We start from the raw sequence: 72,089 nt of genomic DNA on the forward strand, positions 1-72,089 counted from the left end.
TAATTTTTATATTTTTGACGAGAATAGTCACACCATATAAAATATTGTAGCATTTTATATTTTCTAACATAAAAAAGTATATGTCAAGGTTTTCCCTATACCTATAAAACCTTCTGATGATACATTTTCTGTCATTTAAATGGCTGCCTTTCAAAGAGTCTTTGCTACCACATGAAACTTCATAGTGATATATGAGGATTAGGTAAATTTTCCTTTTGCTTTGAAGGAGTTATCCTGGTCATCCTTGAAAACCTGGCCATTAATTGCTACAAAACACCATCATAACCATAAAAAAAAAGAGAAGAAATTTCTTTCTGAAGCTTTAAGAGGCACTTCAAATTTCTATAGCAAATCCCTGTCTACAGAGTCTAAACATCACCTTATCTTCACAACCCTGCAATAATAATTATAAAAAAAATTAGGCAGCGCTTTTTTCTTTACCGGTAATCACACACGGAACACTTCTGCCATAAGCATATTATGGATAATGAGGGCTGCAAGGACGAGTAAGCAGCATCACTCTCCCTTCCAAAGTACAGCATTTATTGCTCAAGCTGTCAGAGCTGAATGGCTTTAGCATGTGTGCTTATAACAACGTGTTAGCTGTTATGTGCTTGACACGTGGCAGCAGCTTAAACCCCTTTGAAAGCAGAGGTTAAAGAAGGCTTTTGCACAGTGAAGGATAATATTGCCAGAGCAATCATTACTGGACCTGTGAGCATACCCTACAGACACTGCCTTTCAGATGCTGGTTTGCATCCTGCTGTGAGAAACCTGCCTACGTGGTGTGAGCCTGCATTTTGTACAGGCTGCCTGCTCATCTACAGTGCAGGTGGGGGAAAATCAGCCCCCGCTTCCCCAGAGCCCCTCAGTCTGAGAACAAGTGCCTTTAAAAGGGTCAATGATTAACATCCACTCTCACCTGAAATACTTCCAATGGCTGCATCAGAACATTGTTATGATACAAAATGAGGTTGTATAGGGCAATACCAGCAAGAGATTTGGAGTTCCATTTTTCTGGGCTAAGACAACAAGCACCAGAACTCTGTTTTGAAAAGAGCAAAGCTGTGCACAGCATGCTTATAATTGTCCACAGTGCATTCAGCAGTCCAGCTATATCATTGCTTCTAAGGTGCTGCAGTGTGAAGTAAGAATTCTGGGATAAATATGATAATAAATGTAGGACAAAAGCTCTTCCCCATTTGTTTTTTCAAATGCCTGAGGAAAACTTGCACACTTTTGTCAGTAGATTTTGTCTGGTCCAGACCAAGGAAATAAATTAATTCTAGGATCTCAACTCTCTCAGAAAACATGCTAGTGGTTGTCCCCCCATGTTGTACCAACTCTGCACCTACTCACACATGTCCTGCTTTCTCAGCTGGGAAAAATAATATAAAGTAGCAATACTGTTCAGATTTCTTCACAAAGACAATAAACTACAACATCAAATTATGTATCCACACTCTACTGTTTAAAAGGAAGCTTTATCCTGTAATTGTTGTACAATATTTATATAGTAAATGCAACCTAATTAACGATCAGCCAAGAAAGTAATACATTCACTCAACTCTCATGTTGAGAGATATACTTCCAAGAGACTGTTCTTCGTCATAGCTCAATAATATTCCTAGTTTTCTGCTTCTCACTCAATGACTCCCTTAAATGCTGCATGTAACTTGAAATTTTTGAACAAATGTAAATTTTCTTATTCTCTGTCATAGCATGTGTCTGACTAGGGGCATTTGAAGAGTTTGTTGGAATTTCCTTGAAAGAGCTTTCAGTCTCTTAGAATATTTCTTGCATAATCTAAAAATAGAAACTTGCTTTAATAAAAAACTAAGTCATAGGCTTCACTTTCCAATGGACTCAACTTGAAAAATATTTTTGCAGAATACACTTTGTACAGAAGAAATAATTTTGGATCATACAAAGATACAAATGAATATGAGTGCTTAACAGCGCTGAACTTCTGGTGTCCACTAGGCACAAGTGCAGCTACAAGAGCTTAAGGAAATAAATACTTTCAGGGTTTCACCAAGGATTTTAAACATTCTCTACATGGGAGTCAAGTGTTAAAATTCAAATACTTAGTCTAAAAGAGATTTAGACAGAAACCCTCCAAGGAAATATTGAGCAAAGTAGTTAATCCAAGTCTTGAAGTTAGCAATTGCAACAGTGATTAATACAAGAGCAAACAGTATTTTATTACCATGCAGAATGAGAGAGAAATGACATTTGTGAAGAAGGAAGACAAAACAGGTGTCCATCATGGCTCCTTCTGATTTTACAGACATGAGAGAGGCTTTACCTCTCTCATAAGATGTTAACCACTTTTACCTTGCTGACACATGAGTTCTCCAGTGTTTCTTCATTCTTCAGTGCTAACCCAAATCCCACATTCACCTTCAAAGAGCAAGCAAACCCCTGAAGGCAGCGGCTGTTTCTCAGTCTGTTTACACAGAACACTGCATGATCCTGACAGGAGCTACAGGACCACAGGAGCTTAACTTCATTCATCAAATGCTCCCAAACAGAATGAGCATCTTTGAGGGAACTAAAATGATTACAGTGACCCTGAGAAATTATAGACTAGGGATATTTTTAATGGGGGATGGGTGGGGGTGGGGGGAGGGACCTGGAGAGGGAGTGTTTGAGGGGTTGTTTTGTCCTTTTTTGTTTTTGTGGTGGTGGTTGTTTGTTTGTTTTTTTTCCCCCAGAAGAATTTCTGGGTCAGGGCTGAGCTGTATCAATGTTGTTTTCTTCTACCACACCAGCACTGTAATCAGGTCACTCTTTGTTTTGTCCCAGGATCTTCAGACATTGAATTCTGAGGTTTGATTTTTATTTTATTTTTAGATTTAGATAGTGTTATCTAAACAGATTTTATCTGTTTCTTCTGTTTTGATGTTCTCTGAGTGTGCTCTCAATATGCAAAAATTTTTTCCATAAGATCTAGGAAGCCAGCAACCACTAGCCCCAAACTCCACCTCCTCCTCCTCAAGTTGCTATCACAGTTGAGTACATTCTTCTGCAGAATGCTAGAAAGGGTGCATGTTCTCAGGAAGACATTGCTCACAGATCACCCCATCATCTACTTGTATGGTGAAGCTGAGTGAGATGGAACTGCTCTTTCCCTTAAAAGACAAAGCCCTTGCAAATCACAGGAAAACAATATTTTGGTTCTGAAAATAAAGATTATATCTACCTTATTAAGTAGCAGCCTAAACAGCCTTTCTTCAGCTTCAACTGCTAAAAATTATTGAAGGAGTTACTGTTCTCTCCTTTTCATGATTTTCAAAATCTGCGTGAAAGCTATTTGGCAAAATGACCATTTGGCTGCCTTAGGGGATTGCAGACCTGTTACCAAACCAGGTAGTGGAGTGATGGTCTCTCTTGGTAAAACTCTGACTACTGGGTAGTGCACTACCTAGATGACAAGGTTCAGGGAAAGGACAGCTCACGTGTAGCAGTCTCTTCTTGATGGGTAGCTAGAGCTTGAAATGTCCTGTGAGCTCTCAAATTCCCACATCTGCATTGCCCCTTTAACTGCTGCAGTCCATATTTCTGGTGTCCACTAGGCACAAGTGCAGCTACAAGAGCTTAAGGAAATAAATACTTTCAGGGTTTCAAAGAGAGAAACTCAGTCAATTTGCTTTCCAACCACTGGCATCCTGGCAGCTAATTAATAAATACAGCAGCATAGGCTGCCTTTATTTCCTGAAAAAAAAAAAAAATCAATCAGCTTGGAAGTAATGTGCTGCCATTATAGGTCCTTTTCTTAGCTTAATATTTGGTCATTTTTTTAAAGTACATGTATTAGTGGAAGCCAGGGTACAGAAGACAGCTCATTTGCACACACACCTATAAATAATTTTTCTCCAAGTGAATGAAAGATGAACTAGATAGCTTATGGCTTTCACATCCTTTAAGACCCCCCAAAACCAGAAAGACAGATTATAACAATTTAACTGCATAGCTGCTGAATGCTATATGACTTTGTTCAGAAAGCAGCAGACTAAAGAAACCATGGCATTCGACAGTCATCTTGTGCACTAAGGCTGTGTGCTAGAACTACAAGACAAAAGATGTTATCATATATCACCTAAAAATTGTACATAGCTTCTGGAATGGGCTTCTGGGGTTTTGCTTTATTGTAAAAGGAGTTTTCCTGCAACTATGGAAGATAATAGATAAGCTCAAATCTGGAGAAAATTACATTGGAAGTGGAATGAAGCTTTGATGCTTTGTGACTTACATTTCTCATGATGAGTAAAAAAAATGCATAGAAAGTTATAGTATATATCACAGTTCTGCAAACATTTATTTCGCTTTAGAAAACCTTAATGAGCATGGAAGACTGTTTTCTATCTATACAAAATCCAAGTATTTGTGAATAAAGAAACCCAAAACACACAGCAACAGATTTTTTTGCAAAACCAGCAGGCTTGACATAAAATACATAAAGAATCAACTTTGGTTCATAAAATAGGTTTTAAACTGTTCTCACTTCAGTATTTGGGATCTGCTTCCCTGAGACCATGTTCCTAATTTTATGCTGAGATTGCCCCCCAAGGAAGCCAGCCTTATGGAATCTAAGGAGAAGCTGCATGTTGATTAGCAAATATGAGTTTCAGATAATTCTGATGGTTTATCCTCTCATAAATCCTCCTACAAAGCCTCCTGATTAAAAAAAAAAAAACCATTTTCACAAGAGCTGTTGATTATACTCATATACTACTAACTCAAGTATTGCTTTTTAATTATTTCATGGTGTGCTCAGCTCTGAAAGTCATCAGAAAAGTTAGAAAAGTCATCTTGTCTTGAGTTAATCTATTAGCATAAGTGTTTGTGGCATTTTATGTCAAGCTGATCTGAATATAAATGGACTCAACATGCTCATTAAGAAAATAATAAAAATAAAAAAATAAAGGTAATATTTTGACTCAGTTAAATTGCAGCCTCAATTTTCCCTCATCATTTTGTCTTCTTAATATTTACTCCAAGATATTACAAAAGCCTTGGCTTCTCTTTGTTCCTGTCCAGAAGACTGTCCAAAATTATATTTGTCTTGTATGAACAACAACAAAAAAGTACTGCAAACCAAGCTGAAGTTGTTAAGCAGGTTTCTCATTTTGCAGACATTATTACTCATTTATACACCATGACACATTTATGGCAATTATTAAGGCTTTCTTTTACTAAGAATCTTGTGTAGTTTTATTGTTTACATGGTAAATATAGCAATAACTTCTACCGGACTGACAGATCTTCTTGATGAGATCCATCACAGATGAGAATTTCCATATCCAATTAATGATTTGATTTTGTCACAAAATATGCAGGAAAATCAAAACCATTTAAGCAATAGATGGGAAACAGTCTCAGGCCTAAACAGATAAATAACATTCTTTTTATTTCTCACCTCTTGAGACAGAAGGAGAGATATACAAGGACTATATCCACATGAAGAGATCTTGACTGCATTTGGCCCTAACGTTTTCACATTTTTAAATATCTAAAGATAACTTTGAAAAAAGGATAGGAATAAAACTTTAAGTTAGGCCCATTTTTGTATATCTGATATATGAAGTCATATATGCTGTTTCCATACTACTTTCTCTAGCTTTGCCTCACTCGCTCTTTTCTCCTGGATTCTTGATGGACCATTAGAAATAGGAAAATTAAAACAAACAAACAAAAAAAGTAGTTGATGCAAAGGGTTCTGGCAATTAAGGGGCAAAGAAAATTTCAAATTTGTAAGGAAGCAGCAGGAAATGACTTTGACAAATCTCAGTTTACAAAATTTGATACACCTTAAAGTAGTGAAATATTTAATGAACTATCCCTATTTTCTCTATCAGCTTTAAGTGCTTTGAAAATTAGTGTTTTAGAAATAATTTGTCCAGTAGTTCTGGATGTAGCTACATTAGCATTGCCAGTGAACATTCCTTGGGCAGTACAAATCAATAATCTCTATTGTCAAACTGTCCCCCTGTCTATCCCTGGAGCAATCTGGATGCCAGCCTGGTCCAAGGACAGAGGCAGAAGAGGGCTGCCCTATTCTGGAGGAAAAGGCAATTCATGGGAAAGATATGGATATCCATATAAAGGTATAAAGATATCCATACCTGTTAGTCTCCGTGCCAACCCACATATCTTGGACATATTAATTTTTAATACAGTTATAGTGTTATCCTCCTAAAACCCAGAAAATAAAGTGGTGATATATTATTTTCACTTTGAGTTTCAGTTCTCTCACAGGTAATTCTGGCAGACTTTTAGGGGTACTTCAGCTCTGTAGCATCACAAATTCATACATAATAAACATAAATGGATAAACAAGGGACTAAACCAGCCTCATACAGACCTCAGCTTGTATATTATGATCATCCATGATCATCAGCTAACCTAGTGTTCCTACATACCTGATCAGCCTCTGAAAAAAGTTATCCTTTTCCAGACCAATATTTCTCTGCTGTGCTATAGTTGACTACATAGTTCTTCCTGGCAAATTGCAGCATCAACTTTATTGGCATAATTTAACTTTATTTACCCAGGAAACAAAATTCTTCAACCAGAAAAACTGGTTGTGGCTTTTATTTTTCAAAGTATAATGAAGTGAGATTTCAGAGAGCAGAGTAAATATTTAATTAGCAGCAAGTTATGTAAAGCAATTGCCTCTATAGGAAGTGCACTTTCCCCTTCTTTATGTAAGAGATTCATTGTTTCCAAAGAGGAATTTTGTCAGAATAATGACTGTATGATACACTTATACAAAAGGAGAGAATATAATACACCAGTAGTGATCATAAATAATATTTAGTCATTATCGGTTTATCTTTTGTCAAAAGTTCAGAGTATTGAAAGGAAATTGAAGAGACCTTATTTGCAAGCTGCGTAAGGCTATCTGTGCTGTGTTTATTACATTGCAATCTCAGAAATAAGTGTGCATTTGTGTAAACTGACATCTTTAATGCTTGATATTGTCAGAAAGTGACACTACCTTATTGCCCTAAATTACTGTCCTTAGAGATGATATTGCATGATAAATACCTTTATAAGCTTATAGAATGGATATGTCACAACTTCTTGTTTTGCCTGGATAATTTTTCTGCTGCTCACTGTACCTCTTATATCTTTCCAGAGGTTTCTGTCCTATGCCAGCACTGATGAAAGCATGCTCTTCTGTCACAAAAGTTGCCTAACCCTACCTCCCTCTGTGACTACTTCCATGAGCAATGCTGAGCAATTAAGGATAATTAAGAGTGACTAACTACTGAGATAGCCTCACTGAACACAAGTTACTTATTTAAGGCTCTTCTTAGTCAATGACCCCTCACTGGTAACTTTATTGTCCAGGGATTGCAACAGTGAGGAAAAGCCTTTTGATGTGGATTTCATGAGCAGTGGGAAAAGAGGACAAAGTCACGTAAAGGACCCTAAAAACTCAATATTTACAAAACAGAAGTGCTCCTATTCCACTAAGGGAACTGAAGAAAACAGAGATATGACCTCCTGTGGTTATTTGCCAGCCTTTCTGGGGACCTCTGACACGGGATGTTTCTCTCAGATGACAACTGGCATTGTGGCTCGGGGTTTTCAGAGGCTCACAGGGCAAATAAAGGATGAGTTGATAGGATGCAGGCAACTTTTCAAGGTGTCTGTGCCACAGGCTTGCTGACCCAGGCAAAGCCCATGAAAGAACTTTACCTGATCTCTGGTCAGTCTTGGGGTGAGTGTTATCTTTTGACTCAAAGTTTCTGGCTGTAGGTCCATAATAGCTTCAGTGCCCAGGCAAACCTGAGCACTCACTGTGTCCAGAGCCATGGCTACACAGACTCAAGGAAGCAAGTGCTGGATCCTTGTTTGTCTTCTTTTATTTGTCTTCACTGCCAGGAAACACAGAAAGTACAAAATGCAAATCTGTCCTGGGATGCTCTTACCCATATTATTGCTTCCATTGAGTGGTGTTTCCTTAGCAAAGAACCAGATAAAAATGTGGAGTCCTTTCAGTAATCCTTACTTTAACAGTCTTGAGGGGGGTAGATAAAATACAGAATCTGTCTTCATAGTAACATGAGATGAAGTCATCTGAAGAGCAATCCTGTAAGTAGCTGATTTACAGAGCTTATTTATTTATTACAGAGCTTATTTATTATCCATGCCTAAAATTGTGTGTTAATTGAAGAGTTTGGGTGTCTTGGAGTATCAGACCCTTTATCAGTGTGTGTGGCACTGATAAGCATGATAGAATTGAGGAAATATTACACTACAGATTAATTCCATTTTGCTTTTAGTTATAAAAATAATGCACTGTTTTATCAAAATAGCACTCTAACTCTACAATGTTCTTTATTAAAAAATACCTTTAGTCCTGCCAGTCACAAAGACAGAAAATTATAAACATAGTGATATTTTGAGATGGAGAAGTGTACTTGAGATATCTGAAAAAGGGAAAACTCATGAGCTGGTTTTCCCTTTGGTTACTGAAACATTCTATTTTTTAATTAAATTTTCTCAGGTTTGTGAATGTCAGGAGGGATTTACTGGAAATACAATGATGGCTGTGAGGCTGGAACTAGAAGTAATATTAAATCCATACAAAATCATATATTCTATGATACCACAGAAATACTGCTTGTTTGTTAAATTGCCACAGGGCTTAATTACAGGGTTATTAGTTGTCCCTGCTGGCTGTATTACTCTTTACCTTTACAGGAGTGCTTTCATGGTTAATAAATCTCTTATAATACAGAACACTCTGGAACTGTGAAAGCACTATGACATCTCCTGGGCCCTGTGGAAGCATCATAGTCTGTATTTTGTAGTCTTTTACTTACAAGATATATCAAAACTTATGCCTTTATATGATTGAATTCCCACCTAAGGAAGCCTCTCCATCACAGGAAATGCTGGAGCACCTCTTAGGAAATGCTAAGAGAATTCATTTAATGGGTTGTTCATCCTGGAGAAGAGAAGGCTTTGGGATGACCCAATTGTGGACTTCCAGTACCTAAAGGAAGGACTCTTGACAAGGGCATGTAGTGACAGGACAAGGGGGAATGGCTTCAAGCTGAAAGAGGGTAGGTTTATATTAGGTATTAAGAAGAAAATCCTTACTGGGAGAATGGTGAGAGACTGGAGTGGGTTACCCAGAGAAATTGTGGATGCTCCATCTCTGGAATTGTCCAAGACCAGGCTGGATGGGGCTCTGAGCAATCAGGTCTAATGAAAAGTACCTCTGCCCGAGGCAGGTTGTTGGAACTCGGTGATCTTTAAGGTCCCTTTCAACTCAAACCATTCTATCATACTTTGATTCTAAAATATAAAATCTTATATCTACTTTCTACTTCGGAAGGGCTGTCAAACTATGTGAGATGGCTAAATTGATTAGCTGTGCAGATTGATAAAGAATAGACAAAAGAACCTACTTTTGGAAACAAATAAAATCACAATTGCAGATACCATAACTTTAATCCATCTTGATCACAAAACTTGTTATAATAAGTATGTTGGAATTCATTCATCATTTTGAAATGAGCACACAAACAGGACTAATTTTTAGCTCTCCACTGGTTTCAAACTGTAAAAATCAAGAGACAACAACATTTATGAAAAATTGAAGTTATAGATATTTCTATTGTGAAAGTGTTTTCTGTAGAAAGGGGGTAAGAACAAGGACTTGCATTTTTATCAGTCATCACTGAAGCAAAAAATCCAGTTAAAATATGATTGAAATTACACTTTGAAGCATTATAATAAATTTGTGTGGTTTCTGGACACTGCATATAAAGATTATTTTTAGAGAAAAAATTACAAGAAAACATATTCTATTCTATTATTTGTAAGTCTTTAGTCTCTATTTTACTCCTATTGTCTAAATTCTGATATATATTACTACATTTTTACATTTACATTTTGTAAAAATATGCATATAATAGTAAGTTCATTATAATAAAGGTAACAGTCATGGAAATGCCCAAATTTTAATCAAGACCTTTTTTACTGTACCAAATCCAATTAGACTATATTAAACATTTGGTTCTTGGCATTTATAAAGCAGAAGAAAATATACAAAGATTAGAAATTGTTATTGCATTTGTTTATGATTTTGACTAGGAACTTGGAGACATCATTACTTAAATTTTGAACAAGATGTTCTTGCCAGAGCTATGAATGAGCCAGAGGTGAAATTGTTTTTTCTTGAAATTGGAGATAGTTTATTATTGACATTTTAAGCAAGTCAACATTTGTTTCACACTTCTTGGCTTCCTATTAATACCTCCTGTCCAGTGCTTCAAGCACAGTTGTTTGAGTCATGACAATCCTGGCACCCAGCTGATACCCAAATTAGTCTCACAGGTGTTTTGCTGCACCTTTTAAATTTGTAGTAATGCACCAGAATGCTTGATGAGTACTGACTGCTTCTTGCTTTTGGCTTGGCTTGTGCATCTTACTGCAGAGATGCAGGTCTCTGATTGCCTCTGCTCGTTACGTGAGCCCCAGGATGAGTGATTCTAAGAAAGATTATGTTGCCAGTTACAAGACCAAATGTTTAAGAAGTTACTCCAAGAGATTGATAAGGTATTATCACAGACATGGGAGACATACTGTCCACGGGAGTCAACAATTCAGTAACACATTTACTTTCTGAATTTTATTGCTAAATTTTGCATTTACTTTGTCAATTTGTTGTTTATCACAGAAGCATCAGTGATCCAAATCAGTTGGAAAAAGATGTCAATTCTTTACTGAAATTCTAAAATTTTGCTCATATAGAGGAAGAGAGAAAAAAACTTGAAATCCTTTCATCGACATTCCCAGCAAAGGACAGGAAAAGGTTTAGACAATTACATTTATGAAGCAGCCCTAAGAAGTGCACTCTCATCCCAAAAGGCAGAGAAAAAGAATACAGGGTTTTTAAAGGAATTCTCAATGGAAGAACAGCAGGACATGTTGAATACAACCAAATGCTAAAGAGCTATCAAACGACACAACTAAACTTTGCTTAGGAAACACTTGTATAAAAAATGAGCTTACAAAATACTAGATCTAGCTTAATGATCTAAATTTCACACTCTTAAAAACAAGATGAGACAAAAATCACACTTGTTTCAACCTGTACCCATCCAGATTCAGCTGAGATTAGTCACAACTGCATATGTTTTAGTGTAAAATGTTTCATATTTTAATCTGTTTTGCTTCCAAGCCTATTTAAGAAGGTTGCATATCGACTAAATTCCCTACTATCAGGGGGTTTTCTTCCATGCTAAATGTGCACTTTGTCAAGATGTTCACTGCCGATTCCTTCTCAAACATTTAATTCTGTGTAACTATTTCAAGTTGCACAAAATTCAGTTCTCAGTTTCTAACCTCAAAAATCCCCTACAGCTATTGGATTTGCTGGTCTATCACGAATACCAGAAGTAATGACTTTGAGGTTTTTTATCTGTTATGTTTGGAACAGAAAACAGTTTCTATATGTTTACCAAGCTGATATCTTAATATAATTTTCCACATGAAACTGAAATTATATATGTCCTCCAAACAACTTGCAGCAAAAATGTGCCCTCAACAGCAATTTTCACTTCATTCTCTCTTGTATTGTCATGGAATTATATTTCTCTTTTTGCTTAACTTTTCAATTCATATTTCACTAAAATATATTTTGATATTTTGTTCCATAATAAAATAATATTCTTCAAGACTTATCAAGACATATTTGGCTGTATTTCAAATCTCCATAGATTTTTTTGTTCTGTCCTTGACTTTTTATATTTCTAAATCTTTGGTGGGGTGACCCTGGCTGGATGCCAGGTTCCCAACAAAGCTATTCTGGCATTCACCTCTTCAGCTCTGCAGGGGAAAGAAAATAAAAGGCTCATGAGCTGAGATATAGACAGGGAGAGATCATTTACCAATTACTGTCATGGACAAAACTTGAGGAGATTAGTCTTATTTATTACTAATCAAACCAGAGTGGGATAATGAGAAATATACCTAAATCTCAAGAACAACCTCCCTACAGCACAGCCTTCCTTATAAGGAGGTAGAATTCTCTACCTCCTTGCCATGTCAGCACAGACAGAGAGGAAATGGAGGCTGTAGTCAGTTCATCTCACCTTTTTTCTGCCACTGCTTCCCCCACAGGGGGACGATCCTCACACTCTTCTGCTCAAGCATGGGGTTCCTTCCATAGGAGATAGTCCTGCACTAGCTTCTCCAGGATAGATCCTTCCCATGGGCTGAAGTTCTTCACTAGTTGTTCCATTGTGGGTCACTCCCATGGAGTGTAGTCCTTCAGGAGCAGGCTGCTCTAGCATGGGTCCCCCATAGGGCCACCGTCCCTGTCAGCCAGCCTGCTCCAGAGCAATGTCCTCTCTTCACAGGTCTGCCAGGAGCCTGATACAGCAGAGTCTTCCCACAGGGCGACAGTCTCAGAGCATTCACTTGTTCTGCCACAGGGTCGTCCATGGGCTGCAGGTGGATCTCTGCCCCCCTGTGGACCTCCATGGCCTGCAAGGACACCCTTGATTCACCATGGTCTTCACCACCGTAGTTCTCATCACAGATTGCCTGGAAATCTCTGCTCTGGCACCTGGAGCATCACTGACACTGCTGGCTGCAGAGATATTTCTCTCAAATATTCTAACTCCTCTTCTTTGTCTGCAGCAGTTGTGCAGCAATTTTTTCCCCTTCCTAAGTCTGTTACCAGACTGTTGCGGATTGGAGTTGGAGCCAGCTGACATTGTCTCCATTGGACACAGTGGAAGCTCTTCACAGCTTCTCAAAGAAGCCATACCTGTAGAATCTCCACTACCAAAACCTTGCCAAGCAAACCAAATAAAACCTCATAATTTAAATTAATTTATAAATATTATCAAGGAGTTATTATTATTTCTTTTCTTCAATAATAATGGATGTGCTAAAATTGCAAGAAGTATTTATCATTTGTAATATCTCTCCACAGCTTGATAGGTCATCTTTTATTGTATTTTTTATTATGTACTCTTTAGGATGATGTATCTTTTCCTGTTTAAGGCAATATGTATTGATAGGGAGAACAAATAAGCTGTATTGCCATAAAGCTTGTCTATTTCAAATACTTTATAGCTCCAATATCTATGTTTAATTAGTTAGTATTTCATATAACAGTAAAATGTGCTTCACTGCAAAATACTTAAAAAATATTAACAACTTCCTGTTGATGGCTTTTTTAATACAAAGCTAGATGGGATGTGCAACATGAACATTTAGTCCTTTGCTTTTGCATCATATAAAAATTTCATCTAAGTACTCAAATTCTGGTTTTGAGTGTTGGTGCTGCAGTTACTTTTCTAAAATCCCTCAGACAGTTATAAATTTTCTTCTCAACTTTTAAAAATGCTGCTTAAAGGTACAATGCAACAGGTTAACTAACCTTCCTGGTGACTTGGAAGGATCAGGTAACCTACATGTGTTCCACCTGAAGTACTTTTTTCTTCTTAGCAATCTATTTTTAATGGCTTAATTTGATGTTTCATTCGTTTTTTAAAGTAACTTCATTTAGTTACCCTCATCTGGTATGCAGTCTGTGTTATCTTTTACAGTATTCTTCTCATATGCATTCATTAAAAACTTTTCTCACTTTTTTATACCCTTTCATTAAGTTCTACTGGGCTGTACATATTGGATATTATTAATATTCTGTTATGCCAAAGTGTGATTTCATAACTCTTGGATTTCTTTTTTTCAGTCAGGGAGTATCAGGCTAAGAGCTGCATGGATTCCTGCAACTGAAACAAGTCTGTTTAGTGGCACCAGGCATTTTGAGGAGCAAACAAGAGCAGAGGTTGCAGCTCCAATGAATTTCCCTTGAAGACTTGAATGATGCCTGGAAAAGAAGCAATGTCTGCATGAATGTCCATGTAGCAAAGAAAATAATTGTTGTGAGTCTACCACTCACTAGATACAAAGCTTTGCTCCAAAAAGAAGGTGGAATTTAGATTTCAGCAGAAGTCAGCATTTGATAAGGAAGGATAAATAACGAATTGACTGTTGGAAAGATTCAAATGCAACTTGAAACTGTAAAAATTTTCTAGCTCTGCCTATGAACATATGTATTGCATTCAAACTCATTAAATATCACAAAACTAGTAGCATAAGGGAGACTAATGTTGAATTGCTCCTAATAAACAGAAACTGGGTATAAAAAGAAAAAAACACTTTTTTCCCCCCCAAAGGATTGAAAATTCTGTTTCTATAAATACTAACCTCTGAAATAATATTCTTGCATACCTACATTGATGTACATTGTTTTATCTTTCTTCTCTCTGCTTTTGTAGGCAGCTTAAAACACAGGGAGTCACTAGAAACAGAGACCCTGCATCAGCTGAACCTGAACTTCAAGCCAGGGCTATAACACAGTAAAGGAAATGAGAAGACACCACTTATAGTACACTGATAAGGAAAAATTAGGAAATAATTCTCTACCATCGTTGGGTTTTTCGCACCAGGTGGAACTGAAGAAGGAGCATCTATAGCTAGATCATATCATTTAAGTCTGCGTACTTATTGCTGTGCCATGAATTGATCTGTTTTTTTTTTAATTTTTCAAGCAATGAAACAGAGTAGAAACTGCAGCTGTACTCAGGCCTGGTGCAGAAACTCTCCTACAAGAGGCAGTCAAGATGATAACCACCTTGTGGGCCTTGCCAGAATAATGAAAATAAGCCCAGCTAATGAGTAGTAGTAAAGCCTAAAGGCTTTAAGGCTGGGAATAATTTACAGCATAGACCAATTAATGTTGCCATACTCCATATGACTTCCCCAGGTGATGTACCTGAGGAACTGCAGTTAATCTGCCTGACAAATTTCAGTCTATTTCATACAGTTAATTTATAGGTGCCCACTTCTACTCTAAATCCACAGATGTTCATAAGAAGAAAAATTCATGGTCTGTCTTGGATTTCACATGTCATTGATGTTTGCAGCTCAACTGACGTGTGCATGCAGTTAGGTAAACAAGCTTCTATGAAAATACCCCTTAAAGATCAAGGCCCTTAAATGTCTCCAAAAGTGTAGACCTAAGATTTTAGCCCCTTTTGGATGTGACGTTTTCAACCTGCTCTATTATTAAGTGGTGAGTACCATGGCAGAAGCAAAGACTTAGCAGTGCTGTGCAGGAAGTGAAAGTTCAAGCCTAGGATCCATCCTTATAGGCCAGTAATTGTTGGCATCAGTGCTTGGCACCAATTGACGGTGGATGGGAATGGTCACCATCAGTTTATTATCTTACTGTAAAACTTTCACAGCTTCTTTCAGTGAGTTCCCGCTGGCAGCTTCTTGCAACAATGATTCCTTTTTCTTCTGCACAACCAGCTGACTCCTTCCTGTCCTTAGCATGACCACCTAACCCTATCTGTCCCTAGTAGCATATACTAATCCTTACTGTCCCTAGCACAGCTGCCTGACCCTTGCTCCTCACAGCAACACAGCCAAGTGACTCCAACTCTCCCCTCAACCAGCTGAGCCACTCTTTTATAACACCCATCCTTACTGGACACAGCAGTGACCTATTAAAGGCAAGGCTGTTCCTACTCTTTGGTAATTAGTACAGCTGCAACTCCTCAGGGGTGAGATTGCCTTCAGCACTGTCTCTATTCTCCTACAGTCCATCCTCCCAGAGCAACCTGCTGGAGGATGTTCCCACATGTGATCCCCATGCCAAGGCATACCTAACCTTTACTTGGTGAACTCAAGAAAACTGGGTGAAATCTTAACCATACTGCTGTTTTGTTACTTCATTGCAGTTAAGCACTGTGCACTTTGCAGGCTTCAAAACTCCCTCTGAATCATATATGAAGGTTCTAAGATTGTTTTAGTCTATAGGACTTACATTCCTGACAAAATTTATTCAAACCCATTTGGTCAGCCACAGAACAGTGCATCTTGGTACAACCCTGCATCTTCCATCCCATAACTTAATTCCCATTCCCTAACTTGGTATCTGATCGGAGTCCTATGTGTACTTATGGTACCTTACAAAGAGTTTGTATAACAGTGCTATCTTGGGACAGATTTCGCTTTACAGGGCTTCACATTTCCAGGTTCAATAATTTCATGGTTTTCTTGTTTGTTTTGGTCATAGGCATCTATCTTTTCAAGAAGACTCTTTAATGGCAATTTTCTTCAAATGGTAAACTGAGAGCTGCTGGTTTGTGGCAACATGATCTGTGCCTGGGAGAAGGTTCTGGATCCATCTCCTTTTCACAGGACTTTTCACATTAAACAGCAAAAGAGGCCTTGAAGCGAATCTCTCATCTAGCAAGCAGTGTACAGTCATTTCAGATGCCTGACTAATGCTGTATTCAGCTTGCTAATTAGACTATTCGATTCGTCCCCTCATCTTGCTTCTGGCCCTTGAAAAAATAGTTTTTAAAAAGAGTCTGTTCAGAACTAAATTACTTGGAAAACTTTCCTTGAAAATAGTCTTTGCTTCTTTCTGCCTGGAGAGACTTGGTTAAAAATAAGAAATGTGTTAAGTAAAGATTGAAAATCTATGTGAACTCTACTCTAGACCAGACGTAGTATTGGGATTAAAATTGGTGTTAGCCTCTAGCAAATCTCTATAGAATCTGTGCTATAGTTTCTTGCCTCCTCCTTTTCTTTGTTGAAGTGTACTTTCTTAATTCAGTCTATTTCTTGATTTTTTTTTTCCTGAAAGTATGCTGAAGAAGTTATGTGGATAACAAAGAAGCCCAAAAATTGTTGAAAAGTGAAGAAAAAAAATGTTAGAAATCTGTCTGGTTTTCCTCACCCAATTAAGAGTCTGATACACAGTCTGCATACACTGCCTGTGGCATTTCCCAATCTTCTTTTATAGATTTTGAAGCAAATGATTTTTGAGAAGAGTCTGAGAGAATGTGGTTTGGCAAATGTGGACAAGGGATGAGAGAGGAAGGTGTCTTTTTACTTTCTTCTACTACTTAATGTGTAGTTATAGAGAAAGTGCAAGGAAGCATTGACAGAAGATCCATCCTGAAAGTCTGAGAGATACCAGGCATCTATTTTATCAATGAACATTTTAATTTGTTTTTAACAAAAAAAATATTCACAGAGTTGGTCAAATTGTTTACCCAGATGTTTTTCTGGAACCTCCCACTTTGGAGAGATTGTCAGCTCAACTGAGAAAAGATATGACCAGCTCTTAATAATTTTTACTTTGGCCCCACTTTGGGCTGAATTTGGATCAGATTAGTTCCATAGGTCTCTTCCAAATTCATTTTTTTTTCAATAATTAGCAACACATCCTGTGCCTGAGATATGAATAGAGACAAGGAATAATTTTATCAAATCATGTTCCCATTTCATGCTTTCTATCTGTTTTTTAACTTTTGTTTTTTGTATTCACCAACCTTGATGTTTGCAGTACAGCTCTGTTGGAAAGAACAACTTCTGTGACCTATCAAAATTATTTGTTTCAGTGTTTATCGCACAAAGAGTCATGGAAGTTTCAAAAACACAGCATTCCTCATGAAAGTACCTGTTATAAAGTAAAATAAAAATAATAATTAGGAAAAAACTACCCAAAATTTTTTGAAAGCTCTCCACACCTGAATGGTTTACTTCAATAAAGATTTTTATCATTCTCAGATCAACCTGCTGTGTTCTTCATGCTGTTAAATCTTTACCTTTCTGCAAGACCTCAGTGGTATTAAGATCAAAGAGCTAATGTTCATTTTCACACCCAGCTGTGGTTCTGGTACTTCCAAAGACCACTAGGCTGTAGCAAATCATGTAGAGCATGAAGTCCTTGTGGTTATTAGGTTTTTCTCACTATGACACTCACTTCCCAAGTGCATCTTAATTTCACCAGGACTTTGAGTATCTGCATTGATTTTTACATACTGTAGCACTGTTTCCAGTGTAATATAGATATGAAATTTACTTCAAATAATATTATTTTTCTATTTTGTAAAATGATAATAGAAGGAGAATTGTAGCTCTTTGTTCTGCAATGACAGATTGTGTTTAACATTTTCCTGTGCAAAAACTGTACAAACACTACACCCTGGAAGAGAGAATTGCCTCTTGTGCAATAGTCTGCATAAATCTGTATGAATATCACAAAAACTGAGCTTTGTTTTCACATGCTTAAAGGAAGAAAAATACCTCTAAGTTCCCACCATGCTGTTACCTGCCATGAGGCTTTTGTGCAGCAGTGTGGAGTGGGATCAGCCCTGGTGGGGTCTGTGCCAGCAGCATGGCTCTTTGCCCAGTCGGGGTAGCATAAAGAAAATCCACAACTGACTGAGGGGGAAGATATAAAATATAAATGTGTTCTCTGAGAAAAGGCAGATGTTAAAGTATACCTTCTGCAATTAAAAATAGTGTAAGAAACAAATGCCTATGAATTAAAGGCCTTCACTGACCACTACAGTGACCGTCCTTAACAGGCTTATCAATTCTACCTTCATGTAAAAACTAAACTTTCTGAGCCTACATGAACTGCCTCTATATCTTATTGAGTAATTTTGAAATTTTTCACAATAAAATTAATTGGAACCCTAAAATCTATTTTTAGGCTCAAAAGGTCTCAAAATTATTTTTAATTGGGACTGTGCAGCTTCATGTTACCTATATGCCATAGTTTGGTCACCCAATCTTTTCACTTGGTCCTTTCTTGCTTACATTTTAGGATTTTAAAATATTTATCTCACTTAAAATATATCCATATCTATCTTATCTTATATAAATGAAATATCAATGTCTCCTGATTTTGTTTTTACTGCAAACACTGTTCCATAACCACAACATGCACTTCCTAATAAATAAATAAATTTTAAAAAAATCTGTTATATGATTTCTGGTCCATGCTTATTTGTAGAAAAGAGTTTTCTAACATGCAGAAACCAGTACCTCATTTGCAAGTGATTGTCAACTCACAAGACTCTGGTGATTTGTTTTAAGCAGCAGACTGGAGAAAGATTAAAAATATGAAAGTTTGCTAACTTTTTACAGCCTCAAATATTTCCATAAAGAGATATAAGTGAAAATAATAGCTCTGAAAATGTTAAACCAAAGAAAATGAACTGCAGAAAAAGGTCAAGATTTGTTGCTGAAGTACAGGCACCTTCATCTAGAAAACAAACCAGTTTTGTTCTTGTTAGCAAGGTCATGCACCTAATTCATTTCATCTAACTTTAACAAAAGTTTTTAAAAATACTCAATTTGTTAGATTGAGGGCTTTGAACTGACATAGATTGTTGTGGCTCCAGCAAACCTTTGGAGTCATGTCAGCTTGACTACTGGTTCTTCTTTTCCCTTGTATCTTGCCACATAAATAAAAGCAGCTGTGACAAAATCTCTTCTCACAGAATGTTATGGTTCATGGGGTCACCAGCAAAAGGAACCCACTGAAATAATTTGCAGGTTCTTGCGTTACAGGGGATGCTACTCTATTTTTCCAGCCCCAAAAGACAGCAATACAGTTCCCAATGATGACAGACCTGTGGCTCTTTAAGGGATCCTGACTGTCACGAAGGTCAAGTATGGACAGGCAAGATGCACAGATACCTTCCCAATCAACTGTGCTTCCTCCCAAGCTGTCCCCTTCATCTAGGAGAAGCAAAACCAATTTGAATTTCCTCTAAGAAAGGATCAATCGTAAAATTTAATTTGGCTTCCATACTTTTGAAAGTAGGTTGAACAAGAAGATGAGCAAACCTTTAGATGCGTGTTGAATCCAAGGGTGCAGCCACTCTAACTCAAAGCCTGGTGTCTGTGCAGCCCTGGTGCATGACCTGGGCTCCATGAGGCTACACTGGTGTGAGAAGGTGCTGGGGCTGAATTCAAAATACCTGACAGGAAGAAGTGAAAAAATAAAAAACAAAGGGGAAAAGGATTAGGGGGAGCCTATTAGGGTAATGCAGTAAGACCAAGGTTCAGCCTTCTCTGCAGGCAAAGGCTCTCTATGGCACCCTTGACAGAGAGCTGCCTGCAGAAATGTTTTGTCCAGCCAGAGGAACATATTAGTCTTTAGTCTGTAACTGTGTTTGTCTTGGCCATCTATTGCATGCGCTGCCCCCAGTAAACTGCTGTGCTCTCTGTGCAGTGCCCAGATAGTTTGCAAAATCTGTGTGTTGTATAATTTGCCTAAACCAAGGTGACTCATGAAGGTGTGATTGGCACAAAGATTCCTGTTGGTTTAAGTTCAGTGTTTGCATTTCACTATAAATATTTTAATTCTTGATAAAAGTATTATAAAGAGGGATCGGGGAGGGACAATTAATGGGAAGTGACAGAGGAATGGGGAGGAAGGGAGAAAAGTGAAGCAGAAATGTTTCCCAACTTCATCTAAAGCACATGTTAATATGATATTGTACTCAAGACACTGAGACCTCAGTTGCCCCACAGATTACCTTGCAGACCTACCTGTACAAGGTGGCCATTTGTCCCCAGCGTGTCACTTGAAGGGTGCACTGACTCTTTCAGATACAGTCTCTCCTGAGTTTCATACCACATTTGAAATAGAGGAGGTAAGACCAGAAAATATCAGGGTTTTGGACAGAAAAGGAAAGATTAGCAACCTGCCGGAAAAGTGAAATAGTTATCCCACAGTGGAACAGAGATGTGATAATTTGAATTTTTTCACATTGTTCTTGGTTTAAGTGTACTTAACCACAGAGACATATTGCAGATGATCTGATTATTAGGTAAAATAGTAACCTTTCTATCCATACTTTTAAATGTTAAAATTGAAGCATAAAGTTGGAGATTTTTTTCCTAAAACTGTTGTGTGTGAAACCTTTAATTATACTCTGACAAAAAAAAATACCCCTTGTAATGGACCTGAGTGTATTTTCTTTCCATGCTGAGTGGAATTCTGTGTGCAATATGGCACAAAACAATTATTCAGTTTCTTCTAATGCAAGCCTCCATGGAGCATGGAAAATCTCAGATACATCTCATTAGCTTTTTTGCATGTGGGTTTCTAATTATGAAGTGCTATAATTGACCACTTTCCTTTTCAAATTAATTTATAGCATAAGAAGATTTGATTGCGGAAATGTTCAAAAGGAATAATTTGGTATGACCTTACAACTTGTTCCAACTCTTTGGCTGGTATCCATCAGGATCATTAAAATCAATTAAGGAGTTAAGTACAGGACATCTATTGTTCTGCCATAGAATCAATAGACCCTTTCAAACCTCCTATAATTTAGGGATCACAGCAGACTGTTTAAAGAATTGCTCTTTTGTAGGATCATAGGTTCTAATCTTATGATGGTTCTAAGCATGTAGTGGCATTTTTAGCTTTATTTATTATTTTTAATAGTAAACACATACACTTTTGGGGTTTGGAAATATAGCTCAATCTTTGGATGCAATCAATACTGTTTCTGATACCACAGACAGGCTCAAGTAAAAACTGAAGTATAGCTACAATCAATTTAATTGAAATTGTTGAATATTCTGTTCACTAATGGCTGGCCATTTGTAGCTGCAGCTATATTTAGAAAAAGAAAAAAGAGATATTTGTATCCCAGTAACAGACATGTGGCCCACGTCATAGCTGCATGGCTGGATCAGCCAGGGGTAATCATTGCAGCAGCTGAAATGAGAAACACTGGGGAAGGACAGACTAATGCTGTCCTTAAGGCCCAGAAGATACACTATTGCAATAATAACTTGGGGTCAGAAAAAAGCTTGACTTATTTGGTGAAATAGTACTATTTCATAGGAAGCATGTTTCTTTACAGTAACAATGCACTGAGAGCTAGGACAGTGTTCATTCATATTTGTGCAGTACCTCACAAATGGGACTGATAGTGCCAAAGGTGTCAGTGCTAATTCTGGGCATATGTTAAATGACTCCTATGCTTTTTATTATTTAGAGGCTGTTGCTGGCCTTTGGAGGAGGCAGTGCTAATCAATTTCAATTTCACAGTGAAATATTACAGACCAGATAGTTATGCTGAAAACTAAGGCTGAACAGAATATAATATCACATACTCTATTTATGACAGAGTTTAATACATATGAAGGAGAAAGAAATGAGGAGAGGAAATTTTTGAATGTCAGTGCCTACAGTTACATTCACACTTTATTTGTGGCCTCAGAGTAAGCATGTCTCATGTATATAAAGACAAAATTTTTATTGCTCATATAATCAAAATTGAAAAAGTGTAACAGTTTTTCATCCAAATTTAATTGCTGAGAAAAAAGAAGGAAAACTAGAATTGGCAGTGGTATGCACACACATCTTAGTTTCTATCACTTTTCCAAGGGTTATGCTCCCTCTTTCACTGTTCTAGCAGTGAGAGGTCTATGGCAAGCTCTGAGCATCTGGAGTTGGAACACCATTGTCACATTCATGGTTTCACATCACTTAGCCTCCTTTTTCTATGTTTGCTATCACATTTTCACACCTCACCCTTTCTTCTTTGGTCTGCTGCTCCATGTTATGTCCAAACTTACTGCTGATGGTGTCTTTTCTCTATGCTGGATACTTTTCTTTGTTCTCCTTTTGACACCCAGGTGTGCCTTCCTTTGACTGACCATGGCTGAGCACTTTATGGCCTTGGAGTCTCTGGTGCCAGACTCTTCCCCATCTCATCAGTCTGCTGTGTTTGGTGCCTCTACTTCTCCAGCTGCTATCTCACCAACCTGTGATTCTATATGTGACATCATCACATTAGACTCATCAGAACAAAGGAAAACATATTAGACAATCTGTAATTAGGAAATATGTTGTTACAGTTAAACTGCATTAAAGTAAAGCTGCTGGCAGGTCAATAAAAGTTCAGGCAGAACAGGCATGAAAATCCTCAGATCTCAGGCTTTGCAAACTCCGAACACTTTTGATCACTTGCTAGCAGTGGCAATACCACATTGTAGAGCTGCAAGGTAACACCATTTGCAACATGTAAGTTCAGCAGTATATCTTATAAAATTATATTTTCTTTATCTGACTATGCATTAATACAAAATCAGCCTGCAGTGAGAAATAATCACTCATTTTTTCTTCCAAAAAACCAGTTTACATATGTTTCCATATTCAATCAAAGGATTTCTAGGCACTGATTACTGCATCATCTGTAAAAAAAAATCAGAGATGACTATATTAAAAAGATTAGTAAAATATCAGTAAAGTAACTTCTCCTTATAATGTGACTTTTAGCTGACTTGAGAATATGACTCAATATAGGTATGAAAACATCTCGTGGCTTATCTTGTACCATCTGTATTGTTATTAGCCACAATTTAAGGGTAATTAAACAAATTTTGTTTCTTAATTTGTGGAAAGAGATGCTAAATTTCTATACTGGCAATGTGAAAACATTAAAAATTTTGCTGCTTTTCTTAAATTAGCCAGATATTCCTTTCTCTTTGTTCCTCAAGTTCTTGAACTAAAACCCCATCAGACTGCAGTTAGCTCAGAGGTGCCTACAGGTGGAAGGCAAAGTCACCTCTGCCATCTGGGCAGTGGCAGAGGTGACTGCCTTCCACCTGCAGGCACCTGGCCACACAGGGGCAGGGGGCAATACCCAGGAGGGGAAAGCAGGAAGGGACACCAGCAAGGCTTCCTCCCCTTGGCCACCAGTCTCTGAGGGCTGAGAGGGACAGCTCCTCTCTTCTTTGGTCATGGGTAAAGCTACAAACACTACTCTTATGGCAGACTCAGAACCAGGATGGAGAGGACCTGTAAGGATCTCTATTGTGTCCCCTGTGAAGAAGAGGGACTCAGTGTCCCATTGTATTGTGCCTCCAGGCTCACCTGCTGGCATGCCCAGTGAGGGCTTCTCCACCCTTGTCTTGCAGGGATCTTTAAGTGCCTCCCTTCCACACGTGGGTCCCAGGTATATTTCACAATGTGTGACTGCCAAAGTGAGAGGCAGGAGCTAAGCACCCTGCTGGTCCTTGGCTTGCTCTAGCAGCTCTCTGGGTAACTGCAAAATGCTTACAGCTGAAAATTCATCATTAAAGTGTTCTTCTGCATCAGTCTTTCTTTCCCCTATCACCAGCAAGCAACCAACATCAAGACAAACAGGGTGACCCTGACAAAGAGCTGACTATTGGCTTGTGTGTGCCAGCTATCAGGTTTTATTACTGCTGGTTTCTGTCTTAGCAGAGCTATTCCTAATTGTGTGTCAAGAACATTTCCTGCCTCAGAAAGCAATAATCTATATTGCAAAGAAATAGGCCACCTAAAGTACCTCCACGAGCCAGAGTCTCTTTCTTCCCTAGTAGTACTTTGAGGGCTCAGGATCCTCTTTGCCTCTTGTCTGCACACACCCCAGATCCACAAATATCTGGAAACTGTAAAAGGAGAAAACAGCATTTTGCTCAAATACTTCTGATTCAGCAAAAACTGCAGGGTTCTTGTATCTTTCACTTGAAACACTTGACATTATAAGGGGCAGGATAAAAACAAAGACACTTGGGAAAAAGAGAAACTTTTGCAAGAAAGTCCTCTGTTAATACACATTGATTTACATCACCCATGTGGAGCCTGCAAAGCAACACTATGGAAAAATAAAATTCCACATACATTTCTTCTATGGAGCAATTACCAGGACTGGCCATATAAATAAAGTTCCTCATGTTTCTTCAAGTATAACGTTTTGATATTTCTGGTTGTGCTACATTTCCCTTACGGAGTCCGTGGGAAGAACAGTTTCAGCTCAGAACACATGTTGAGAAACAGACTTGTTTGTCTATAATATTAATGCATTCAAAAAAAAAAAGCCAAAGGATGCTTCTGAATGCAATCAAAGCTTGTACATATTTTTTTGAGCATGTTGATATTTTCCAAGAAAGCCTCAGATCTTGATTTTCTGTAGTGCAATTTCCACACCCAAATGGTTTATTCTGAATTTTTGCTTTGACAACTGTTAGCTATTTATACCTGGAAGATATGAACTTTTGTAGCTCTAAGAAAGCAGCCATTATGTTTTTCAGCCTGACAAAGTGTTTTCTTCTGCTTCCTCATTATGTCTTTAAACTTATAGTTATTTTTGATTTTCTTGAGAAATCCGACAAATAACATCTCATGTTATTCCTAGAGATAACATATTTTCTGCTTATATCTTTATGTTTTGTGCAATTTGCAGTGTGTTCTTGTATGCAAGTCATTGAGTACTCCAATTTCCAATTTCTACATGTATCTTAATTGTCAGAAATAGATTAAATATTTCAGTGTTTACTACCTCTGTGTTAAAAAAAAAAAAAAAGGTATTTCTTGTTTTAATTAACATGGCATTTTTTTTAAATATTACACAGATTAAAAATCCTGTGAAGAAAACCCTGTTAGGTAATAAAAAGCCTTTTAAATAAAATAACCATACAAATTAATGTAGTTAATGCATTTTTGAGTGGCATGTTCTGCAGCTAAAAGGAATGATGTAGAAATCCACATTTTGCAATTACTATTGTTACATTCAGAAAAAAATAAAGATAAACTTATCATAAATGGAGCAGAACTAAAAGTTTCCCATCTTATTCCATTTCCCCAGATGTTTTTTTTTTCTGAAAAACATTTCAACCAGGGCTTGACAGAATATTTTATAGCAGAAATTGAACACCTCAATGATAACCATGTATGATAATAAATGTACATGTAATGTTTTATTACTCTACAATAAACAGGGGGAGAAGTTATGCAATATTGATGGATAACATCTCTTTTTCATGTGATATTTCTATTTGCTGGATTAAAATAATCATATTGTAACAATATAGAAAAAATAGTTCAACTAGGTTTTTTTGCTCTTGCATGTGCCACTTGCAAGATCTAGATGATCTAGTGATCTGTTTATAATTGCCCAGTAAGAAAAGGTACATTGTGTATTTAAGTCTGTATAAGAGGGAAATCTGCTTTTTAAATTATCTTGAACTAGGACTTTGAATGCAAATTACCTTCCCACACAAATTAAAAAAGAAGAAAATAGAAGCATCATAAGTGCTTGTTAAATCAAAGTCAAAAGGAGTATTTTTTCAAAATTTTCACTCAAATTGGTACAAACAATATCTTTGTTTACAAAAATTTCTAAAATAAATTAAATCCAGGTCATCCTCCTTACTCTCCTTTCATAATAAAATTAGCCAGTAAAATAGTCTTTTGCTGAATGAAGCTAAGCCAAAGTGCAACAGCCTTTGCCAGTGGAAGCAACTCTCCTGCATTTTGTCAGTGTGCTTCTATTTTCACTTTCTTTCTGCAGATTCCCATCCAGTTAATCTACATTTCAGTCATATTCAATTTTCTTGTCCTATTCTTCCATTAGTATTGGATCTGAGTGCAGACAAGCATTCTATACAGCCCAGACAGTGCCAACAGAGAGTTTGTTTGCATTATACTGTCATCACTGTGATTTATTGCAACTACTCCCAAAGTAAGGCATTAAATTTACCTTACTGTCCATCAAGGACCAAGTTTTAGAGCTTATAGTAGAGAGCAGAGTAGAGTGGATGAAGGCTGTATGGCTTCCCACAGTTACCAAATTAATTTTTTTTTTTGTCCCTGTGATGCTGAACCACAGATTCATAAACTTAGATTGAAAGCAATGTTTTCATGAGGACATTTTAAAAACACTTGTACACAGTGTTATGTCCTCTTCTGTAAAAGATGAAAATCTCAAATGCTAATCCTCAGACTCTGACATCCTGAAGGTAGAGTAACACAAGAGGTCTATGGTCTATTGGCTAATATTTTCTTTGCCATAAATCCCACAAGTGGGAGTCAGTTCAGAGTCAGAATATTAGCACAGGAATCATGTTGCTATCTGAAGATCCCTCAACTACACAAAGGAAATATCTGGAAGACATGCTTATTTTAAATATTTCTGAGTTACCTCTAATTTCTATCAAAAATTTCTTACAGGAAAAGTTTATATTTATCCTGCCCTGGCAGCAGGTGTCTGTCAATCCTGCTGTGAGAGCAGGTGTCTGTCATCTGCTTCAGGCAAGTGCGGTGTGCTGAGATATTCCTGCTTCTTGGTGGGAGAAGTGACTGACTGAGTCAGAAAGAGGTAGCCACCCACATCTGCATCTAAGATAGGATTATTTTTATCTTAAGAAAGCAACACAATATGATCAAAACAAACAAACAGTCTTTACTAAAGGACTAGTGACAATGCAGTGTTGACTCACTTGTAATGTTTTGGATAGGATGTCTATTTCACCACACTTTTGGGTTTTTTTCACAAGGAGATATGTAGTAAATCTGTGAACTAGCAAAGAATGGTAGGCACATTACACAAAATTTCTGCAGAAGCAAAGATCTGATATATGAATCCATTTAGAACAACATAAAGCCTTTATTTCTATGGTTTGCCTTTCTTTTGTATTGTGTGTACCAGAGAACTCAAACACCGTTTGCTGTGCTGTGCTTATTTTCTTCATGACATTTTCCATCTACTTTCAGACCCCGACCACTGGACCTCCAGGTTCAATTGGTTTCAGATTTAGATATACCTAAGCCAATAAATTTATAATCCAAGCCAAACTTCAGCCTCCAGTGCATGTCAAAGGAATCAAGAAATGCAGTTTTTTCTTGTGGGTGGGATTTCTGACACAACTGGGTTGCTGTGAGTAATGATAGCACTGTACTCATTTAAGGAACAGTAAACTGAAATTTCTTGTCATCTCCATTTCTAAAAGTGAATCTTTTAATACCAGTAAAGCTAAAATATAAACAACTAATTTAGATGAAGATTCATGCTTCAGAACATTGTGCATATTTTTGTTGGCATAGCATATAAAGGTATTTAAGAGGTACTTCAGAGTGAGACTTGAAAATAGAGAAAGCTAAAGAAAGAGCAAAAAGAGGAGGTTTTGGCACAGAGGAAAGACTGTAGGAGCAGTTAACTAAGTCATTTATTTGTGGCCAGAAAACGTTGTGGACATGAACTAAGACTAACAAAAAGGAAGATAAAGATACAAAAGACATGACATAAAGCTTAGAGCACAATGGTACAAGGTAATGGAGAGAAGTTACTCCCATGCAAAGATATGAGGAAGTCTGATTGTATGGGCTGTCACACAGTGGTAACCCGTTCTCATACCCTCCTGTTTGGCATGCAAAAAAACAAACTTTCAGCAGCACCTTGCACAAAAGCTCCTAGGTTACCATGCCCATCTAGTAGGTGTTAACCTAGTAGATGTTAACACTGGAGTGGAGACACAGTAGAGTCCTTTCACTGTTGATAAATTTCATTTGAGCCGTGTATCTCAGCCACACAGAACGTCTACTGAGGCAAGGTCCCCCAGCAGCCAGCTCCAAGGCTGGCTGTTTGTTAACCTCACTCAGGCTGACATGGGATGCTCCTGTGGAGCCTAAGAGTGTTGAAAGCTGGGGATATGGATGATTCAGAGGTCATTAATGGCAAATGAAAAAAGGGCTAGTATGGCCTACCCTGGTTCTGGAGAGTTTGCAGGGAAGATCCAGTCCCTGGGGGGAAAAAATCAATTCATATTTATCTATTGATAATAATAACTGTAGTGTAATAGTAGCCAATAACTGAAAGAAGGTGAGAAAGGAAATTAATTCAATATGGGTAACATTAAAGCCCCAGTTTGATATATAGCATGGGCATGATCTATGTGATGCTGGGAAATCACTTAAAAGAGAAAAGCTGTTCACAAAAGCTGTAAAGGAGGATATAGCATTACAAACAACAAATATACACAAACATAATTTAACATTATGACTGGAGACATATACAGTGCATTTAAGGTATCTTCTCTTTATTTAAGAGTTGGTCTGTATTATTCATCCCATAAATAGCAAGATAGCTCCCAAAAATATGTTCAGGGTTCTGGAAAACAGGAATTTCAAAAGAAAAAGTGAAAGTCTTTCTTCAGTCTTACAAATCTTGGCCATGTGTCCATAACAAGAATGTGGTAACATTATCTGCCTTATGAGTTCCTGATTTCCTCCAGCATGTATTTGAATAATGTGCCCTAATTTCAGCATTTTTTTCTATATCCAGAAAACTTCTGATTTAAAAAAAGAAATTAGAATTCATACTCCTTAAAGGAAAGCCTTTCTGACTCATATACCTAAACCAAGTAAGGCAAAACTCACTCCTTCCCTGCAGGACTCTGCTTATTACCACGTCTGCATTGAAAGTGGCAAGTCAGTCAAAATACAGAATCATCATCTTAAGTAACTTTTCCATACATTTTTCAGGAGGTTTTTTATATTTCTGTTTTATTCCATATTTGCATAATATATGAAAATAAGCCTTTTCATACTCTCAAACTTATTTTGCAGTCTCTCGTTTACTGGCTGGCTTTTGCACATGATAAAAAATACTTTGCAGGGTATATATTTAACTTGTTTAAGAACACCATATTTCCTTCAACAATTATGATGAATAAAATCACATCTAATACTAGGGCAGAAAAAATAATTTAAAAAATGAAATAAGATGACAGATTGGATTCTCTAAGATGTTTTATAGTTTAACTCATTGTCTTGGTTTGAGACAGTTTAAAGTAGAACACTGGAATGAGCTCCCTTCCTTTAAGGGTTCCATCAGTCCCTGTTCACTAATAGGGAATACTAACAGATAAAAGTGAAAAAAACCCGACCTTGGACAGACATCAATAATATTTGAGTTCAAAATGACATAATGCAACAAGCTAGACTCCACCTGTGTGCCTCGCACCCAGGAGGGCCAGATGTGTCCTGGGGTTTATCAGGCACAGCCAACAGAGGGAGGTGATTGTCCTGATTTTCTTCACACTGGTGCAGCCACACCTCAACTCCTGTGTGCAGTTTTGGGCAAAACAATATAAAAAAGACAATAAGCTATCAGGGAGAGTTCAAAGAATGGCCAGAAAGATGGTGAAGGGCCTTGAGGGAAACCATGCGAGGTGTGGCTGAGATCACCTGGTCTGCTCAGCCTGGAGAAGAGGAGACTGAGGGGAGACCTCACTGCAGTTACAGCTTCCTCGTGAGGGAAAGGGGAGGGACAGGCACTGATCACTTGCCTCTCTCAGGGGTAGGATCTGAAGGAACAACATGAAGCTGTGTCAGGACAAGTCTAATTTGGATATTAGGACAGGTTTTTTTACCCAGAGGTTTGTTGGGCACTGGAACAATTTCCCCAGGAAAGTAGTCACGGCGCCAAGCCTGAGAGTTCTAGAAAAGTTTGGACAATCCTCTCAGGCACATGGTGTGATTTTGGGGGCTGTGCTGTGCAGGGCCAGGAGTCAGACTACAAGGATCCTTGTGTGTTCTTTCCAATTCAGGATATTTTATGACTATATCACTCACTTCATTCATAGCTGCATTGATAACCAGACATGGAAACAAACACTATAAAAGCATGATAATCCTTTAAGTATCCAAATCTCTTGTGCTAAATATAAAGGAAAATATTTATATTTCAAATGAAACATAAGAAAAAGGCTAAAAATGTCCCCTCCACACCTTCAACCTAAATTTTCAAGATGCTGCACCCTTATAATACAACTCTATATTCTTCAGAATATGTGTTAGTAGTAGACAGACTATGTTAATCTGAATTAAATTTCCCTGAGTGAGAGGATACAAAAATGAATTTTGAACTATTTTCCTATCTAAATATTGAGATAATACCCATTTCTCATGTGGCTAGGCTGTTCTCTGTTTAAAACCACATCTAAAAAAGGTTAATAAATTCAGTAAATGTCATAAATGTCTGGTTGATTTTCTTTGATTTCACATTTCATAAACTTGTGGTTTCCAGTCAGTGGCATGTGTCAGGGAAAGCATTCATACCCTGCACCTCACAAATTTTGAATTCTCTGCATCACCAGTGTGGTAGTACTGTTCTCTGACCCACTCAAATAATGAAAGAAGTTTACACACTTAGAGCTTGAAATCTATAGGCTTACCCCACTCTCACTGAAATGTTTAAACAGAGCCTAGAATTATGTGTGCTCCCATGTCATTTGCTTACCCAAAGTGGATGGGGGAAAATACCTGAATTCTTTGCCAAATTCAGGTCTTTGCTGGTGTTACTGGATTCATGCATATGCTGGCCCAGATGAAGGCCATGTACTGCACAACCAGATGATTGCATGAACACAAGAATTATTAGAATCCTAGATAATGCTTAGAGAGTGCTGCCAAAGAAAAGTCTTTGGGAAGAATTAAATAATTAATCAAAACTGTACTATTAACAACCCACATATATTTCACTTTCAGTTCTCAGACACTCCTCTTTAGGACTTTCTGTCCCTAAGCTTATCATGCAGCACTTATGAAAAACAACAAAAAGCACTTGCTTCTAGATTTAGAAATTTGTGTCTTACATAAAGACATATGGATAGATGAATGTCTAGACTCATTAAATGAATTGGACACTGTTTTATAGGAAGTGGCAGCTGGTCTTAACTAGCTGCTCTGAAAAAGGTCTCTGTTCTGTCTGCTCACAAGCAGCTAATGTGTTACTGTAGGCAGGAACCATGCTTACATTAACATATTAGGCAAGATACAGCACTACCAGTGGTTGCCATATTTCTGTTTGCTTATGTTATAATAAATTACTATTTAGTTCAGGATAAAACTGAACACCAAAGCCCCTTTATGAGTCTATCTATTTGACATTGGCAGGCAACCCTCAAGTAGCTGCACAGCATCTCCACGGAAGGGGACTAGTGACCTGGAAACTTCTGGTGAAGATCCTCATGTCAGTGTTTTCACAGTGACACTAACTGAGGCAAAACAAAAGGCAGCTGACTTCTTCCAAATGCAAATATAGAGTTCATGGAGAGACAAGAATATTCAAGAAAATTATTCTTATGTTAAAGTTTTGCAGGTCAGAATTGGTAGCCAACTTGAATTCATTTGTCATTTTTCCATTTTTCTCTTGTGCCTTGGCAGAGATGAACCATAAAGAATTTATAATGCCACAAAGCCTCACTTTGCAGGTGAAACGGTGAAGACTTCACTCTGTACACAAGGAATTTATAGACCTTTAAGGAGGGACAGAGGCAAAATTTGTTTTCAATAGAAAAACAATCAGCCAATAACAATTTCCTAATTTTCCTTTATTCAGGGATAAATAAACTTTAGGAAATATCCTTTGAGCAAAAAGAAGCAATAGTCCTCAAATGCTCTCAAATGCTGTTGCCAAGTGACACAGAATCATTTATTGGACCAGCTCTCACTATGACTTAAAATTTGAGTTAAAATTTCTTGAGAATTGTCAGCAACCACACATTTTTAAATGTGAAATTTTGTTCCATTGTTTTAAAATTAATTCTGTGGAATGCATATATATATGAATCACTTTATACTTTCTTCAAATATCTAAAATCATTGCTTCTCTGTCTCTCAAAACAAAACAAAGTAAAAAATGAAAACAAACCCCAAAAATAAACAATAACAAAAACCCAACATCAAATAAGAAATCATCAGCCTGTCACAAAAAATCAGTTATTTGGTTTGAATGCATCTGATGTGCTATATATGTTCAACACATCGCTAGTAGATGTAAAAGGTCTTACATTTCAGGACAAGCTTTTCTTTTAAAGCATCTCAGTTTATATATTCAAGTTCTGTTTCTCATTTGTGACACTTTAACAAGCCCTTAAAATTACATGAGAATCTCAGTTTAATTCTTGTACATACTTCTGCAGGCTTTTGTGCAGGACTGTGGAGAAAGGCTTAAGATTTTGAGTCAATCTTAAACCAAACATGAAGAAAATAATGCAAAATATTGTATCTACACATTTTTTCCTTTTTTTAAAGCCACTTCCAATGAAATCTGAAAAGTGTCATTTGTGACACTTTAACAAGCCCTTAAAATTACATGAGAATCTCAGTTTAATTCTTGTACATATTTCTGCAGGCTTTTGTGCAGGACTGTGGAGAAAGGCTTAAGATTTTGAGTCAATCTTAAACCAAACATGAAGAAAATAATGCAAAATATTGTATCTACACATTTTTTCCTTTTTTTAAAGCCACTTCCAATGAAATCTGAAAAGTTAGTGCAGGTCTCTTGACCCAGGTTCTAGTTTTACATATATCTACCTGCATAATAATGATCAGACCAAATTATCATAACATAACTACATCAAATACATCTAATCCTATTCTCAGACACAGCTTAACAAAACCTTCAACATGTTAAGAATGGATGCTGCACTCTGTGCATTTCTTAGAACAGATTTCAGTGAATCTGTCTTTCCCACCTGGCTCTAAGCAACAGCTCAGACATGTGCAGGGCTTTCTTGGAAGGTGTCATGGTTTAACCCCAGCCAGAAGCCAAACCCCATGCAGCCAGTCACTCACTCTCCCACCAGCAGAATCCGGGAGAGAATCAGAAGGGTAAAAGGTAGAAAACACGTGGGTTGAGATAAAGACAGTTTAATAGGGAAAGCAAAAGCTGCACACACAAGCAAAGCAAAACAAGGAATTAGTTCACTGCTTCCCATGGATATGAAAGGGCTCAGCCATCTCCAGGAGGGCAGGGCCAAATCACATGTAATGGCTATTTGTGAAGACAAACATCAACAGCATTCCCCCTTTCCACCTTCTTCCCCCACTTTTTGTACTGAGTATGATGTCATATTTTCTAGATTATCTCTTCGGTCAGTTGGAGTCACCTCTCCAAGCTGCATCTTCTCCCAATTTTCTATGTATCCCCAGCCCCCTTGCCAGAGTGGCAGTGCAGGAAGCAAAAATTCTGCGTGTAAGCCCAGCTCACCAATAACAAAAATAGCCCCATATTATCAACTCTGTGTTCAGCACAAATACAAAACATAGCCTCATACTAGTCACTAGGAAGAAAATTAACTCTACCCCAAACCAGCACAGAAGAGAAAGTTATTCCTTTCCACTAGAAGAGATAAGCTTAAACTCTCACTTCCTATAAAATATGAAGAACAAGGTCAATCTTGCAATGCAGAGCAGAGTCAAGGAGCATTCTGGACCTGATTGCTCTCATTGGCAGATGAGAAAAGCATGGTGGCTTAAGATCTAAATTGTCTTGACTTCTCTCATAGCAGTGAATAATGGATGACTGAATAAGCTAATCAGAACAGGATCAATTGCAGTGTAGGGATATAATGCACCAGAAGTAGACATCGGAGTTTAACAGCCTCTTGACATCCTCAACATTTCATGGCAAGAAAGTTCACTTTAATCCTGTGCAAGAGATCTATTTACAGCCAGTTTCACTTTGAAATACAGGCATCAATTCAATACCTCCCTGAGCGAAGACTGTTACTTTTTCTGATATTTGTAACTTTCCATTTACACTTAATAAAATTGTTATATTTTTTGAGATGGGATTCAGGATTGCAAGGAAACCACAAACCTAAAAGGTGTGTTATGTATTAACGCAGTGAAAATGGGATATTTTTTGAAATTTTCTAACATTTTCTTTCTTTTTGAATTGTTGCTTTTCCTTTAAATATTGGCTCTCAAAATGTCTGATAAAAAAAGCAAAAATGTCGTCATAATTTCTGTAATTATTCAGTTTATAATAACACCTTGAGTTCATGAAAATTGCAATCACTAGACATGTTGACTCTACACTGAAGGTAGATTTTAGCATTTGCATGTACTCCCAAAAGATCTCAGGCAGGTTGTCATCACTTTCTGAACTATATGTTAACATTATGGTAAATCAGAAATTATAAACATAGTTCCTGTCTGCTCCCAAATTGGTTGTTAGTGTCTCAAGTATGACTGTTATCTTGTTTTTGAAAAGGTACAAATATTTGTGCTGGATGAAATTTTTTTGGTGATAACTTTAATGGCACTTTAGCCTTGATATTCATATGGGGTATCCACTGATAAGATCTAAGGATAATAGAGAGAATGATTTGTCTTAATTAACGTCCATATTTTCATTATCATTTAAAGAGTAGAAATGTTTCTTGCAAGTTTAATTTTGAGTATGTTAGAAACTCTCAGCATAAAAAAAAAGCAGAAAGGCTTCTTTACCAAGCTGAAACAGTCATTCCCTGATTATGATTTCTAAGTTGGGTTGCCAACGTAGAGCAGTGGAAAATATAATTTATGGATAGGACATAACACAGTTTCACTGAGGACAAAAAAATTTTCTTTCACCACAGGATGCTCAGGATGCTTACATTGCTAATGCATGTGAAAAACTGCTGTTGCCTGCCTCTCTACTGCATCTTCTACTTGCAAATCTTCCTACACTTCTCATCTGTAATTGCAGTGCATGCAAAGGGTGCCTTGATGCAGGCACGGCGCTAGTAACAGAGATGTAATCATAAATAGGGTTTGTGTCTGGAAGAGCAGATGACGCAGACAGCAGCTCTGTGGATGGCACTGCACCCACCACATCCATCTGGGAACAGCAGAATGAATACAGCATAAGGGGATTTCTGAATATTTTAGTGAAACCTGCTGAGTTTCACACTAATGTTGTTGAAGGCCTCACAACCCCCATGCTCAGTGAACAGTAGAACTGGAAGGTTTTCTCATTATTCATGTAAAAGACCTGAGCAGCCACAATAGTTCTGGAGTTATCCAAATGAAATAATAGTGTTTTTCCCTATAAACACATACAGAGTGGTTTTATATTCACATTTTACATTATGTTTGTCTAAACTGATGATGCCAGTAATTCCTCAAATAATTATGAATCATAAATGTACAATAATATTTGTGAAGAGATTATTAATATACAGATATAGCAACTATATTTAGTAATTGGGCCACAATCCACACCCTTTTCTTTCTTAGATTGATTACCCCTGGATTCAGAATGAACCTGAAGACTACTACTCCTCCACAGACCACTTAACCACAACTTCTGTGCCAACTGTAAATCCTAGAGAAGAAAAAAACTTAAAAAAAATAAAATCACACTGTTTGATGGGCATTCTGTATCATTAGGCTGATTCATCTCTGAGAACTCTGCAAGCTCACATCATGTATCTTCATTAATAGCCAACACTTTTCTGTGAATCCCCAGTACAAGGTGGACAAGAACAGAAAGTAGGTGGAAAGCAGGTGGAAAGCAGGTGCAAAGCAGGTGGAAAGCAGTGTTAAGGGAGTGGTTATCAGTAGAAGCCTATGCTCATGGAGCGACTACAATCAAAACTTTAATTTATTCTGCTGGAAGCTGAATAATCATATTCCTTTTCATTTTCAGATGAAAAGGAGCACCAGTGGATGTGCCACCATAGTGTGTTAGAATCCACTTTGCCTAAACAGGTCTCTGTATGACTTACCTTTGTTCATATCCACATGTTAATACTTAGCTGCACCTTCCTGGAAAAGACTTCAAAGCATATTCAAATTAGCTTGAAATAGATTTTATTTATATAGATGTACACAGGTTATTATATTCAGGCTAGGCAACCAAATTCTGCATGGAAACTAAGCAGTTCATTGTGGTTTACAAATTAGATGTGTATCAACAATGATGCCTGTTCTGGAAAAATAAGTATCTCACAGATATGTAAAGAACACATATATGAGATTTGAAGTAATCCTCCAGCTTACTCAGCTTTACTTCACAGGCCAGCTTTAACCTATGCTCTTATATATAGTGCTGACCATTAAAGACAGGGTCCAGACCAAAAAACTTGTCATAAGCTTAGAAAAAATAGCCTTCAAAGAGAGAAAATAGTAGTTATTCAGCACATTAAAAAGTTGAGAGAGAAAGAGAGAGAGAGAAATGCAGAGTAAGTATTTTAACATGTACAAAATATCTACAGAGGAAGGAAATTAACCCTTTTACCATAGGCAAAAAAAATTATAGAATTATATATATTATATATACTAAATTACAGAAAGTTCATTTCAGATATTTTTGGATGGGAAAAACTTTGATAGTAATGATTATGAAGTCTGAGAATAGAAAATGAATGTTGCAGACTATCCTGATGATAGTTTTGTAATATCAAATAAATTAAGCAAGAACCTGGTGGCTTGATCAGGTTCATATTCAAACCTGTTCTGTGTGATTTTTCACTACTTTTGCATAAGAAAAAATCCTATTCCATTTGTTATATAAAATAGTCTTTTAAAAACCAGTGCTGTTGATTTCCAAAACACATAGAAATGTGTATACTGATGTTAATAAAGTTAACATCAGGATTGTTCTAAAACTCTCTTTCTAGATACGTTCACTTTAAGACAGAACCTGCTTTAGTTCATCCGGATGATTAGCAGACTGGAGAACATTTGAACCTGATGGAAATCTGGTTTCTTGACATCAGGGAATCCTGATACATGCACATTGGATCTAAAACTGGCATTGAAAGCATGATTGCTTTTCCTTTCTTAATTTTAAAGAAAATCTTTCCTAGATTCACAGGGACAAACCCACTCATTCATTGTTCTTAGGTTTAACCCACCCATCCATTCTCCTTTCTGATCTCATTTGTTCTATTTTAACCTTCTTATCTGTACTTCCTTCTTGAATTCTAATATTTATTTTAAGGTATAAAAGCTAATAAGACCTGCCAGAAACTTAAAATTCAAAACCAGAGATTGCTGCTGATTATAATGTTATCTTAATTGTTATCTAACTGTTGGCAGGTAGTGCACAGTTACTACTGAAAACTTCAGTAACTGACTTTATTAAGCATAAAATTAACAAAATCAGTAAGTTTAAAATTACAATATTTAAAAATGTTTACATTGAAGAATGAGATACTATCAATATTTTAGTAAGATATAAAACGAACATGAATTTTCTCCACCCAAATACCTTTATATTATGACATACAAATAATTGGTCATACATGTGCTCATGTATGTCCACATGTAGTAGATGCAAAATGAATGCAAAACAAAAATCCAGATTAAATGCCATTACTGATAACTGGATCATTGCATAAAAAAAATAATAAAAGATACATTCAGCAGATTACAGTTTCATAAATGTACTTCATCTCCTGCAGCTTTAAGATCAACAGTCACATGAATAAGTTGTATCCTGTTATTGTACTTCTGATTCACCATGCCTTTGGGAATTATTTTTTGATACAACCAAATTCATTTTATTCAGCACATGTAATGTGCTAAGATCATGGCTACAACCATCTTTAATGGTTTATCTAGAAAACAATAGTTTAGATGCCTGCAATCATTCTTTTTATCCTAAGGTAAACACAAGGTATTAGTATTAAGGCTTTTCTATCACAGACAGGAGCTACAGACAATGTTATATTTATGACTAATAAAATTTGGTAGGCACTCATTGGGCTGAAAATAAGGATTTAAATGTTGAACATAAACCCATGAACACTGAGATTTCTGTGATTTGAACTGTCTTGCAAAGATGCTTCTGAACCTCCCTTGTATACTGTAATTGCAGAGATCATCACTGGCAGAGGCTAAACAAAATACTGTGGGCCCAACAGACACCTTCTTTCTATTCCTTGGTCAAGAGCAATCTCTGTCCTTTGGTGACAACAGATTGTTGTTTTGAACAATAATAAACTATACCTGCATCTCTTAATCTTAAATTGTGAAACTATTTTTTCTATTGTGTAATCCCTCTGTCCCTGAATCAACATAAATACACAATGCATGGCATTCCTTATGGTTTTCTGTTTCTCTCATGGTTCATCTCAGGAACTATAGGAAAATTCTGCCGAAAATATCATTTGAGAATAATTAGGAAAATCAAGAATTGGATTTTCTAATGGCAACTACACTTTTTTTTGTTATACTGGTAATTTTAGTAAATAAATATGATCACATGTTAAGTGAGATGTTATTTTAATTTTATTGAATGTAATAGGTGTGCAACTAAATTTAAAAATAATGCCACAATAACCCCTGACAGTATCAATTGCTCTTGATCACTCTTGCATTCCAGGGCTAGACCACCCCTTCACACACAGGCTAACATTCTAATATTTGTCCTTCTCAGAGCCTATTTCACAGAGGACTCATACTGTTACTGCAGACTAATTTTATGCATATGTTTTTCTGAACCATCAAATTAGTGTAGGAGACAGCTCCAGTTTGAAAAGAGAATTATGAATTTTTGACCCAGATTCCACCTACATGATCTTGAAAAGGATTGGACTTGGAGAAAAAGGACAGAAATAATACAGGGAGAAGTAGGCTGAGAACAAGCAAGTCATGATAAAGGAATTGTTAGAGTGTAGATTACTGAGATGGAAAAAGAGAATAACTTGAAATACTGAGCTACTACAAGCAGATAACACTGTAATAACCTTCAGACAGTAATTAAGACCCATGGTAATGCAGTAATGGGAAAGAGATTTTGTTTCTCTTCACAATTTTATCTGAAATGCCACTGTGCATCATGCAAGCCTCATTGTAATTTTTTTAATTAATTTTCATATATATGTGGTGCGTGTTTAAAGAAAGAAATCTGCAGACTGATATGAGCAATTTCAGAATTTTGGAAGAAGCACCTCAACTGTGCATGACAATTTAAGGAATTTTAACTAAATGATCATAGTTTTTCCAGTTACCTAGTACACAGGAATTTCTTACAGTTGGAATTGTGCCTTTCAGTCACAGGAAAGAAGCAACAATATATTTTATTGATACAGCATAAATAAGTGGTAAATGCTTCAATGGCAAGGTACACTTACTTACTGCCTAGAAGACAGGACCAGACAAAACTGCCAAGAAGACCCTCTCATTGTTGTTCAGAAAGGACATCCTTGCTTTCTAAGTTCCTTCTCAGAGAGGATTGTGAGTGTGACTGGATCCACTCCTGGTTCCAGACTTGGTCAAGGGCTAATACCTAAAGGTATTAGGTATATATATGTGGTATATATATATTAGGTATATATATGTGTAATCAATCCTCTAGATCACATAGCTAATATTTCAAAGTTTAACATGCTATCACTTACTGACGCCATAAGGATTCTCTCAGCCTCAAGTACTAACCTTAAGAGGTGTCTCTACTTGGAAATTTTCTCGTGTGCCTCCTGCTATAGTGCACGGGAGCTCAATGGTCCCATGGCCACTATTTATGGAGTAAGATGATTGATTTTAGTTATATTGGCCATATTTGCAAGATGCCTGGATCACCCTTGCAGCCCAGCTTAGAGGTTGTCATCTGTCCCCCAGAGTAAGGTGGATGCAGCCATCACAATCCCCACTGGTGATTATGACATAAGCTGGGGGGCAGGCCACTACATACTTGTACTTTTAAAGATACTCCAATCCTAGTATCCATGTGAAAAATAATGAGATAGAGAGACAGAAAGCAAGCTATTTCCAAAGCAAATTTTGAGAAACTCACTGTGGAGCAGACAACAGCCTTCTAACTACGTAAGTCCCTGGGATGTGAAAGAATTAAATTAAAGCCCCTGGTCCAAATTATTAAATTAGGTTTTCCTTATTTGACTAATCTAAATTAATCCAGAGCCTCCTGTTGTCACAAAAGTGGATCTTTTGACAAAATTAATATATATTCACAGAAATACTGCTTTATCTGAACAGCCACAGAATTCTAAAGGTTAAAGTTTATCTATTTGTATCTTCTCAAAACTTGTAAATCCCATAGAATCAGAACTTAGAGGTGTCCCAATGCTTGACTGGCTTGTTTGGGTACAGAGGATAATGAATAGCTTTTAATTTAATTAATGTTATTTTGCTATTTCTTTCATAATTTCTGAATGTTTCCTAGACTCTACCTCTTGGAAAAGGATTTTCTAGTTAGTGCCAACCTGGCCTACTTTACTAAAGCCAGTGATTTTCTTAAATTTCTTATAGCAACTCCTATGACTTTAATCAAGTTTAACATCTTAGATTTTCTCTTTCAGTTACCATAGTGGAATAAATTTGCTGCTTTCCTATACTGAAATTTTCTTTTTTTGTTTTCATCTTGGTGCATAGAAAGATTCTAAGTGTTTAGTTAATGTACTGCAGCAAGATTTTAAATTTTAACAATGGTATTACTTGCTAGGCAAGAAATGTGGTTTCCTTGTAAAACTGCTAAATTATTTAATATTAATATGTGTTATAATAACATGCATTCTTAGGGCAATGGTTTCATAGAATAATTAATTTTATCAAAACTTTAAATTGTAAAATTTGTGCCAATAATAATTCAGTTGGTCAAAAAGTCCTTTCAGTCTTTTGTTAAGCAAGCAGTCCTAAGAGATTTGAAATGCACATAAAGTAGCAGTGCTGCCCTACCTTAGAGTTACTCCCCATTTTATAGTAATGCTCTGTTTAGTTCACAAATATGCCCCTCCTGAATAGGCATGGCACCAATTGAAGGACATCATCTATTATACAGGTCAGCTCTCACTGCTCATGCAGTAGGAAAGCTTCTGTAAGCCTGTAATAAATATGTTACTGTCAGGCAGGAATTCCCTGTTTGTGTCCTGCTCTGCATGCTTGTCTCTCAAAGCTGTCAGAAGGGCTGCTAAGAAGGAAAAAGTATAAGAAAGAAGACATGCACTTGTTCCCACTGACATGGAGAACGATCCTGGAGAAGATTCTGGGCTGCTTCAGTGTGTGTCAAATACAAATTCTGGCTCTATGTGTAAAAAAGTCACAGCAGGCTTATTGAAATGCATTTATTCACTGCAAACTGCCCTAGCTGGAAAAATAGGAGATAACAGAGTCTGTTTTAAAATCTTTGCACACTGATCTTGATCACTGATTCCACAGAAGCCAGAGGATGTTTGGGACATTTGTAAAGAACTTCTTCCCACAGTCTTTTTTAAAAATAAAAATAAAAATGCAGTTATATGCATGAGTTCTGATTTTGTCATGGGAGCACTGTTAGGAATAGCTGATAACATATGAGAATATGATGAGCATTAAAAATATAAAATATGAGTTAAGCAATTGGTTGCCTTTTTAGTGGAACTCACTCCCAAATGTGTTACTTCTCAGAAATGCCCATATCCTCTTACAAAATTATTGAGGTGTGCATATTTGTTTGCACACATTCTTTGTAAATAAAAAGGATTATGTCAAAGTCTAATCCCTCTGAAAGTAACAGGAATCAAACAGAAGAGAAAGGTTTTCGTCCCTATACCAATATTTTGTAACAAGTAATATACAAGACTTGAGCCTAATTTCAGGTTAATCTATCGGTGTTCTTTTGGCTGCCCACTACTTTTTGCTGCCTTTTTTTTTTTTCCTGTCTCTACTGTTTTTCAGATACAAGCATTCTGCTGCAATGCATCCATATTGATATCTCACCCCATCTCTGTTAGCAGAACTTCTGGATCTCCTCATGGCCATGGCTTGAATCCTGTTGCATTCTATTGTACATAATCTATTTTGACAATAAAACCATATTGCTTTGGATTAATATTTTAATGGAAAATACAATTTTTTAATTTCTCTAAACAAAATTTTGCCTAACAGTTTTTATTATGTTTTTTTATACCTTAATTTTCTTTTCTATTGATTAATGGAAAGACCTCTAAGCTAAAAAGTTCTAAGGGATTTACCTATCTTTGTCATTTACTCACTGTGGTCAGAAGAAGAGAGGACTGATTGATTACAGATGGTCTACATGCTGCTATTTTCAGGAGTTCCTCAGTAACACATAGTGATGGATCAACCTGCTGGTTGACTGAAACAATTTCCTTTATCTTCTTGAAAGGATGTCAGTCAGTGCACAGTGGAAGGTGGTGAGGGGAATCTCAGCCATACTAATGGTTTTAACATTCTTCTGAAGCAAATGAAGAAATCTGGAGATCTGAAAAGGTAGAACAGGGCAGAGGATTTTGCTCTTCCCTGACTGGGCAAGTGAGATATTCAGCTGCAGAACTGCAAGGCAGGTAAAGACATTTCCCTATTCAAAATGCCAGTGGTGTAAAGCCTGATACAGTTACCTTTTCCTGGAACATCTCATGAATTTCAAATTTGAAAATGGCTAAGTTGGTTAAAAGTGTATATTCACTTGTTCACTAAAATGATACATTAAAAAAAAATCATTTGCAGTCAATATCATTAAAAGCCAGATCTTCACTAATAAGGAAATAAATTGACCTTGGAAGAACTTATTGGATGACACACTGAGAATAGATCAGACAAATACATAGTGAATGTTATACTGACATTTAGGCTTATACTCCAGTTAATCAATTACATCAGAAGCTCTGCTTCTAAACAGGTAATTTGTATTTGTCAAATGAATCTGTCTGCCTCTGGCTTAAAATAATCACAAGTAAGATTTTTCAAGTTTGAGGAGAAATAACTAAACAGCACACATCATTAAGGGAATATGAGAAAAAGTGGAATTGCTAAATGTAAATTTTATACCAGTTCCTTCTTAATTTGACTTGGGTTTAGGAAAAGCTAATGTTTATTTTCAGATTATTTCCTAGGCAGAACTGAGCAAATATAAAGACACATTCTTTTCCTGGCACAACTGTTTAAATTCACATAAAAATTAACAGATTCTGTTTATAGCAGCAGATAATTTTATCCCAAATATTTGCTCAAAATCAATGCATTTCCTGAGTGCTCCATATTTTATTCTACTGCAGCAAATCTGCTGAGAGTCAGTATGTCTTATTCTGTAGATAGGATGACGCCTACAAAAATAATTTTCTCTTTTGAAAAAGATGACCTTTCCAGACTCTTTGTAACTGGCTGGCAAAAAAAGTACAAATTCCAGCTCATTCATTCTTCCATTATCCACATGGATCACCCTGGAATGAATTTATTCCTTCTGTCTAGGGTACACTTTATAAGGCTAATTTCCACGCTGTTGCTCCAGCTGTAACAAGGCATTCACAAAACTTGGGTCTTACTCCAATTCTGTCAGAAAGCTCCTGCCTCTCCTCTAGTATCACCCTTTTTTAAACCCTAGTGCTTGTGAAACATTTATGCACCAAAATGGGGTTTCAAGACATGCATGTGGTAGTATTAACAAATCAGGGCCCAAGTCATTCCCAGTTATGAATTCTCCCTGATGCATTTAATTTGCATTTAAATCTTGCAAAAAGTTTTTTGAAAGAAGAAGTGAGGCAATTAATATTTTAATTCACTATTAACAAATTGCCTTAAGAATTCAAGCTGGTAATCAGCACTTCGTGTACTTAGCGTACACAGTCTGTGTTAAGCATTAAGTGCATGTAGCCAGTTTGGTGTTAGTCTTGTCTGGAAAACTGCCAGTGAAGCTCAAACCAGCCTTTTGACACATTCAGAATGGCAGGAAACCTCTTCATGAATAATTATTTCTACAGAGTTGTTTACATGCAGAAGTTTTAAATAAATATAACAGTTTAAGTAGAACCACATTTGTCTTAGCATGCTGTTCAAGTGCATATAAATCATAATTTACCTTTGCTGCACAACCTAATGCAATCTATTAAGGAAATAGTTCTTTTAATAACAAGACTACAGGAAACAGAGAGCTCAATCACACATAAAAATACAATTAGATTACTGTTAATACACTTTTAACCTTTTAATAAATCATCCTTATTAGCACACAGAGCTGAAAGGATCAGTGGTTATTTTCCTACAAACCCCTTTTATTGACTTAAAATTTTGCCACCCTACAAAACCCACAGAATATGGTGGCCTTACTCATTCCTTCATCCTTCTGCTAGAAAGCCTGGTATGTCTCATTCATAGCCAATATTTTTATAATTAACAGAAATAATTTTTTAAAGGGAGAAAAGGATGCAAATCCTATATTTATCTGTGGTTCAAAACACTAAGTCTAAAATACAAAACTCAGAAGACAAATTGATAATTCAATGGTATTCAAAAATTGCAAAATGTAAATATTTTGAAATTATTTACTAAATTTTCTGTTTTGGAGAAAACATCCAGTCAAGTGCAATCAATGATGCACTAAGCTAATTGTGCTATATAGTGTAATATATGTAATTTGGTCATATAGTTGAAAAAAAGGCATACTGATACAAAGAATTCTAACCTTCACACCAGTCTCAAATTTTTTAGCCCTGAACAGTTATAAGAAATTGAAAGTTTATAGTATTTTTTTTTACTCAGAACAGAATTACAACATGCTACTGGCAAGTAGAAGACTATTCAAAGTTTAAATTCTGGATCAATATGAAAAATACTTGTAATCTGAAGCAATTTTACTTCAAGCAGCTATGTCTCTGAGGCTTTCCTCACAAAGCCTTAGCCATGTTTGCAAACGTGGCAAAAAAATGTTTTTCAAGTGGATTGTTGGATTCAGGACTACAAACTAGTTCTTATTTTAGTTTTGTCTTGAAAATTCTTTTCTTTCTTGTTTCAAATAACTTGGTTAAACTATTGATAGCCCACAGGAAACCTTGAAGTTTGTTTCAGAAATGCAAACAACTTTCTAATCTCCCTCTGATTTATTACCTGAGTGGTTGCTGACAGCTAAATAGCCAGTAAACATACAGATTAATATCTCACAAGCAAAATAAAAAATAAATAAGCAAAAAACAGCCTCAAAAAAAGACACTTTTGGTATCTAGGGGTGATACACATAGATTTTTACAGTTTTGTGTTGTTTTTTAAACCATACATGCATGATTCATGATTTTTAACTTCCTTCCAGGAAAAGGATGTATTCACTAGATGTACCCAAGGAGTACATAGACTGCAGTGAACCAGATCACACTTTGTTCTGGCTTACATTGTGCTCCTCCCATATTTTGCTGAAGGGTTTTGTTTAGCCACCTGTTTGGCTGGTGACATCATCAGTATAGCTCTTTGGCCTTTAACAATAAAGCTCAAACAAAACCTTATGGATGGCAGTTTGCTTGGAAAGTGGACCTTAACAAAGCAATTTCTATCTTTCTGATACTATATGGACTGTCCCTGAGCTGCAGATTTTGGATTCACTTACTCCAAACAGACCCTGCTTTGTAGCTGGACACCTGGCTAACTCTGCAGGGCACACTGAGCATTTCAGAGCCTTTCACAGTACTCTCAAAGACCAACCTGCTCCCACATGTGCCAGTCCTTCCTGGTGCCTCCTCTGGGCTTTTGTTGTCCCCAGCAGCATGCACAGGGTGCACATCCATGCACATCCATGCACATCCATGCATATCCATGCACATCAGCACTGCTGCAGGGACACCCTGCACACTGGGCTGTGGATCCACAAGGAGCACTCTGAAATAAGCCACCAACAGCAAGAGACAAGGCTGTGGCTGTTGGATGTAGATGACAGCTAGTACAGAACATCATCCAGGAAAGAGAGCCCTAAGGAAACCTGTGATTTGCTGAAACATTATAATATTTTACACGGAGATTTGGAGGAAGGCAACAACTTCATCAGCTGATGGACTTCAGTCATTAGTGTTCAGCACAGGAACCTCAAGGAGCAGCACTAGCCAGCTCCTACCAAATCCTGATCTTTTCCTGGTGTCATGTAGACTTTAGAAGCCTGATCTTTATAACAAATTTTGTTTACCTTGGTATCCATGACAAACAACAAAAGCTGACCATGTGATGTTTGTGCAATCAAAAGGATTGATAAGACCGTCAGCACACAGAGAAAGAGCAAAGTAAAATTAAGCTTTGGTTAAAAATTAATTATCTATGTATATATAGATATATACAGATATACATGCAAACAAACATTTATTATATAGTAAAAGCTCCTGATGAAAAGAAAAAGCTTAGAGTTTAAAAAATAACCAAGAGAATATTTAGACACATTTAAGTGTAGATCTTGCTCTGTTACTGTAGGACAGTTTTGCTCCCAGCTTTGACTTCTTCATGGCTGATCCTTTCATCTCAAATCAGGCCATACACTCAATGTGAATATCGTCATGGTTCTATCTGAATGCATATTCACAGAAGGCCCTGGTAATAATATTCTCATAATGACATTAAAAAAAAATAAAAGAGCTTATTTAGAAATTAGTCAGAAGTATTTTTGTTGTGATGTGCACATACTCTTCCTGTCAAGAGAAACAGGTGAAATCATTACCATAATCCAACATATTTTAAAGTTTTTCTCAAATAGCTAAAAAACAGATCTCTGAACTGCTGGATTTAAGTTTTCTTTCCTCTTTAGTGGAAAAAGAAACCAAGGCTAGGTGGCAGAGCAAAATACTTGTAGTGGTCCCACATCTCTATCCAATATCAAATTTAAACATCACACCAGAAAAAAGTAACCCACTAATACTGTAGCAGGTTAATTTTTCCCTTTTTACAAATCATTTGGAAATGTCACATTTTCAAATCTGAAATTATTGTGAAGGATCATAGCAGCTCATATTTAAATGAGTCTGCCAAAGAATTGCTGACCAACATGGAAGTGGCAGATGCCAGGACAAAAGGTAAGCAGGTAACCACCTGCTTGGTTTCAGGCTTGGAACATGGTTAGCTGAGATGCAAAGGTTTTTGAAACTGAAAATAAAAAATGTCTTGTACTGTTTCCTCTATCCTGATCAGAAAACAGTGCTCTTCACAAGTTCTCACTGTCTTTGGAGGTAGTCTCCTAATTCTAAAAAGTAACTGGCATTTCCTGACTACTAAAATGGAGGAAATGGACACTCCTTAACTCATAAAAGTCATGCTTGGATGACTACCTGTACTTTATCTCTTTACCATGTGCAGCTTTTCAGAAAACCTTAGTTAATTTTTAATACTATTATTTTCTAGAATGTCCTTAGAAGAATATAGTTCCTTTCTTATAATAAACTTTTGGTATTTAAAGAGGGTTTTTTTTTTTACTTAAAAGAGAACACAAACTCTATATAAATGCTGAATAATAAAGATCACTAAAGTTTAAGAATTATGAAATGGTTATAAAACCACCATAAAGTTCCCTTTTCTGTTGACTGAAGGGTGCTTTGAAACAATTAGTTCACTTTGTGAACAGCATACCTGGTGTCATTCCAGAGAGGAAGACAATTCTTATTTTCTCCATTTCCAGTATGGCTTCTCTGATTTGCATTAATGTGTTTTAGGATGACTGTTCTTGGAGCTGTTCTCTATTTTGTTAAGATGATATATATATATGATATATATGGAACAATGATGTAATGTTCTCAGCCTATAGACTACACACAGCAAACAGAAATATTAACTTTTTTTGCACATTTAGTTCTTTCTCAGCTAAATTTCATATGATTGTGGTGTAGTCCAGTTTGCAATCCAAACAAGGCAGCACCAGGATAATAGAACAGAATAATACAGGGAATAATGCATAACTCAGATAATATTTTAGCATAGTAAAAATACCTCTAGGTGGCATAACATAATGACTTTTCCTGCCATGCAAGGCCAGTTGATAGGAACCAGATGCCCTCATCTTGTCAAGAAGAATTTAGAAATTATGTGAAACACTGACCTAATGCAATTGTATTAATATTTTTTCTAAATGTTAGAAGATATTAACTGAATTTCTTGACATAAAATAACTTTTTGTTTATTAATATTTCTGTATTAGAAATTCCATAATTGTCAAAATATATCAATAAGCAAAATCTAGGAAGTTTACAGGGCAACTTTTAGAAAATGTAATGCAGGAACTACTGTGTTATTTTTATTCCATATCTTTATCTTTAAAAAATAGAAGTTTTGGTAGAGAAGTTATGTATGTATTGTTATGAAGTTAGGAATGGCTATTTTTCTGGATGTATGGATTATAGCAGTTGGGACTGGCTGCTATGATCTCTGTCATTTAGAAAGATGCCTGTGCAAATAGTGTGTCTTTTCCTGTCCCAACACTTCATTGTAATGCACTGTCAAAGTTTGCAGCTTACTCCAAAGAAAGCAAGCAAGAATCAGATAGATCTCCCATTTGTCCTCTCTGTGTCTTCTGCTCATAAAGGAGAATTTCTATTAACCCACTTATGAAATTTCCCACATGAGGTTATTTTTCAAGGCTTCTTTTAGGTGTTCCATAGCTTTCCCATGGTCTATATTGGCCACAAGCCATGTGTTTTTGTTAAAATGGTGCTAAGCCAATGCTAATAGTATTTTCCTTTCCAGTAGATTTTATTAGATTGGGTTAACCTTAGTCACACAGCTTCCCATTCACATCTGGCTCAGATTTGGTGCTTTGTGTACAGGATAAAAATACATGCTTTCAAAATTTCATTTAACTGTAGTCTCCATTAAAGCACATGGTTACAATATTTTACTGGATCTAGTGTTGGAATTTTTTTAATTGAGATCTGCTACTTGTGATTTTGAAGCACCAAGTTTCACAGTTATCTATCATTTAAAGGAAGAGATCTAAATTCTATTTCAAAAGATTTTTCATGCAGAGCAGACTGACTATTCACAAAAGAGATTGTGAATGTCATAAAATATGATTTTTACTTAGAAGAGAATTAAAGACTCATGTACCCACATCCCTCTTATCTGTACCAAAACGTATCCTTTTCTGAGCTACCATATATCCTGTGCTTTTTATTTACTTCTTCTTGCAACTTCTTACTATGTGTCTCTAATGCTTCTGCTTTCACCATGTATGCTCTGCAGGAAAAACCTTTGGGAAATGCTCTTGAAAGCAAAGTCAAAATAATTTATCTAAGAGTAGTTGAATATATGTATACAAAAGTTCACCGTATTGCATTTAGATGTCAATCTTGAAAGTGACTTTGAGTCAAGGAAGAGCTTTGATTTTTCTTTGGAAGCCCTATTTCCTTGGGATTTCCTTAAGAAGTCTGGTCAACTTGAGGGCTCCCCCAGTGACTGCTGTAAATATCTATCCACAGGGAGTCATTTAAATATTATTTTGGTTAATTAAGTTGGTGCTTCCAGTGATAAAATAAAAATTTATTGCTTTCCATGTTATCCAGTTATTTTCTCACAATTTAGGTCTCATTTTTTAAACGCTACTGACCTTTGTAAGAGTTTAGTGACTTTACTAAAATTTACCAATTTTTGCCTGTGATTACTAGAAATTATATATCCTCAACATGTTGTTTCCATATTCTCCCCAACTAAGTTATTTTAATCTACAGGTACTTAAACTGGCTTGACTTAGTTTATTAAATCCCCCACACATTATGCCTAATCATTGTCCTTTCCAAAAGCATTCAAATATATCATTACTTTCAACACATATCCGCTCAACAAATATCTTGGTGTAGTGGGATTCCTATCAGGTTTTCTAGTTTTTCAATGACCCACTTGCTTCTTTACAACAGATAATTGCATTATGCAATTACAACATTTTGCGTAGGAGCAGTCCATTGCCATGTGTAAACTCCAACACCCATCAGAGCAGGTGAGGGACATGAGATTGATTTCATTGTGCTTTTTATACCACAGTGTGGTATGGTGCCGAAAGGTATGTAAATAATAGAACACTGTGTGGGACTGAGTTTATGTAAGTCTGACTAGTTCACAGAGTTTGATATGAAGATACATATGCATGGGTACTCACTAAAGCAACACAGCATATTTATCTTCAAACTGTTTATACAGCACTAGCAAAAGACAGGAAGAGTTGTCCCTTGTTAGCAAAGAAATTACATGTATTTATATATACACACAATCCAACAGAAATGAATGTTAGTGTTTGAATTTCACATCCAAAGCATATAGCAGTTTATCCATGAGGAATAGGCTGTGTGTGCAGAAGCAAAGAAGCTTTCAGTTTTTAAATTAATAAACAATTCATCCTGATCCCTGAAAAGCTTTGAAGTCTAAATATTGTCTATAGTATACAAGGTGTAATTGAAATTCAGTCTGTCTGAGATCAAACCCAAGGGAAATTTCCTGAACTTGAGTACACTAGTCAGTTCCATTTAAAACAGCCTTCTGAAGAGAACATGGGCTTTGTTTGCCTGCTTGTTTGTTTTTAATCCAACATCTTCCTACCAATTGTTTGGTAAAAGCCTCTAATTAAAGGTGGGTATAATTGTGAGCAGCAAGATTGCTTTCATGAATAAGCAGTTTCTAGGAAAGGTCTATTATGATCAGCATAGAAGGAAGCAGCACATTTGTCTTATGTCAAATTTTTTTGCTCCTTGTTGATAAAGTAGAGGCATTTCAAAGCCAGACATTGAAGCTCAGGGAGAGTAATGTCAGACATACTCTGTATCACAAATGCAGGGCAAGTAATTGCAACTGCCTTTAGAAAAATCCTCACAGGACATCTGCCTGTGTGCCAAGTGTAGGCGTCTTTCTAGAAGCACAGAGACATACTTTGCAGGACAATTTATGTAACTTTCATATGCTGCAGAAAGTTAAGAAAAGAATGAAATGACAGTGGGAACAGTTCTCTAACATTTTCCCTCTCCTCCACAGTACAACGGACTCAATAGGCTGGAAACCAGTTGATATGATGCCTGCCTATCCAATGCTTAGCACAATGCCCAGAACATTATCTTTATGGGTTTTTTAACTTGTGTTTGGTCGTTACAATTCTATCCTACATTTACTGGCAAACTTACTAAACAAACAAGGCTGTCCAAACTCTCCATCTCATACGCTGACAGAAAGTGGAAGTTTGATTTTACACGCCCTTGTTATGGACTGATCGTTATCTCCTCGCATACGGCTTGTGGGGTGCTATTTTATGAGACAGACAGGACCAACAGAATCACATAGAAGTACAGCCTGTAGGATTTCTATCTTCTGCCAGCTAATTGTCAGCAATATATCTAGTGAAAGATCTAGTGCCTCACATTAGTTGTTGGGAAAACAGTGATTACACCATGTGCATCTTTCAGTGGAGAGAAAGAAAAGAAGCCAGAAACAGACAAGTGCTTTAAGCCCTCTGGAGGAAATATACATGAACCAAACATGTAAAACATCACTCGAGCTGTGTATTCTGAAGCTGAGATGTAATATTGGTTAGCAGGACTACATAGGAATACCTATGTGTTTTAGATATACCCTGCCAGCTAAGTCCCTTATTTCAAATTAATGATGCTGGAACCGAACTCCTGCTTGGAGCAGAAGTGTGAAAAAGCTTCAGAAAGGGACAGAGAAGCATCACTATTGCAACTCCTAAGAATAAATTCTTTCACATCTTCTATCGTAAAGCATATATCTAAATTAAAGTATTCATTTAGATTATTTTTTTTCACTCGGTGAAACTCTGCCACTATGAAACTGCAGTTAAGACTGAAGGATGAAAGGAATACAAAAGTAGAATCACTGAAGTTGGAGGAACTGAATCAGAACCATGAAAGGCTGTACAAGTTACCACAGTGGCCAAATGATTCTTAGAAACTTCCTTAAGCACATTAAAAATTACTGGTGCCTTGGGCTAGATTTTAAAATCGTACCATGTGTAGTGTGTACAAATTTTAGATTAGATTTTTCATGCTGATTACAGATGCAGAACTGAGGGGTTTTTTTTTCTACCACAATACTGCATCATATCCTGATCTTTGCAGTTTCCCAGAAAGTCATTCCTAGGAAACTAGATTCAGGGAAAACTATAGGAGAGTTCTGTATGCTTCTCCATACATAAAGCTAGGTGTCCAATATGAAGTCATCTAAGAGATAATCTGTAGATGACGTTCAAACCCACTCTAGTCCCAGATGCAATTCTTTCAAAGAAGATGTATTGTGCCCAAATTTAGGGAGAAAAGCAAATGGGGACAAGAGCTATTTTCCTATGTTTGGCATTTGACTAGGCTGTTTCATGTCCACATGGCCAAAACGACCACAGTTATGGGAGCAATTCATTGTTAAACTCAGTCCTGAAAAAACATGTTAGGACCATTTCCCAAGTAGAGAGTGGCTCAGGGGCCATTGCAAACAGGAGCAAAATAGTCCAGGACAGACTGGGAATTCAGCTGAGTTTTGTACTTGTTTGCTCCTGGGCTACAAAGAGATGATTAAAGAGCCAGAGCTGCATCCTAACAACCATTACTGTGATATGGACTGGGAGGGAGGAGGCGAAACTTCCTCCTCTTTCTGGACCTTGTGTGTGCTGAATGACCCCTCTCTCTAATCCTCAGAGCACAAACCTGGATTTCTCTCTTTTGTAGGACTGCAAGGCTGTCACCCTCAAGACTTTCTCTATTTTACAGTTTATTCCACTCTGGTGTTTACATAGTTAGACTCTCTTCTAGCATTTCAGAATTGAAACAATTTTAACTCCCTGTATCATATACTTAACAATTTTACACTACTTATCCCAGGAATGCAATATTAATGGGGAGGCAACCCAACTTTTGCACATCAATGCAGTTGAACAGTTGTGATTAGAGTCTGTCTTGAAAAGATTATGATATGTCTTTGATTACAAACAGCAATTTTAATGCTTAAATGAGAAGTTATACATGTAATAGCCCCAAAAGAAAATGTGAAAAAAAAGGCACATGGCAACAAGGACTATTAAAATAAAATATGAAAAGTAAATTTATTATTCAACAGATACTGAATAGCAAAATATTAAAAAGACAGTACAACTATAAATTGCTATCACCAAAAAGGAAACTATGAAAAAGGTATGGAAAAGCAGCAGTTGATCCATGTAACTAGATACCTCCTGTTTAGTGCAATGAATTGGTAGAAAACAAAGATAGGAAAACACTAGACACCGAACTACACTGCTCAACTATTCACTGGAATTATCATTTTATTTTTATGTCGCTTTCCATTCTATCAGAAAAATGGGATTTTACATGCACAACCTATTTACATTTCAAAATAGATATTGCATGCTGAAATGGTTAATTTAATGTATATTTTGAAAAGTAGATTAATGGCCCATCTGGGAAAGAGATGAAAACTAAAATTAAAATCTTGGATTTTAAGAGTAATGAGAAATTTCCTGGCTATAATCGACAATCCACAAGAACAGAATTAACTGAACACTAGATTCTGAGTTAGCCAATGAAATAGGCAGCCTCTGCTGGCAGTCTGGTCAGGAAAGAAGCTGCTTGATATAGTTAAAACTGAATCACTAAAAATATTGCTATACTGTAAGTATTGCAAAAAAATAGTGATCCCAGTATTCATATGACTGTGTTTTTGCAAAAGTAAGACAGAAAAGAAAAAATGCTCATGGTTTGGTGCACATAAATATTTCATAGATTTACTATAACATCCTAGCTCTTCCTAGACTGATGTTTGGATAATTTGCTGACCTACCAATATTTTGTGGGGTGGATGTCCCTGCTCACAGGACTGGAAATGCAAAGGCATTTGGGACCCATCAGAGAGACAGAGAACCACAGAATCCCAGAATATGCTGAGCGGGAGGGGACCCACAAGGATCATGAAGTCCAAGACCCTGTCCTGCACAGGATACCCCAAGAGTCACACCTTGTGCCCAAGAATACTGTCTAAGTGCTTCTTGAACTCTGTCAGGCTGGTGTTGTTGACCACTTCCCTGGGGACCCTGTTCCACCGCCCAACCACAGGAGCCTTTTCCTGATATCCAGCTAAACATCCCCTGACTCAGCTTCAGGCCATTCCCCTGAGTCCTGTCACTGTCACCACAGAGAAGAGATCAGTGTCTACCCCTTCTCTTCCCCTCACAAGAAAGTTGTAACTGCAGTGAGGTCTCCCCTCAGTCTCACCTTCTCCAGGCTGAACAGATCAAGTAGCCTCAGCTGCTCCTCATACAGCTTCCCCTCAAAGCCATTCCCATCTTTCCAGCCCTCCTTTGGACTCTTTAATTATTTCATGTCTTTCTTATATTGTGGTGTGGGAACTCAAAATGTCTCTCAGACATTTTTAGAGGTTTCAGGCCTTGGTCAGAAGCATTCTAAACCCTAGCAGACAACTGAAAAACAGTTGCGATTTTGAGTTTAAGCCATAGAATGAATTGCCAACTTTGGAGGTGGAACAAGCAATCACAAAAGGTTAGATAGTATAGTAAAAGTAGTTACAAAGTAGAGGGGAAATTTTTTTGGTATTATACAAGGGGGTTTTAACACATATACAGGGGAGTTTTCACTTTGTACATGAGGGTCAAAAATTCTAAGATGGAAGAAAGTGGGCTAATCCTATTCTTCCTCCTTCTTCTTCCTTACCTCCATGTTCTTAGTGATGTTGGCACTCACAGATTAGTTTAAAGTAAAAAAACACTTAGCAACGTAGGTAGTAGATATTAGAGAATAATTGTAAACATGTTATACGTAATATATCATATAAAAGATAGCAACAGCCCTGAGCGAGAGAAGAAACGAAAAAGACAGCAAATAGAGAGGATGTCAGAGTATGTGTGTGCCTCTACCCAGGCCGCTGATCAAATAGCCGCAGTCCAAAAACATAATCTGTTAAATAACTAACAATAAACTGCCTTGAAACCAAACAGCTAAGCCTGCAGAGTTTTTCTTTAGAAGCACAGGTTAAAGGAAGAATTTCACCACCACATGAGGTGGTGAAAGCAAGGCCGGGGTTCTCACATTGTGGCACCCAAAACTGTCCCCAGCACTCGAGGTGAGGCTGCCCCAGTGCAGAGCAGAGGGGGACAATCCCCTCCCTTGCCGTGCTGGCAATGCTGTGTCTGATGCCCCCCAGGACAGGGCCAGTCCTGGCTTGCCATGGACCAGGATCCCCAGGTCTCCCTTTCCAAGGCTCTGCTCCCCAGCATTGCATGTCATGGTCTGTCCGTAAGTCCAGGGATGCCTACCCCAGGTGCAGAATCCATCCCTTTGCCTGGTTGAACTTCATAGGGTTGGTGATTTCTCAGGCTTGTACTTTGTCCAGGTCTCTCTGCAGAGCATCCCTACCCTCCAGGGAGTCAGCAGCTCCTCCCAGTTTTGTCTGTAAACTTGCTCTGTATCCCTTCCAATCCTGCATGCAAGTCATTTATGAAGATGATAAAGAGCACACGGCTGGAGCCCTGAAAAACTCCACTAGTGACAGGGAGACACCATTCTTGGAGAAGGGAGTGCAAAGCTCAAAGGCCTTCCTGACCAAAAAGGTACCAGCATCTTTCCTGCACTGGGGACAGAAGGATGAATTGAGAATCAGCACCTCAAATAGCTGGAGAATTCTGCAGCATGGCTGCTCAGAAGAAGGCTTCATGTTGTTTCAGAAAGATTGTTCCTGATTTTCCAGAGAAACTCTTTATGAATAAATTTCCTTTTTGTGGAAAATGTAGATATTAACATTCCTCAATCCCACTCAAAATAGAAGCTTCAAAATACTAGTTACACCCAGGTTGAAAAGCCCAGGCTTTAGTAAGCAGGTCACTTTTTATATTTTCTTTTGTTTAATTCCTTCTTTGTTTTGGATTTCATTTTCTTTCATATAATACTATGAGCTGGACAGTTGTTTCTCGAGCAGCTCAGTAGAAGGGCTCTGCAGAGCAACTTCTCTTTTATCATTTGAATTTTCAAAGTAATGGATGTTATTGGACTGATGCAGAAATTTCATTCAGAAAATGAAAAATATATTTTCAGCTACTAAATACATTCCGAAATACTGGCTAGGGGGGGAAAGGTGAGTTTAAGTTGCTTTTCTTTTTAACAACATCTTGTCCCAAATTTACATTTTCTCACTTCTCATGTTTGATTGCACAAGAATATGAGTTTTTCCAGACATCAGATGAGCATGATTCTTGCTCATTCCTGTTCCATAATGGACATCTGTCACCTTAGCATCAGTCAGATCTATCTCTGACAGGTAAAGGTTTTTCAAAAAAAAATTTACATGTATTTTAAGTTCTTGAACTTTCTGGAGTTATCTCACTGCTGCAGTGAAACTATGCATGGTGACAAAGTGGTCAAACAGGCTAATGAGCCCTCCTTGGGATTTAGCCCACAGTGTTAGCCATGGTCTCTTCCTCAAATATAAATACTTCCATCCCTCCTGCAAAACCAAAAGTGTGAAACCTGGGTTAACAGCAAGCACAAGCTCTGTGACATTTAAATCTTCATCATAGCTGACCTTTTGTTAACAAGAGCTAGCCCTTCATGTTGTTTGAATAAAAGCTTGCTTTAACAACTTACTCTTCAAAACAGTAAAACACTTCATGCTTGCTTCTTAAAAATTACTTTCATGTTACATTTCAAAGTTACCAATGATGAAAAAAAATCTACAAACCTCAAAGCAAATGAAAGGCAAAGACAAAGAAAACAAAGCACTTTTGGAAAGGTTATACAAATAACTGTAAGAATTGTTACAGCTTTTTTTTCCTTTGGCTAGAAAGTTTGGGGTTTATTCTTAGCTCAGTCAAGGACAGCACACGGAGGTATTTTAAAACAAGTTTTAAAGTAGGAAAGTCAGATATCTTACAGTAGACTTGTACACTGCTGGATATTGAGCAGCCCACACTGCTTTGTTAAATGCAGTCAAGAAGGCTTTGCTCAACACTGTGGCTTTGGAGAACAATACCAGCTATTTTTCATTTGAATATCCACCTATGTTCATATCCTGGCACTCAAAGGTTTCCTTGATTGCAGCATCTTGTTCCAAAAGTTCAGGGTTTCTCCATCTTCCTTTTTGCCCCACCACCAGGGACTGTGCCCATCCATGCCCCGAGCTGTGTGGGGACCAAGTGGGGTACACAGGCCCAGGGAATCTCTGGTGCAGCAGGAGCAAGCAGGGGGCTCCCAGATTCCTCTTCATCCTCCTGAGTATTCCTGTGCCCCCACATCTACTTCTCTCTCTGAAGCAAGAGTTTGATGACAAGCCTTTATAGTATAGCTTTGTGTTTTGTGATTTCTCTCTTTTCTTCACACTTTAAACTTCTGCCTTCAAAGCCCTCTGAATGCTCAGAGTTTCATACTGATTCTTTTCATTATTAGATTTTTTCATTTCCCTCTCATTCTTGCAGTTTAACCCACTGTTCTCGGCTAATAAAATCATTCTGGCAACCTCATCTTGTAGTCTTGTTTCATTTGTGACAATTCCAGCTGTTTGCTTGCTTATTCTTAAGTCCATTACTAGGTCTAAACAATGCCTTTTAGAGTCCATCTTTCACTTTAAATGTCTTTTAACTGACCATGACAGCTACTGGGTTGCATTTTAATATTCTGGTTCCCTCTTTTCCAAGTTGAAATGCTAAGTTCTTCCTTATTCTCTTTTTTTGACACATTTCACATGAGGAACCAGGTTAATATGATCTGAATTTCTTTTGGTCAATCCCTTGTATGACTCTTTCAAAATTCCCTTTATAAAAGCCAACTCCTTATCCTTTTCTGATAGTCTCCTTCCTAGTTCTCCGTGTAATGTTGCTACACTTCCTTAGAGTTTCAGTTCAACACATGCCCAGCTGCTGAAACAATACCCTGTGACTGAATGTTGTGCTTTAAACCAATAATGCAGATACAAGTTGCCAGCACTGAATAAACACTATATTGAGGTTTGTGGTTTACACTGCTGCATTTTTTTTCTTAAATTCTCCTAGTTCTTTACAACAGAATTACTGCTTTCTAACTTCCCCTTATTGCAAAAAAATCTTCCAAAGTGCATGTTCTGCTGTAGCATGCTTACACAGTGCAAGAAGGGAAAGTCTCTGGCTACAAATTCAGGCTCTGTATACTTTACCTTTAATGCTCTCTGACTAGGATCATGCATCTGCTGCTGCCTAGCCTCCTTCCATGCCAAGCAAACAGCATGGATTATTGCAAGGTAAATCCAGAGGCAGCTGGGTGAGGGGAGCATGGCCAGAATACATCCCACCCCAGATTCTGCTCCAAGCACAAGCCCACAAGGAAAACATCACCCTTTCCCTTTAGGAGGTTTATTCACAAAGCAAGTAGTGAGAAGGAATGTTAAAGCATTTGTTTTAAACATCTGGCTGGGTATCCTTTCTTTGAGCCATGGTCAAGCAGTGCAGACGCCCAGGGTGCCTCAACAGTGCCACTGAAGCACCAACACCAGCAGAGCAGCTGCCTGGGATGGACTTTCCGGCTCTGAGCCCTGACTTCCCCATGGCCACCTGAGACTCATAAGTACTTACTGACAACTGGCTCTGAGAGTCACAATCTTTAGGGCTCTGTCACTTAAAAGAAAAGTCATAGCACAATTAAAATCCTTTGAAACATAGCAGGTGTGTGATACATTTCTGGTTTGAAACCTCAGAGGGACATCAGAGTGAGAAGTAACCATTCCTTATCCAGGGAGCTGAAAGTCTGAGCTGAGGGGAGGGGGTTGTGACTCTTCTTACTTTTCTTCTTTTCTTTGAAGTATTAGCATTTTGAAGTATTGGCATTTTCATACTGATTTTCACCCTTTTGGAAGATATTTTCTTTAAAAAAAAAAACAAAAAAACACCACAAAACCAAAAAACTATAGCACTTACCACCACCATCAATTCAGGAAAATAACCAAAGTAAAAAAAAGATTTGAAACACAGAATATTTAAGTGCTCCTTATGCAACAAAAACAACAAAGAAAAATTGAAAATTTGCAAGAAGAAAAATACATAAATTTATGTTGTCAACACAGCAGTACTGCAAATCAGTGATATCAGAAATATGGTCAGAATAAGTCCCTCTCATATTGCAGCAATAAGTCTTCTGTGAATCAAATTATTTCTTAACAAAACCTTGAAGTTTTTCCAAACCAAGCCTGAAATTAAATACTCATTTTCAAAAATGCATGATCTCCAGAATGTGGATAACCTCAAGGGTCCTGACTGATTTATCAAATTTAACTATTTTTATTTTAATGTAGTACAAGACATGCAGGTGGGTTGAGATTGGTGTTCCTGTCTCTGTGTGCCATTCAGTGAACTCTTGGTGGGGTGATTTCACACACGTCTGCTCTCCGGCCCCGGCTGTGACCACTATGAGCCCTCTTGCTCTCTCATTTGAACATACAGAGAAATTAAGGAGAAAAACTTGTGTATATAAGCTATTGGCATAACCCACTGTTTTTAACCTTTTGAAAACTGGGGAAATGTTGGTAAGCTACCCAGAATGTGTGGGAGGCTGCCTCAGGAACTGCAGTCACATCCAGGAGAGCACCTCACAGGTGACTTCTGTCCCCCTTTTCTCCTGGCCCAGGTACTCAAAGATGCACTATCCTCAAGGACATATGTCCCTAAATGGCTCTTGATTCTCCATTTAATTGTCTCCTGTCTGTTCCCCTTGAGCATTAGACTCAAAACAATTTTTAAAGACTGTTCCAAAAACCTCAAGTAACAAATTGCTCATGACAAGGACAACCAAAATCTAACATTTTCTTGAAACACTATGATTCCCTGAGTTTGGGTGTCAGAGATAAGGATTGTTGCAAAATTTTTTGAAAACTCTGTGAAATGTGTTTGGACTGCAAGCTGGAGGATGTGGTTAGGGAGTTATCCAAAATTTTGCATGCTTACAACAGAGCTTGTTCTCAGCTATCATCGGGTACAGCCACAGACACTAGTGACAGACAGAGGCGGTGGTGGATAGAGTGAAGTCTCTCAACTCAGTCTATTTTCATCATGTTGGAAAGTTTTTTATGAAATCATAAAGCTCCCAAACTAAGGTATTCACATAATGTTTTTTCCTATGTATATCCACAAACACTTTGCAGGGTTAGTTCTACAGTTCTTTTTCAGTGCAAGAATACCAAAATAAAAATAAACAATGCTGGAATACTTGGCTGATGGAATAATTTCTTTAAAATACAGAACTGCACTAAAATGTATCCTCTTCTTTACTCTGCCCAGGCATTTGCACTGAGCTACTTAATATTCTTTAATGTATTGATATCCATGTGTTTCTTCATAAAAATTAAAAATCAAAATATTTTAAAATTTTTTATTGAATCTCTGAGGCAATTTTGCAAAATAACCCAAACCTTTTGTTTGAAATCCTTCTGGCACAATGTTCACAGGAAGCAGTGCCCCTGTTTGCTGTAAGCAGAAGCCAGAAAGCAAAAGTGGTTCACCCAGAAAGCCAAGGGCAGACCTTGAACCTGAGTCCATCAAAATTTGCTCGATGCCTTGGCACATTGCCTGTCACCAGCCTTCTCTATTTGCCTTTCACAGGCTGAAAGCCCAGCCCTTTGTGCCTGTGGATACAGCTCTGCTTTGGCTTCAATGGCTCTGCACAATCCTGCCCACACTCCTTGGGAAGGGGTTAATGGGAACAGGAGAACACCTAAAGTAAGGTCAATCCCATCAAACACAAGACTTCAAAGGGAAGTCTCTGTTCTCAAAGCCAGAACTCTGCTGGCAGTAGTGTCACACTATAGAATAAATTCTGTTTTCTTGACCTTTTTCTATTTCCATGGTCATAATCCAGCAAAGGTTTAGAAAAGTCATAAGATTGTCTTATTTTCTTTTGATAAGTATAGGTGATGGTGATGATTCCCATGTGCTAATATTCACATTTTCACAAGAAAAGGCTTCTAGAGAAAAATTAAATCAAGTGTGTATGTAGTAGACAAAGGTAATTTCCTTGTATGCTTTTTTTTTGGCAAAGAAATAATCTGCAAATTTAAAGTGGGGTTATTTTGAAAACCTTGAATTCCTGTATGCTAACATTACCTCTATCAGCTAAGAAAAAAGCAAAGCACATTTGAGAGGCAAAACTAACTGCAACAATAGTAGATTGAATTTTAATGGCAGTTGGCCTCTCTTATAGACAATGAAAGGAACTGACAGATCATTATTATTGTGCTACAGTTGCTTGAAAATACATCAGGTGAGGGAACTTGGAATTCCTGGCTGGCATTCCCATGCTGACAGTGGCTATCATGCCAGCCCTTTCACCCACATATAGATCTTCAGAAGTAGGGGCTTTCTCTTCTGCCTGCACCTTCTTCTACCCAGTCATCCCCTTCCCACACTATGTCATCTTCCCAGAAAGTGCCTGGGGCACTCTCACAGCTTTTTCACCTTCTGGCTCATCATTGCTTCTCAGCTTTACACTATTTCATGACAACTGTAAGTGTAGAAGTGAAATCTGCCTCCTGGCCAGGTACTGTGATTCTTAAATGCATTTTTCTATCTACTAAAAAGAGGTTTGGGCCCTTCACTATATACAGCTGAGGCAGGTGGCAATGCCAGCAAGTTTTACTCTTCTTTTAGCCCCAGTACTCACCTCCTCAGCATGGCATTTTATGGGTTTGCTTCAATTATCTATATGGAGATCTTTTGGTTTTTGGGGGTTTTTTTTGGTTTTCTTTTACATTTAACTATGGTACACACATAAATTGCTTGAACACCATTTGGTATAAAGGAGTACCACATTTTCAAAACACTCAGTTCGGAAACACATCTGCTTGAACACAGCTGTATAAATAGGTCTTTAGATTATATGGGTGTCCAAAAGCAGAAAAATATCTTTTCAGAGACAAAAGTTTGTTCAATCAAAAAAAGTCACATTAAGCACAATATTTCAGTTTTAATTAAAATACTCTTAATAAAATAAATAGATTTCTAGACAGAACATTGTGCTAAGGTTTTATTACAAAAAGAATTCAGGATATTTTGACAAAATAAATCTAAGTATTTAAAGTTTTAGCAGTTACATTTTTTGTGAAATATTATATCTTATATATTCATTTACTCTTATTTATGGGCCTAACTCTTGGATTATGATTTTTTAAAACATCTAACCTTTTTTGAAGTAGGTCTACATCATGATTTCTATTTCAATACAAAATCAAAATGGCATAAAGAGTCTTTCTAAAGGCATTATATTTGCAAAGAGATTCCAAAAAGTAATTGCAAAATAAAGTTTAAAGAAATTTGAAACAGTAAAAAGACAATGTAGCTCTTTTTTTTGGTAGGACTAATTAGCATTGTGTTTAACCTAGAGTATATTTCTGTCCAGACAGCAAACTGAAAACTTAATTATTGCAAAGTGTAATAAAAGTAATGACTATATCTTGCAAAGCATTTCTCAGTCCTTGACATAAAACACTTTACAAAGAATATAAATTCCAGTTTCTGGCAATAATAGTGTTAAAATATTACTGGTTGAGGGACTCTGCCAGGCAAGGTGATGGTAAGGCAAGGAAATATAAGGCAAGGTGGGGGAGGGATCCATTTGGTCAAAAGGGCAGTGCATGAAGAGAGTATCCTCCAACTCCACTAACAGAATCCTGCTGAAAATGTGTATTTGACATTTGGGCCCGTTTCTGAAAAGCAGGGTTTTTTTCGGTGTTAGGGAAGTGACTAGATTTGAAAAAGCTAATCTCCACAGAGATGCCTTATATATCAGTTTCTGTTTCAATGTATATGCTGACTTGGTATGTAGGGACCAATATAAAAGCTTTGCATTTTTACTTGCTTAATTTAGTAATAAAACATGCTCATGAGATCACTTTTGAGTGTCTAAAAAATTAGGAAAATATCAGACAAATACCTTCTTCCATTGAAATATCTAAAAAATTGTACTCTGTTATATCTGAAATATTTATAAATATTTGGCTCCCTTGCATGAAGAAACAAACATATTAATGGCCAGATTTAAGAAATTAATAATTAAGAAATTAAAAATTTCAGGCATTTCAAAAATAGTAGGGTTACCCAAACTCTCCAGTAAAATACTTTCAAATTAGCAGAAAGGACATTTTTTGTCATCCATGGTAACTGAATTAACAGTGCCTGAAACTCTACTCATAAACATCACACTGATTTAGGAGAGAACAGAAAAACAAACAATATTAAAGACTCTCAAGGACTTTTTAAATGTTTTTAACATGTTTTTCATGTTCCAAGTGGAAATATTAATAAAAGAAAATCAGTCCTAAAGCTCACATTTGCTTCCATAGCTGTAATGTAAATGATAATGCCTATAATCCAATAAATTCAGGGTTGATCTTTCCAGAATACTTTCACAGATGGGAGTATTTGCTCTCTTATTCTGCTAAATATGAGAAGTGGAGGTCACTGTCTGTCTGTCAAGAGACACACACTGTCTAAAATTATCTCCGTCCAGAATAGACTGCTTCTTCACCTTGCTCCTGGATTTCCTCTGGTACTCTGTGTTCCTTAAACAGAAACAATTTTACTTTTTAAGATGTTGAAAGTGTTGTTGAAGCCCACCAAAATCTTGCTCCTGAACAAGAATCTGAGGCTTTGTGTTGCATGCCCTGAGATCTGGCATGAAGGGATAGGAGGGTACAAAGCTTTCTAGAGATGTGGCACAGGACCTCAGGAAGCCAAATCAGTGTTGAGTCTTGGGAATACTGTCATTTAGAGTCCATCTTTGGAGTGAGCTACCTTCAGACTGTATTTGCAGAGAGCTAGGTGATGTCACTCTGCAGGAGAACTGGAGAAAAAGCCAATATTGAGGTCAGAAAGACATGGGTCCAGTACAACATTTGACCTCAGCCTTTTATTTTGCAGCACAAAAAGTTTCTGGAGTCATTTAAAAAAAGAGCTTCATCATAGTCATCCATGACAGTCTTTGAAGTGCACAGCCACAGCTGCACTGAAAAGTGATGCACAGGGTAACCCACCCTCACCTCCTTCCCCTGAAGAAAGCAAGCACTACACCTACATCAGTTTATATCCTGGCTGCATTTTACTCTGGCCTGAATGCAATTGAGTTACAGACTTTTTATTACAAGGACGGTTTCTTAGCTCAATAATGAAATTAAATTCTAGGGGACAAGCTGTATGATATGGTTTACAAATTCTGAGACCTATATAAGGATCTATCCAAGACCTGCCAGTGTAACATGAGCTCTTTATAGATCCTCTCCTCTATTCATATACAGAATTAAATGCTGGACTGGAAGTGGTGCCTTTTATGCTTTTTGCTGTTGAAATCAGAGCTATGACTCCTCACCAGTGGTATAGCTCCTGAGCTCCTGCAGTGTCTCAAGGAATACCTCTGCTGCAGTGTTGCATGTCAAGGTTTTAACAGTTGCTAATGGCTTTGCTATTACTTATTTTATTTTGGGAAGACAATGATAGATATTTGCTTTAAATATAGATGTACTTATTCCAGTGAGCTGAAGTATAATGTCTAAACTACTTGGAAGTATCTCTTTAACACATATGTAGGGACAAAAGACTTCTGCATTGAAAAGGAACACATTTTTCTAAATGAAGAGAAAAACACAGGAAAAAAACACATGTAATCAGTTCTAGAAATACAAAAAGATTCTGACACAATACAAGGTAAAAAATTTCCCTCCTTTTCTATAAATTAAAGTTCTTAAAACAGTAAAGTGATTCGGTATTTTGGACAATGGCACATTAATTCTTGGTCCTTGTTTGGCCAAGCTCTGTACAAGCTCATCAACGTGTTGCAATCCACATGTGCATTTCCAAGCTTTGTTATCTCCCTGTGGCTTGAGAGCTGCATTCAGTAGAAACGGACTTGGGGGAAACCTGCTGCTGCAGAGACCTTTCAGCAAGTGTCCTCTCTGCTCACCTTCCCTTCTTGCTAAAGGCACCTCACACACAGCTCTGAGGAGCTTAAGCCTCTTCATGGAGAGCTCCATGTGCCACCTTTCTTCCTGGATGGATGCATTGGTGGTTGGGTGCAGAGCAGATACGCTCAGCAGTCATTGTGAGGCCAGTCTGCCTCCAGCCATTGCCCCACTAATTTATGCAAGATGTGGAGAAGGGGGCTGCTTTACCAAACACATTTTTATTAAAATCTCTAAGATGAAGAATTGCCATCAGTATAATCAGATGGAGAGTAATTCACTCTAACATAGAGTATAATATAACCCCCACTAAAACTAAGGCTTTGAAGTATAATCACTGATATCTTTTTCCTACATAAAAAATGGCTTTCTTGACGGGATATGTTAAATTATACAGTAAATGACATATTACTGTGGGAACCCAGGGCAAGGGGAATATCCCCCTCTCTGCCCTGGGGTGCTCTGACTCCCAGGAAAACACTGACTTTGACCCTCATTGATGGAGAAAACTTCCAAAGCCTCAAGGAAAACTAGAAACCACAAAAGTGTGAAATAGATTGTAGAGATTGTAGAGAGTAGTTTAGTGTGTCACATGGGGGAGAAATTTTGGTTTTAGGAATTTTAGTATGTTAAATGGGTTCAAGATGGAGGATATGGGATGTTGTCTCGAGTTCCTTTCTTCTCTCTTCTTCCTCTTTCTTCTTGGGCTTAGGTGGTATCTTGTAATTGGGTAGAAAAATTCTGCATTGTGTGTCTTTAGGGGTCAGTTATTGGGTTAAAAAGGAAAATAATTTAGGTGTCACTTCTTAATTGGGTAGTTTAGTTTCTGATTAGACTTAAAAAGATCTTACAGCATGAGGATGTTGGCAATTTTTGTGCTGTTTTCATGCATGCAAGGTCTGGGCAGTGTGCTGAAGTCATGATAAGATAATAATAAACAGAAACTGAAGACTGAAAAAGTCCAATGCATCTCTCGTTCCTGACACAGAACTGCTCCAAGAAGGCTTCCCCTGCCAGGGGAGCCCCCAGGGAGTTGCCCAGCTTGGGGCCCACAAACTCACATGTTACTATGCCTAATACTAAAAGTTAGGTCCATGCTATCTTAGATGCTGCAATAAGACAGCCTAAGGAAGTGAAGATGGTGCAAATCCCTGTTTCTCATCCTTTGCCACTGTCAGTCACCCTGCTGATAGCAAGGAGGGTTGTAGAGAGGTCCTGATCCGTCTCTCTGCTCTCAAGTCTGTCCAGGCATAGGCCAGCTCTGGTCCAATACCTACAGCCCGAGGCAGGGTCACACAGAGCACAGGCTTCGCTCATGTCAGCAGCTGGATCAAGCCCAGGCATTTATAATGCAAGTTCCTGTCCATCTTATAAGATCTCTGCAAACATGGAAAGTAAACCCTTTGGATGTCTGTTTTCACTGTAGGGTGTGTGCGGTGTAATTCATTTGCTCTCATTTGCTGAGAGCAAAACACCTGACATGTTCCTGAAATTGAATTTTTCTGCATGTCACAATTACCCACATTTTTGGAGTCTTTGAACTTCAAAAAGAGTACCTAAAGGTAACACAAATATCCACTTTGTGAGTAGCAAAAAGTTCACTTAAGAGATAGGAATGGCATATATTCTTTAGCTGATCCTAAAAGTAGCTATAAATTTCACTCCAATAAGACAAAAATAGGAATTAGTGCAAAACTAACATAACCCTTTAATTTTTTAAAATTTATTTAGTTTGTACTTTGTTATTTTTTTCTTCAGAAAATGAAGAAATCACTAACATATTTTAAATTAGAATAATACTGCTAATTTTTTCATTGCACATAATACTGAGATTTTGTGGTTTGTAATTAATTTGAAATTAAGAGCTGTATTGAAGGTCAAATCCATATGACTTATGTTACATTGCCAGATCTGCCCAGAAAATATTGTTAGGAATTTTTCAATTAATTGATTTTTAATTCAATAAAGCTTTTTTTGAGAAAGATTCAGTTTAGAATTCCAATAAAAGAAAGGGAAAAAAAGTGAACAAGTAGTATTGAAAATACCACAGGAGTAAGTAGTCAGTGACCCTTCAGGACAAGGGAAACCCTGGTTCATGTCCTTCCTGTACTCCTGAGTCCATTTGTTCATATTATTGACGGTGATTTCTAAAATTGTTGAATAAGAATTTTAAAAAATATTTTAAATATCATTGTTGTGTGGGATAGAGAGATTATCTATTCTGCAGTGTCTGTAGCCTGTCTACCTGAAAAAAGCTGTAGAGACATAGAGCACATGTGCTGAACTCAAAACATTTCATTTTACTGAATAAGAGTAATCATCAAGCCTAGAGAAAAAAATTTGGGTCAATAAGATCTGTGTCATAATTTCATTCCTTTCCAGAGCTGCCTTTATGCATCAGACAAAAAAATAACACTGTAGCTACTGCTAGCTAGTATTTGATTGGTGTAATTTCAAGTAGAGATGTGTAGCACCAGCAAAGCAAATGATGGTAGCAAAACAGTGGGAAAGTGGTTAATCTTCCTTTATTCTTAGAAGGTTATATGTGGAAAAGATAACTTGTTTTACTGGTTGTTTTTAAAAGGAGCCACAGTATAAACACTCAGCTACCTCCAGTGTTTTATACTTAACTCAGTATCAAATCTTTCCCTAGCAAACAGGAACTCAGTATTTACCTAAATGGCACAGCAGATATGGAACAAAATTTTGTTTGAGTATTAGATATAATGTTTACCTGCATGACCAGAACTCGTATGATTATGTGACAATAAGGAAAAGAACATCCAACAGGAATATTTCTTTTCACAATCTTCAGTGTTTTGAAAAATATATTTACCTGTGAGATGCAGACTTTGCCATGGCAACTCCTGCTTTTTTCCCCAGTTCAAGTCATTCCTTGGGAAAAATTACTCTAAGCCATCTATAAACGCTGCTGAGAATGATCAGGAAGTGTCTCTATACTTCCAAACCATATAAAAGAGCAAGACCCACCCATGCCTGTGAATCAGAGAGCACTGCTCAGAGGACTTGCTTGAGAGATAAGTAATTTGGTCAAGAGATATTCCAGAGACCTCATCCTCTCTGGCTACTGATGCCAAGAGGCCATATTCTTAAAATTCAAAGCCACTGTTCGTTTGTCTTAACTCAATCATATCAGTTAGAAAACACAACACGTTTCAGAAGCTTAGCAGGGGGAAAGGAATTTTAAAAGCCTAGGAAGCCTCCAGTGATGTGATGCAGGACTATCTCATCATCTGCTGCTGTTGACAAATTAACTGAGGAAACTGCCTGTATTCCTTGAGTTTATGACAGTATGGATGTTTCCCAGAAACAGAAATTACAGAAAATATCAGGGTGGGGTTAGTATATGACACTCTCTCTCCCATCTTCAATAAAAAGTAAACCACACTCAAACCATTCCTAATGGAGAAATATCTACCAAATGAAAGCATAGTGGATTCTCCCTTTGATGGCCATCCCTCAGGCATCCTGGCCAGCCTGTCCCATGCTCTGCTAGGTACCCAACCAGGAGCAGCTGGGGTGGAAAGCTGTGAGATTGGAAAGCTGTGAGATTTCTCTGTATCTGAGGAGAGGAAGAAGGAAAGGGCCAGCCTGCAAGGCTTTTCTTCTCAGCACTTAAGCATGGATGGAGGGCTGGACCAGCTCCTGCCATGCAGTAGTCTCACCAGCAGCAGCAGCAGCAATGGCAGTCTCTTTGCAGTCCCCACTCACTTGCTTCATCCCAGCTTTTTCTCTACCCACTGTAGTAGGATGAGACTCTGGCTGGTTTAGGAATTGAATCCATTTCAAACACTCCCAGGCTCAGGGGAGTGGCCAGTCTCTTGGAAAGTGTAGTCCAGTCTTTCAGTATCTTTTACAGAAGCTCAAACACATTCCTGAGATCCGCCAGCCTCAGGACACCCCCATTAAACTGTTTCACCCTTTTTTGTCATTTGCAGGCCTCCAGGGACATCTTTTCACATTGCAATCTCCCACATGTGAGCCAGCAGCTCCCACATGCCCTAGCAGCTTCACCTTTGCTGTGTCTGATCCTTACCCAGGAAGGTCCTTTTCCCAATGGTGTACCTGTACCAGAGCTTCACTCCGAGCACGGCACATTGATTTCCCTATCACACTTGTACAAAGAGCCCATTAACAGAGACATATGTCTGCACTTCCATAACACCTTATCTAACAGAAGCTATCTTTCCTCTTAATAAATTGTACATGGCACAGCCATTAAGAGTGAAGGCTTTGCAGCACTGCTATTTGTTTTCAGAATGTGTTAACATTTGCTTCTACACTTTCAGTGTTTGCTCCTTCACCCACTCTCTTTTGTGTTTGAGGTTTGGCTGAGCACAGGAAACAGTTCAAGTAATTATTCCTCGATTTGGACAATAATGGATAGCCTCTCTATAGTTACAATTGAAATCAGTCAGTCTTTTTTTATACTTCTACAATTTCAATTCCACAAAATTAGTTTGACATGCAATTTTAATCCAGTATTACCTCCAGATTCAGAGAGAAATAATTAAGCTGTCTTTAAGCTAAATTTGAAGAGCACAAGGGAAAAGGGAGTAAAAACTGGTACAAGGTTTGCATTTTCAAGCAACTTTCCTTTGTCTACCTCAAGCTTCTTAAAAATTCATGCTTAAGGTATACTTGGCAGTAGTTTTATAATTACAAAGCTATTAAGCTTTCATAAAGAACAAGTGAAACTGTTTTTTTCCTAATTAGCTAATCATAAATTTTTCAAGGAAATAGTCTTCTACTGGAAAATGATGTTTTGAAGAGGAAAAATCTTCAACAGTAGTATGCTGATTATAATATATTCTTCTTACAAAAATCAGTACATCTCCCCAGTTAATTAAAGTCTGTCTTTGATAGCAAGTTCACTTCTCAGTCTGCATAACTCATGTCTTACCTCCCACTACTGCCTTTATATATGCTGCACAGTGAGATGGCAGGAAATCAAGCAGTTACAGTGCTCACCACCTTAATAATTCCATTCTGAAAAGTTGTGAGAAACTTCTGAATCGTCAGATCTCAATGAATTTTCTAGATTCAGGGGAACATATTTAGGTCTATAAAGGAGTATTTAGTGATTTGGAGAAATTCTTCTGAAACAGATCTCTGATCTCTCCACCTAATGCAATATAATGGTACTTTAGGCTTGCAATTCATTTTCCCAAAGACCATATAGATCTTATGAATATTAGCTTTCTGCTACAGACATCTGAAGGCCAGACTGAGAACACATTTATAAAAATGATAGTCACTGCAAAGGAGGTACTAATATCTGGCCTCATGATTATAATGTTTCATTACAGAAAATAACCAGCAGACTGGAAAAGTACCTTGTTGTTTAACTGCAAAGTGATTATTTGGTGTATTTTCTTCAATACACACAAGTCCTTCCTTCTGCCTGCAGAGCCTGTCTTAAAGATATAAAAATCATTTTTCTCCAGATACTTTACAACTCAGACTGAGATGCGTATGTTCCAGGTGGGTTTTAGACATTAATTAAAAAAAAAAAGGTTTTAAAGGAGAACAAGGTGGCTGTATTTAATATACAGAACCAACAAAACCTTTTCTACACCCATTCAGTCACATCCCCCATACTTGCATGCATCAACAGTAACTGAATTTCCTGTCACAAAGAATTTCTGTTTTTGAAAGATATTAGGAGAGCTCTTACTTGAAACATATATTTGATATCTGATCTCAAGCTGCCAAAGAGCTCCTTCAGCTGTTTGAGGCTCAAAGCAAAATCTTTCCTGTTTTTATTACCTAAACTGACTTAGGGATCTCGCTAGCAATAACTTGATTGATTCTTGAATACCTAAAATACAGCAACAGCCATCTTTCTCTCTGATCTGTAAAACTAAAGTTGAATGTAGCAAGCAGGGAGAGAAAAGGGAAAATTACAAGAAATTAGTGAATGTCCTGTGGGAACAGTTTCTACTGCTCAGTAGAGTGAGAACTGAGAAGTGAAGAGAGGAAACCTAATGAGACGTTATTCTAAACCCCAGAATGAAGAGGGGACTTTTGCTACCATTCACTATTCCCAGAACAGACTTATCCCACTTCTCAGGGCTATAGTCCAAGCTGATCTCAATCCTTTTTCTCATGTACCTCAAATAAACACTGAGAGAAAAGCACCATTTCCTTTGCCTAGCAGTAGTCAGAAAGGAGCTGTTTCCAGCAGCTGAAGATGTGTCTTGCAGAGAGTTCACAAGCTGCAGGGTGCTGGTTGCCTATCGTGAGGCTGGAAGAGGGCAGAATTTTTAATATTGTTTCAGCATGAGATAGATGAATCATTTCTTCCAAAGGGTGAAAAGGAGTGTAAAGTGGATAGGACTCATAGGAGGACAGAAAGCAAGCCTGTTGCTCAGGAGACTCATTCCCTTCTTTCAGAGCCTGAACAGCTGTGCACCACCCTCTGTCTTTCTATTCCTTGCCAGGTTTCCATTGCCAGTCTCTTTTTCCAGCACCTCCACATAGAACTCCAAGCAAGTGACATTCTGTGTCCCACACATGGGCTTGCTTAAGCAGCCCTTGGCAGTTGCATTCATGGAAAAGCTTAATTTTCCCTCAGAACAGGACAGAGCATAAAGATGAGGGCTTGCAAATGAAGGGAGTGGGTAATGCAGGCTTACTGAGGTGGCTCCTCTGAAAGAGGTGAAGACACTTGGGAGTGAAGTTCAACCTTCTCACATCTCCATGTGAGAAAGCCCAGGGATGAGCATTCAAAAGTTGCAAAGATATGACTTCTTGTCCAAATGAAAATGTGAGGTGTGAAGATAGGTTGAGGAAATTCTGTAACTCTGATATAAAAGTAAAATAGCCTCTGCCTAAGGAGAAATAACTGTGGATTTGATAAGATCATGTCAGGCTCTGTCATTTTCCTTAGGAAGAATTTTACTCTCTGAAAGATGTGAGAGTTGCAGAAAAATCAGGTTGGAAGAGTAAGTTCAAGGTTGTGAAAAGATTTCTTCAATAAAACAGCAAAAAGAGAGTTTTTGTAGTTATGAAG

Source organism: Lonchura striata, chromosome 3 (genome assembly GCF_046129695.1).
Source record: "Lonchura striata isolate bLonStr1 chromosome 3, bLonStr1.mat, whole genome shotgun sequence".
Classification (NCBI taxonomy): domain Eukaryota; kingdom Metazoa; phylum Chordata; class Aves; order Passeriformes; family Estrildidae; genus Lonchura; species Lonchura striata.